This window comes from the organism of the source record quoted next, unplaced genomic scaffold (assembly GCF_019419815.1).
Source record: "Pyrus x bretschneideri cultivar Hongxiangsu unplaced genomic scaffold, Pyrus_bretschneideri_v1 Contig21, whole genome shotgun sequence".
Taxonomy (NCBI): domain Eukaryota; kingdom Viridiplantae; phylum Streptophyta; class Magnoliopsida; order Rosales; family Rosaceae; genus Pyrus; species Pyrus x bretschneideri.
In genome coordinates, this window is record NW_025999513.1 from 5,252,088 (window position 1) to 5,323,690 (window position 71,603).

Sequence of the window (71,603 nt, forward strand, 5' to 3'; positions counted from 1 at the left end):
TTAAAACTTTAGGAAAGTAAAAATAATGAGTGGGAAGTGCACCGATAGATGACTATGGGAGGCAAGAGTAGAGGGAAAGCCAATTGAAACGTTAGGGCTGATTTGATGACCAGTTCGCTTTTAATTTTTATTTTTCGGGATAGAAAGAATGGAAGAAATGAGAAAAGGGGAAGGATAAGCGGAAGTAGAGAGCAAGAGGGAGAAGTGAATGAAATTACATGAAAATAAAATCCTGTGGGTGAAAATAATTTCAAATTGTTTTCAATTTTTAGTTTTCATTTCCTACATTTTTTTCCACTTACTTTTTCCTTTATATGTGGGACAAAATATGAGAACTAAAAATTCAAGCCGAAATGGTACCGAACACGTTTTCATTGTTCATCTCTACAAATGTTTCCCAATTAAAGCTATAATGTCCATACGATCACTAAATTCAATTGCTTGTTTTCATTTTCTAAAAATATTCTCATAAGACATTGTCAAACGAGTCCTGAAATCTTCCCGACTTATTTAATTGACAAGAGGGATATCACTAAATTTGTTAGTTTTGCCCTTTGGCATGTCTCAGAAAAGTTTCTTTGGGGACATATCAGGAATCTCCTGATCTAATCAATCATGTAAGATTCAGATAAGAAAAAATAAATCACCAAAACCTTGTCTGCATAGTTGCTATATTCAAATAAAATCTAGTAAACAATTCGATAAAGACAAATGTAAGAATCCTCTCTCACTCTATCCCCTCGCCCGTCCCCATCCCGCCTCTCCCTCTCCCTCCATGTTCAACACTATCTGTGAATTGAAGCTCATGTATCGTATAATTTGAAAGCAATTGCTTTGTGCCTAAATACTACTAGTTCGTGCAGTCAAATCCATGACAAATAGAAAGCCAGATTACCAAGATCAGAAGTAGGAGGATTCCGAAAACGACCAGCTTTATCTTCATGTTTTGATACCACATTTTCCTTCTCATTTGCGTCCCTTTATTTTTGTAATCTTGGGCCTGAAAAATGCAACAAGCAAACTTATTCAGCACCTAAGAGTTTAATACATATGACAGATAAAACGGCAGGATTGCACTTGCCTCCACTTACCTGAGAACGAAGATCTTCAGTCTTGTCAACAAGAACAGTCAGGTTTTCCCCTCTATCAATAGCCTGAAAAGCATGTGTAGGTGGAATAAGCATGAAATGCAACATCTACGGCCTGGTTAATTGGTGCAATGGATCATATAATGCAAGGTTTATACATCCCAGATGTTGACTGTGACTGGTTTATATATCCCAGATGAAGACTGCGAAAAAAGAAGCCATATTGTACTAATCTCACTAGAATGAATAACCAAAGTTGTGACGGGAAACTCTTTTCTGTTTTAAGTGTTTATTGGGATGGACAACCAAGAGTCTCTATTTACTAATTGTGGTAATTTGTACAATGAGACGGATATGCCTAGTAGAAGGAACCATGAATTCGTACAAATGCTAGTAGCATGGGGGTACCTAGTTTGCAAACAAGTAAAGTACTCCAACCACCACTAGAGTATAGTACAAACACATGGACCTCCCATACGACTATAAGAATTATATATACTCGAGTAAACTTCAAAGAGCTGACATAACAGAGTGGTAATATGTATAGCACCATAGCCAGCAATGTAAATCATGACAGAAGCCCCCGTACCCCAGTCTAACAGTCTATGGCACCTGTGAACTACAAAATCACACTCAAAGAGAGAGACAAACAAACCAACAAGGTCACCTTGTTTCTTTATATCTTCAAAAGATTCTCCGTGCATTTTTACTCTCTAAAGCTATGGAACTGCCATTTTTTATGACCACCACCACCACCATGAATAGGTGTCACACATTCATGATGAAGCCATTTGACACCACCACTATGAGGTCACATCTCTTTCTACTACAAATAACTGCTAGTCATTAGATACCCAGTGATGGAAGGAGTCGGAGACGAATAGAGAGAGAAGATGGTTGCTTAGATTTTCACCCATTGTGTGGTCACCAATCTAATATATGTGTAGTTTATATACGGTGCTTCATATATTTTTGAAGAGTTTAGTTCAACAACTTACTTGGTTAAGGTCTTACGTGTACTAGCACAAAAAAACAAAACAGAAAGAACTGCATTTAGATGCAGACGGTATATCAATAACTAAAAGCATTCGTACTTTAACATTGAATCCACGCACTATATCTGAGAACAGACACTGTACCTTGTCAATATTCTCTAACATTATACTTTTAACTTCTGAAACTTGCGCCTTCACTTTCAATAGCTTTTCAATCTCTTCTGCATGATCAATTATATACTTCATGTGCTCTTTCATTATTGGTCTGTAATTTTCAAATTCATCTTAGTTTCCATTTGAACAAAAAAATATTCTCAAAAGCATAGGGTTACTTGAGCATAACCTATCATGATTCATGAATGAACATACCCAAATTCCTTGTTAAGACTTTTGGCAATAGCCGTATCTGCTTTACCACCCCCATATCTTTTTTTGAAGTCAGCTCTCACTCGTTCTAAAAATGCAATCGATATCTGCTTGCCAACAGAGTCTTTGGCAACAACACAGTATGCTGCAAATTCCATAGAACACGAGATAACAGGTTTGACCTTCCCCAAAAGATATTTCACAGATTGAAATTATGTTGATTTGGGCACACACATAGATGCATCAACAGACTACAGAACATAACAGATTGTACTACTAATTCGTTAACATCCATTTCATACAGAAGCTAAGACCATCTCCAGCATACTGTCTAGTCTTAATACTGATATAATTTAAAGTCACACATAACATTTATTGAACCGAACATTTGTATGCAAGCAGTATTAGCATGAAACATAATAAAAGAAACATAAGGATGTTGAAATGGCTCAACCCCAAGCTTGTGCTTTGCTTAGTTAAGCTCACAGGTAATCTCAACAGCCAACTAATATGCACAAGGCTAGAACTGATACAACATTTTGCCTTTTTAGTTTAAAGAAGGCCAAAAGCCTAGATTTGAGAGTCCAACTCTCAGTGTAGGTGCTCTTACCAACTAAGCTACGAGCCTCCCCGAACTGATTCTAAATTTGATTGAGTCATATAATAGCTACCTATTTTCATAAAGTGAGGGGTCCAAAATAAGGGGCAGTCAATTAAATTCTGGGTTGCATCCTAAGGAAGTGCATGGTGTAATGCGGAGGTACAGGTTCCACTACTAAATGAACGAAAACAATGAATGTGATACCAATCCACTGTTTCTCTTCTTTTCAAGGTGAAATAAATAATTCAAAACACCAGTTGAATGAATTTTCAGCATCTCAATGCCGAAGAGCGTTGATCACATTTACTATTATTCAAATGGTATTTAAAGTACTTCCTTCTTCTTCATCTAATATTTATGCAAATATCATCAAGTTCCTTCCCTTTCAACAATTCAACCTACTCTACTCACCAAAACTCACCTGATTTCCAAGCCTAGTCAATTGAGCTAAATGCCAAGTATTCTAAATTGTTGAAAACCACAACAAAACAAGACTAAAAATTCGAACTTCTTTCCTTTTTCCACAGATTTTCTCAGCAACCAAACAGCTAAAAACTCAAACTTTACCAAAATCTCCGAAAACCAAGCAAACCTCAGTTCAAAAAGCTCACTAATTTCCAACTTCCCACTACAAACCAAGTAAAACAGATCATAAATCCTCACATTTCTCTGTTTCACATTAGATCCAGCTACTCCCGCATGCAATTCAAGCTCCCGTACTGTTTGTTTCCCGGGAAAACGAAAGAAAATCAAACCAAAACAGAAAGCAAAGAGATCAGTCAGCTGGAACAGAATCGAAGCACGCACCGTATCCGTCCTCGACGAGGAAATTGAAGGTGTGATGATCGCAGTTGTAGGTGAACTTATTATTGGAGGAAGGCAGTTTCTGCAGACACTGCGCCGCAATCGCCGGGAAGTTGCCGGTGAACTCAGTGTACTCGGCCAGGATCATCGTGCCTCTGGCCACAAAGCTGTAGATGAATGATTCCTGACTCATTTTCTTGCTTCGAGTTGGCGAGTCAGCTCGCACGGAGGTGTGGAAGCAGCAGTAGCAGACAAATCGAAGGCTCTGGTTGGTTCTGTTTCTTTGTAATTAAGTCACTAAAACAGTGGAGCCTCTCTAAAATATCTGGAATTATTTATTATTTTAATTAAATTTAGTTGACGGAGGTGCTTTTGGCGCCGGTGATGTTAATTTAATGATTAAGCGTGATTAAAGTGTGTTTAAGAAAATGATTATTGCTGGACTAAAAGTCGTAAGAGTATTTCCAAGAAGATGTTAAAATGTCCAAATCAGCAATAATGGTAACAAAAAACAGCATTAATTTTTTTTAACCGAGAAGCCAAATCTGATATGGCATGACATGGATTGACATCTCTCCCCATTGCTGCTAAATTTGACAGCACCTTTAGACTTTTTTAAATGCTTTTTAATAATTTTTTATTGGTTTAAACCATTATCCTTTTGTTTCTTTTCATTCCCAATGTAAAGAAAATATATATGAATTATTATTTTATGTTTAGAATTTGACATATCGGTTGGAAATTAAAAATTTTTAAATGCCAAAGTGCCATGTAAGTCTTCAAATTTAAATTTTAGGTTTAAAATTTGACATCTCTTTTAGAGATGGTCTAAAGCGTCTCTCCGCTTTAACTGGTGAAGAGTTGAATTGCTGGTAATGCCCCTATTCAGGCGCAAGTGGACTCTGTGGACTGCAACACAATTCGCTATCCATGTCTGCAGTGGAGGGTATTCTCGGAAACACAACCCGTTACCGAATAAAAAACAGCTCGCGACTGCGTTGCATGCACACCTAGCGTTTGCTGCCTTTCCCTCATTATTCAAAATTTTAAATTTTGGGCAAGTGGCATTTACCACAATGGTGGAAAGATGTTAAGCCCTTGCACGACGGCATGAGTTTGAACTCCGTCAATAGCTAACATAACATCTAACATTTGCCTTTTGAAACTTTCTTTTAGTCTCACTTACCATGTGAAAAAACTGAATTTGTCTAATGTCTTTTACCATGCTAGCAGAGATGAGCTATTGCAGTTGGCACAATATGAAACTGTAGACTACCAGTATGGACGTAAATGAGTGAAATGGCTCGATATTGGCAATTTCAAGAGATTAGACAAATCAATTTTAGCTAAAAAAATAAAATTAAAGGGGTAGCATTAGTGTGAAAATCAATAAATAAGCTCGAGAAATAACCAAACAAAAACAGTCAAAGTTATTGAATGCTAAGAAAAGTCCACCCATCCTTGGATGGCAAGGGCAAGGGCAAGAAAATTGGCCAAAACCCACCAAATGTGGCTCTAGCGTATAAACGGGTCGTGTTTTCTGTGTTTCATATCGTTTTTATGTAACACCTGTTATCTTATTGGGTTGTGTCGTGTCACACCCGTTATTTTAACAGGTCGGGTTACTTTACCCAACAGGTAAAATAAACTGACCCGTTAAGAAAAATATTTTTTTTCTTCTTTAATTTGCACATACCACATTACCACATAAATATTGCTTTAAAACATAAAAACACATTTGTCGTTAAGTACTACATCTACACTCCAAAATGATAGCCTAATAAAAAAAAAGCATCAATACACTACTAATCTACTACAAAATATCAAATCTGCAAGGATATGCAAAATGAATGAGTTTTTCTACTTTCCAAAGCCTTTTGTTTCCAAAGAAAAATGGGTGAGAAGACAAATTGGTTGATAAGGAAAAATGTTGCCTTGCTTGACACGTGGCAAGACGAGAGTTATAAAAAATCTCGTAGGAAATATAAAGCGACAATGATATCAACAACAAATTGAGTTACACAAAAAACAATTACAGTTCAAAATGAATAGTAAAAACAAAGGAAAATTAATGAAAATTGCTTGAAAACGTTCAATTTTAACAATATAGACAAAATAAAGGGTAAAGTAAATAATACCATGATTAATTTTTTTAGTGTAAAAATATAATTTTTCATTAAAATGAACAGTACTTAAAGCTTTTCGTTAAAGTGTCACAAAAACAATTCAACTCTCTTACCGTTTTGGTAAAACACACACTTCAAAAGTCGATCACAAAACTCACTACATTTACATGCGGCAATCTCAAAGTCCCACTCCGCCTAGTGCCTGCCGACCCAACAAACACTCAAATTCGAAATTTGAACTTCCGCTCCTCCTTCTGTTCCTCCAACTGAACTGAAACCCCCAAAATTCAAACAACACACAACACAAACAAACATCAGAAAATCAGAACTCGTCATCTGATCTGGTCCCAATCCCAAATGGCCGCCGCCAACTCTTCTGATCCCTCGATTCCCTCCACTCCTCCTCTCCCTGCCCCTGCTCCTCCACTCTCCTCCGTACGGCCGCTCCTCTTTTTTTATCTTCCCATTTATTTCTCTTTATTTTGTATTTTCCTTTTTATGTATCTTTTTAAAATGTTATGAACTTGGAACAATAATTCTATGTGATTGCAGAGTAAGGAGAATGTGACTCCGATTGGCTCCAAGCTTGCGGTAACCTTTTATTTTTGTTGCAAATTTTATTTTATTTTATTTTTATTTTTATGTATTTTGTTTAGGGTTTTGAGAATTCTTACCGAAAGAATTAGAAAAACCCAGATTGTAATTTTGTGTTTAAAGCTGTTTTTAATTTGGTCACGATGTTATGTTTGTTAATAGGAATTGAATGAATCGAGGTCTGAGCTACTTGTTAGAATTCAAGGGTTGAAGCAGGTTAAACAACTGACCACTACTTTCTCTCATCCGATCATGGAATGGTGTTTGTGCCTAATTTTCTTGTTTACTGATCTGGGTAATTAGGATTTGCAAAGTTGGAGGTTAAAGTTAGACACTCAAGTAAAAGTCTATCGCGACGTAAGTGTTTATATATTTTTTTATATACTTGAGCAGCATGCATTTGGATTCAGTTTATAGTTAATCTTGGTGGGATGATTTGTTTTTGCTAATGTATGTGTGGTTAATGTACGAATTGGGTGCCTCTTCTTTGGAAAGTAAGATGATTTAGTTGGAGAGTTAATTCAATTGAGGTCTTTCTTTGATCACCGAATCAAAGTTTACCAAAAGTTTTTTTTTTATTTTTTTTTATGCATTTTAATAATTAGCTTTTGGAATTCTTACGTTTATTATCTTAGTTGATGATGTTTTGTGTTGTGTTTAGGCGTGCATAGGAGAGAGGGTGGGGCGGGCGTCGAATCGGTGTGATTCAACTTTTAAACTGTTGAGAACACTTACATGTTAGTTCAACAAACCATTTCCTTTGTTCATATTCTGAAACTCGGACAAAACCACAACTGTTGGTGTTTCCCATTGATACTTGATATCTATAAATCACATGTTTCTGATGTATAGAAGGTGATTGAAATGGCCAAAAGTACAGAAATTGGGTTGTGCTTCAAACTTGGATGCAAATAGTAAATACGAGTAAGCTTTGTTGAATGTGTTTTTTCGTTATACTGAGTCTCTCTTCTGATTGGATTGGAGCTAAAACTTGTTTGCTCATACTTGTATTGCTTTCTTGCAAGTTTTGACCATGTTCAACTCTTGATGCAACTCTCTTCCTTAATGCAGGAGCTTTCAGAACTCAAGAAATCCCTCAGCACTGAAGTGGATCAACTTCGATCTGTAAGTTGTGCTCCAGCAATCAATCTTTGTCAAATTTCATTTTGAAATGTGATCGTTTACGCTAACATAAGTCATTGAACTGAAAATAGGAATTTCAAGAACTGAGGACCACTCTTCAGCAGCAGCAAGAGGATGTTACAACTAGTCTTAGAAACTTGGGGGTTTGTTCTCATACACTGCTTGTGGGTGTGTCTTTCTGAGTTAAAAAAGTTAGTATAAGAGCTGGATTAACGTCTTATTAATTTCTGCAGCTGCAGGATGTCTCAGGAGAGAAAAAAGAAGCCCAAGATACCGAAGAATCAAATGTTTCAACCGAGGTGGGTGAAGCCAAAGAAGCTGAAAGCTAGATTGATTTTTCCCCAGAGCATGCATGGCACGCGTTCATTCCTGAGCAAAATCTGATTCTTCGTGAATCTGTAATTTGTTGTGGTGGTTTAGTTAGAATTTGCCACAACCATGTTGACTTGCTTAACGCACAACTCTTCTCTGAATAAATTATGTAGAATTTTGCTTTTATATCCTCAGTTTAAGCAGCTTTCTGTCAGTTTTTCTTCTCTGCTCTCATTTGTGCTTCCCCGTTATTAATATACATCCAATGTGAGATGATTACTCTCTTGTTTTAGGAATGTTTAATATATTATTCTGATTAAACATTTTCCTATCAAAATGTATGTCTTAGAGAAACGATCCAGAGGACGACATTGCTCGTGTTATCCTGTCACGGACATTGCGCCAGCGGCAAGGTGCTTACCATGGGATTATCTTCTGGTGCAGCATATAAATGTACACCACGTGCCGGTACCATCTCATGGTTTTTCGATTTGGTTCTTTAAAGATATGAGGCTCTCTTCTTCATGCGCTAACGCAGAGTTTTCATTCTCCGATGTGAAATCTCTAACACACATCTAGAAAAAACTTAATTATACCTACAATCAATCGAGTGATGAGACGTAATAAGTGTTGTAGGAACATCCATCTCATCAAGATATCCACAGTTTCAGGCCCTTGGCTGTCGGGTCCAAGTTCGGGTCGATAGGGTTGTTGAAGGTGCTGGTGGCAACTCTTATGGTGGTGGTTAAAGGATCTGTATTTGACTGAAATGAGTTGTCCATGTCCTCAGCTAGGCTAAATGCTCATCAAGCAAGCTAAAATTTAATATATGAAGTGGGAAAGTTTCTATTTATTACTTTGGGGGTTTTGTGTATATATCGAAATGAACAATACTTGGTTACTCAAAGATGAGTAGGAACTCTTACTCAAAATTTCTCAAAAATGTTCGTTGTCAAGTTATAGAATTTCGTATTTATAATCAGAACCGTTCAAAGTATAAATCTCCCTATAAAGATCACCTCTATAAAAAATCAACTAAAAATAATGTCGTTTAGTCATCAAATTGTTTGAAAACAAATGAACAATATTGGTAAAAACATTACCAACCGTCTATATAATTGCTACAATAGATTGACTAAACGACCTTAGTTTTAATTTATTTTTTGCATAGATGATCTTTACAGTGTGATTCATAGTATGAACGGTTCTAATCATAAGTACAAAGTTCTATGATTAAAACACTAAAAAATTTTAGTAGGAACTCATACTCATCTTTAAATAGCCAAATATTGTTCTATCCAAATTTGTTGTATATATACTGAACTCTTCGTACTGCACATACCACTCCAAAAGCCAAACTAATTTACTATTTTTTTTTTTCTTGAGGTTATGGTTGTTTGAGAGGGAAAGGCCAGAACTTGAATTCAATATGCATTGGGAACCAACAGATCGATCATTGAGACCTCTCGCAAATGTGAATTGTGATCCACAAAGCCTGTAGTTTGGGTTAAGATGCTGTTTTGGATTAAGTTCCACCTTAATCCAATTTGATCTTCACCCTTTAAGCGTGACTATCACACTATCGTGTGATACTCTCAGTTCACTTAATGGTTATTTTATTATTAAAAATAAATCTTGGATCCGTACAATATAAACTATGTCAATTTATTCATTATTCTCATTATAATCTGGTATAAATATGTAGTCTTACTCTCATTATAATGTCCAAATTAATAATAACCAATAGCAACAATCACACTTAAAAAATATCATTCATTCTCGGAGTTCAACCAAGTCACACAATAAAGTAACAATAATAATTTGGTATAGCACTCACTATTATGCAAGTCAAACCTACAACCTTTCATCAACAAATTAAGAAAAATAGCACTAAACCACAGCATTAGTGCAAAACAACAACAGTTTGAAAGGCTAAATTTGTAAACAAAGATGGTAATAAATTAATTAACTAACATTTTTTAGTAAAATACATTTTAACCATTGTGTTTCTCCTTGATTTCAACTTTGCTCATTGTAATTTTTATTTTTGACAATCTAGTCACTGGAATTTTATTTGTTTCACTACTAATTTTATTGCAGGTGTTTACACCACAATGATTGATTCGCAGCAAAACAAAGTTAAGAACGTTTTATAAAATTCTTGGATTTTCGAATTTTGAGCATCTTACTTTCACGTTATTCATATTTACAAAGTTCAACAAGCAACGATTGGAGTGGTGATTCGGGACTCATCTGGACGATGTTTTGCGGTCAAGAGGAGAAAGGTATCTACATCAAGTGCGACAGCTGCTTAGGCTCTCTCTATGCTTGAGGGTTGTCTTCTAGCTCGGTAGGAGAATTTGACCCAGGTTGTTGTGGAATCTGATGCCTATCATCACTTGGTTAAAGGAATCTATTAACCAAGTGACTTGGGAGGCTTTCCCCATGCTGACCTATGTGGTTGACATTGGTGCCTCACTACATACATGCAGATGGTCTTGGATTCCAAGATCGGGAAATGAAGCGGCGGATTTTGTTACGTCGACCCAGGTTCCGAAGATGCGCGACTCTATCTGGGTAAATAGGCCCCCATCTTCATTTGTAAGAATTCTAAACAAAGGCGGTTTACCTTGCCCTTGACTTAGTTTATTTTGTGTGAGGATAAGGTGACATTCTTGCTTGTTGTGGCGGTGTCGTTTGTTTTCTCTATCCTCATGGCTGTGTACCTTTGCTTGCCGGTTGCCGGCTTTCCATGTATCATCTGCCTTTTGGCCTTGTTTATGATATGATCCATTGCAAAAAAGGGGTGGGGGGGGGAAAAGCAATCGATATCTCACGGTAAGATGGGCAATACTATTTGTAGTTGTCACTGGAAACCTCGACGTTCAAACCCTTATCAAAAAATTTATTGCAGGATGATTTCAAACTGTGGATCCAATTGATCTCAGCCGTACACGTTCGACAGCTTATGTGTACCCGCTACTGAAGATCAACACTAGCCCAAGAGCCCATATTTAATCAAGCCCAATCTGTCTGTAAAAACTTCTACATAACTCCAGAATAAGATTGTATAATGTGGAACTCTACTTGGATGAAACCAACCCCTATAACAAAGGAAAAGCAATCGAATGCAACAAAATAAGTAATTGAGGAGTGATAAATCATGATTAATATATGTATTTCAATGACACATCGAACGTATTGCAAAGGATTTTAAATGCTTAAAAATTTCTTCCTCTAACCTCCCATAAGATGCAGAAACTAAATAATGAGACTCATACATTCAGAACATTGGATGACCATTCATGGTGAGAGGGCCTCCAATCTAGGATTCGTGGGTTAAAGAGGCAAGAGGCAAAATAGGGGTCATGGGGGAAAACATAGAGGATGTGGGAGAAGTTGTTGGGGGGTGGGTCTGGTGGATGGCGATTAGGGTTGAAGGAGAGAAAAAGCCTACATAATTTGCAGGTGGGTTAGAGGCAGGCGGGGTGGGAGAAGGGGATGAAGGAGGTGGGGTGGTTAGAGCGGTTGAAGAGGATTTTGGAGAGAAAGATGCAGAGAGTGATAGAGAATGTGAGAGTGGGAAGTTTTTTTTTTTTATTTTTCATTTTTAAATTATTATTTTTTATTTTTAGAGATATGTTAGGATTACATGTAGGTGAGGCTTTGAAAAAAAAAATGAACAGCAAAATTTGGTTTTGTGAAATTACATTTCTGCCATATTTCTTATTCATGTTTTGTTTTAATTAGAAGGTTAAATTGGTAATTTCATAGGGTTTTGGTTGACAATGAGTTTTTTATTAATTAGTAGAGATATATGAGATGACTGTTATAGTAAGAACCAAGTAAGAAGCAAGCAACAAGCCAGAAGCTAGAAATGAGCGTGGATTGAAGGGAGGAATGTGACTGTTTTAGAGTTTGTGTGTCGGAATGAGTGTAATATAAGTAGTTTTCTTACTTGTTTTGTCTTTCAAACACTTATATTAGAGTTGTGTACTCTAATTTTCCCAACAACTGGCATCAGAGCAGTATGATCATAAACCAACTATTTGAAGCTTTTGGGAATCGTTTAGTGTTGTACCGAGGCACTATTATTGTATTACCGATATGAGCAATCAGTAACTTCAAGTTGTTGGTTGTCACCACCAAGCAGCCTCCCTTTTACTCAATCAGGTTTTGTAACTTTTTCTTATCACTTGTCATGTGGTTTGAGCAACCTGAATCCACAACCAATCATTCTCGTAGTCAATCTATTCCGGACTTCTTGTTGTGAGAGTGAACTCCTTGCCCTTCATAGCGGAGGATGCTTCAACGTCCCAATTTTCCTCGTATTACGTCTTTGGTTTCAAAGTGGCAGCATTACTGTCACCTCCCAGCCTGGGATCCACCATATCTCGGGCCCGCTCCATCACCTTAGCACAATATTGTCCGCTTTGGGCCCCGACCACGCTCTCACGATTTTGTTTTTGGGAACTTACATGAGAACTTCCCAGTGGGTCACCCATCATGAGAGTGCTTTCGCGCGCTACTCACTTAACTTCAAAGTTCCGATGGAACCCGAAGCCAGTGAACTCCCAAAAGGCCTCGTGCTAGGTAGGGATGAGAATATACATATAAGGATCACTCCCCTGGGCAATGTGGGATCTAACAATCCACCCCCCCCTTAGGGCTCCACGTCCTTGTCGGCACACCACGGCCAAGGTTAGGCTCTGATACCAAATTGTCACATCCAAGGCTCGACTCTACCGTAGCACGATATTGTCTGCTTTGGGCCCCGACCATGCCCTCACGGTTTTGTTTTTGGGAACTCACACAAGATCATTTCCAGGATGGGTGACCCATTCGGAAGTTCTCGTGTAAGTTCCCAGAAACAAAACTGTGAGGGTGTGGTCGGAGCCCAAAGCGGACAATATCATGCTACGGTGGAGTCGAGCTCAGGATGTGGTGTGGGCCTAGGCCAAGACGTGACAATTACTCTCGACGAACATTTTGTTGCCCTCAAATCTTTTATTATTCTTGGATTGTCCACAATTACAGTGATACTTTGGAGCTCCCCCAGACCTAGGACTCCCTTCCTTCTGATGACCTGTCGACTAGTACCCGCTGGGTTCTTGTCATTGTTATGTTCCATCATCATCGTACACGTGCACCAACTGGTCATTAAAAGGCTGATTGGGTGAAGGCGACACATTTGGAGAATCTAGAGGTTTTCAACGATGAAAACCCTAATGTGTTTCATTTGAGTTGTCAAAAATAAAGATCTAATGGCTAATGTATAGGACTGAATCAAAAAAGAAATTTTTATTGGTTCTACCATCTATTTTTTATGAAGAGAATGAATCTTTAACAAATTTTTGTTGGAAATTATGTATGATAAAAAAAATGTGCTTAGTTATACTGCATCGTAGTAGAATTTTCGATTGTAGTGAGGAGGAAATAGGAGAAAATTGGAATGGAGAACAAGCGGGGAAGTTTGGAAGTCCATCAACATAATGCATTTAGTCTTGAAAGGTTAGAACTAATGGTGTTTGTGAACAAAGAATCATTTATGCTTAATTGTTTAGGCATGCTTTTGCAAGACCTAAAAATGCTTTCAAATAATAATCCAAAGAGCCTTTGGTAACAGTTACAAGTGGCTCCGAATTATAATAATGTGAATTTTTAAGAAGTGCTTACAAATGTTTTTTCAAGATGTGGTAGAATTTTTCACAAAAATTTTAGCCCGTTTAAATCTAATTAAAGCATTTTTATTGAAAGTGGCCATGTATACAAGTGCTTCCTACAAAAGTATTCTCGAATGGCTTGTAGGTCTCTTTGTGAAGTTTGGAAAGAATAGAATACAATCAATATATTGATTCCGTTTGGTCCCATATGAAACTGCAATTGACATTCTTTAGAAAAAGCTCAGGTCAACAATAGAGCATCCCTTCTTTATTCATCAGTATCTGCCAGAAAATATTCTTTTCTTTGTATTTGGTTGAATGCCAGAAAATGTTCTTTGAAATAATTAACTATCAGCAAAAGAATAAACCAAACAAAAATCGATATGATTGATAAGAGTATAAAGGGGCAACCCAGCTAACAAGAAAGCTCCCCGTTTTGCAAGGGTGCAAGGAATGTCTATCGTACCATTCATGAGGGAGAAAAGGATTGTTATAATCTCATAAGAAAAGACATAGCATACTTGGAGCGAATGGAAAACTTGGTGCAAAACCGAACGCACTGGCGTTCTAGGATTCATCAGCCAACCCCACTTTATTTTGTGGGATAAGGCTTTGTTGTTTGTTGTTGGAATCTTATAAAAATTGCCAAAGTTGCAGAAAAAATAATATAATTTATTTGCCCTTCTTGAACAAGCCTGCAGATGAATGCAATTAAGCAGTCTTTTGCCAAGCAAATTTGGTAAACTATAAACATTATCGTAGAGCAGAAGCAAAGTATATCTGACATCCACTATATACAATTTGAAACCTAACACTCTGGACTGCCAAAAATATCAATCATTCTATCACACATGAAAAATAGGCTTACACGCACGTTGACGCCTTTGTCGTGCGCTGATTTGTACCGAGCATAATAACAATTACGGTTACATCATCGTGATACTTCCTCCGCCTTCCTGCTGGAATGTTCATGAGTTCTTCCATGCTGAAACCTGCAACGAACGTATAATGTGCTTAAAGACCTGGCAAACGAAAACTATGCCAAAAGACTAAATGTAACCAACCCTGCATTGGTATTTACTTTTGGAAGACTTCAGAATACCAAATTTTGGAAGCAAATGTGAATGCATGCCTTCAGGTGTGGTGTGGTGGACGTATGTATATTGGTGTCAAATATCATCTAAGTTAAATCTGGTCTTAAAATGTTTCGATCAAATATGGTTTCAGGAAGAAATCTGTGTCAAAACTGGAGTTTTCCTACCAAAAAGTATTTTCTACGTACGATTAAGAGGACATTACATGAGAAGTTAAAAAACAGCACCAAATAAAATTGAGACAACTTATTTTAAACTAAAAGATCTGTTATCTTTCAACAAATGCAAGAGGTCGGATGATAATAATACCACATACACCATAGAAGCGGCATCTGAAAGCAGAGAAAACGAAAGTGAGAGAACTAAGAGCACATGATATATAAAAAAAACTCTACCTGCAGAATTGGCTGCTCTTACTACAAGCTGCTCGAGCAGAAACTTAGCTGGATCGCCAGAGGGGTTGCTCAAGATATAGGAGTGGACAAGCTTTACCGCCTCGTCATTGGTAAAGAAGTCAAACAGGCCATCACTACCAAGTACTACAAAGCAATCAGATTTTGATATTCTGTGCACATTCAACGCTGGTTGAGTGGAAACGTATGGTGGGCTTATGAGGTTACGAACTTGAAGAATTCCCATCAATGCATCATTCAGTTTTTTCTGCGCAAAAGTGAAAAGAAAATAGAATCAGTAATCACCACTAATTGAAAATATATTGATAACGACGAAGGGGCATAAGACATAAACACACCAGATAGTGTCAGTTTATCTAAAAAATTTCTTTTTATCCTACTTGGTGTTGGTGCATAATTGTTAAACAGTAAGAGTAACCACCTTTTTCAAGTAACCAACTCCAAAAGCTCGAGTGACCTTCAATTTCCCCTTTACTTTTCCAGCCACAACGGTCATGGGATCGTCAGGATGTTCACACAAAACTCGCATTCTCTCACTTTCGTCATCAACTGTATGACTATCAGTGAGCTGGATAGCTTTTAACCTATCACTCCCACTCATTAAATAACCATCACCATATGTTGCCAATACAGCTCGGCTGTCACCTAAATTAAGTGTATACAAATCCTTCCCATGTAGAAGTGCAACTAAAACACAACACCCAACAGAAACTAAATCTGGGCGATCCACCATTTCCTGGTCAACCATGCATAGAAAATCATTCTCAGCCTGACTAAGAGCTTGTTGGAGGCTATCAAGCACCCCATGCCTAAACGAATCGGTTAATGTTTTTACTTTTGCACATGGAGCATTCTTAGAGGTATTGTCAAAACTTGAATCCTTGTGTGCATAAATTCCGGATGAAAATCTTTCTCCACTAATAGTACTATCATCTCCTATATATGGAAGGGACTCATCTATATCTAGATCATTAGAAGCTTTGATGGATTCCTGACTTGATTCCCAGTCTAATGAATTAAAGTGAAATATGATGGTTTCATACAGTGTCCCAGCCAGAAAATCAGCTGCGTCTCTTCCATTGAAACCGTCATAAATTGCACAAAAGAGCCACCCATTTTCTTCAGAACAAACAGCTTGGACCCTGTCTTCACCTGCAGCTCCACCTGCCACTTGCACTTCCATGCCACTAAGAAAACTATCATTTCTGGAAGGACTCGTGGATTTCATTAAGTAAGAATCAGAATCAGGTGTAGATGGACTGCAACTTAAGTTCGATATACTACTCTGAAAAGAAGATGATAACATATCCAACCTTGACATAGACGGTGAAGAGGGAACTCTACGAAATGAATTAGGAGAGTCCCAACTAGGAAGTATTTCTGCCCCTATCAAACCATTGCAGATATTTGTGTTTGCCAGAGTGGCATTTGCACTTAAGGCAGCACCAGACAAGCAAGAGAAACTACTGTTCCTTCGGAATTCAGGCGGGATTTCATATTCATCGGAATCCTCACAAAAACTGCCTCTGTTTCTATTGCATTGATAGCCAAAGCTTACTTTTAGCTCTCCTTCAGGTTTAAACATAGTTTCTCCTAGCATGATCTACAGATGAAAACATACAAACATCTAGGTTATTCATTAACTCGAACGTTTGCAATGTAACAACTTGGAATTGATTTGGCCATCTTTATTGCACAAATACCGAATTTTCTCCAAATAACATGAACTTATAATTCATAACTGAACCACTGTTTTCCGAATTGCGTTGTTATAGTTTTAAATGGTGATACATTGGAAAACTTGAAGATCCGTTAATATAACTACAAAAGAAAAACAATAAAAATACAGCTTCTTAACTTCAAATTCTTTTATCTATGACGATGATGTAAAAAGTGTGTGCCTTTGGGTGGATGTGTGAAACACCGTAAGTGAATTTTCCGAGCTATAAGCCACAAGAATGCATAGATCTCCAAGTTCAATGATCAATACTAATAATTTAAATGCTTATTCACAACAAGAAAATAAATTGAGATGAACAACTAAACATGGAGCTTATGGGGGCTAACAGCTCTAGTGATCAAGAACATTTAACGTTGCACGAAGGCCACAGTTTGAAACTCCGTCCCCTTGCATAAACTAGATGATTAAAGAAAACAGAAGGAAACTAAAAGGTTGGAACCAGGCAGTGTGACTGGTCCGTTGCATCCAAGTTTGAACCCCCCCCCCCCTCCCTTACATTAGAATTGTTTAGAATGGAATATCGCCGTGTGAAAAAAGAGAATGAACTAAACTTGGAGGTTAAGGAAATTAGAAAATACAGAAATTATGACAATTCAAAAAAGAACAAAAGCAATCATAATATACTTATATCCTCATTACTCCATCGAAAAATCAACACTTGGCAATAAACATACGGTTCCAAAAGTGATTCTTTTAATTGCAGAAGCAATAAAAAAAAGACCCAACAGGGTGAAACAACAAGCAAACTCAATCAAATAAAGGTTCAGAAAGATAGAAAATATGGTTCAAGCAAAACCCAATAACTATTTGTCAATTGTAATTCACGTATTCATACATTTATCAAAGAAACACAAGAAGACGGAGTTGGGATTGAAAACCCACCTGGCCCAGTTGTCCTTCAACAAAGAGGCCCCCAGAAGAGCAATGGAAACAACCCCGGAATGCGGCTAGTGTTATACAACATATATATGTGTAAAGGTGTATGTATAAAAAGAGTGATGCGTTGTTGGGTAGTAAGAGGGAGTGATAAAGGGTATGACTTTGGAAAGAAAAAGCAGAAAAGCAAGCAAACAGCAGATCTGAGAGAAAAAGAGAGACTTGGAGAGAAAGAGAGAGAGGTGTGAGTGGAGTGGAGAATCTGTATCTGGGTGGTACATCAAAGTGGGGAGGGGGAGGTGGAGTTGGAGGTGCGATGGGGAGGGAGAAGGAAATGGAATGGAGGGAATGGATGGTGAGGAAGGGGCTTTGCTGAAATTAGCGGAATTTGTCTGGCTGGCATTTTGGCTTTTTGTCTATTCGTGCTCTTACCGGTAATGCCGTTTTCCCAGTTCCATTTGAACTCTGCCATTCATCAATTGTATTATGCTTATTATATTATTCCTTTTTTTTATTAATTAATGATATTATTTACACTGAACAGAGAAGTGGGTTTTAGGGCTTAGGGTTTAGGATAAATTACCCTAAATTTTTGTTTAAATTACGAGGAAGAGAATTCAAATTTGAGTGCAAAAAGGAAGCACGTTACTTTAATCAACTTAATCAAGCTTGGTAAGTCACGATTATCCATCATTTCCGGGGCCGAAATCAAAGTCAAGCAGACTCATCAGTTCGGAATATAAAAGCCGGGACCTCCCACACTTTTTATTTATTAAATAATCGTAATCCACATCCTTACTACTGGACCACTTGTTGCGGTTGTAAGTAAAATGTTATTCATATAATGTTTTAGTTGGCCTAGCCCACGGATCACATCCAAAGTACATGCGTGGTATTTTGTTATGTTATTATAATTTTTCAAATTAATAATTTAATTCCACGGATAAAGCTCATTTCAATTTCTTCATTTGAAAATAACTGATTATCTTCATATTAATTTGTTTTGGTTAATAAAAGTTTAGATAGAGAGGAGTCTAGCTCATTTTAAAGTCAGGATATACCACGAGCTTCTTTATGAGATCTGTATGTTAATTTTTTGTTAACAAACAATAAAACAGTCCACATAAAATTCATTTATCCTATTTCACCAAAAAAAAAAAAAAACCTAAACTATGAAAAAAGAAATTGATTTGGATTTAGAGAAATAAGGACGCAACTCTAACCAATTTGCCTAAGAACATCTCCAATGAAGATCTTAAATGGAGTTTTTACAATCGTATAGTCCTTAAATATAGGTACAAATCACTTCCAATGGGCCGGAATCGAAGTCCTCAAAGTATCTAAATACATAGGGACTCGCCACATACCTCAAAAGAATTCTCAAATATGAGGGCTATATATAAATACTCAAATAGTGGACTTCATATTAATTTTGAGTGGGAATGGTGCTACTCTTTATGTTTTTTTTTCCTTGTTTTTTGAATCCACCCAAGTGGGGCAACTTCTCATTTGCCTTTTTTTTTTATTCTTAAAAAATCAATGTTAGAAATAGATTTTTATTTTTATCAATAGTTACAATATTTCAATAAAATAAATAATATTTTTTTAGTTCCTATATTTAGGGATTATATTATAAAAAAATTTCAATATTCTTTTAAGAAATCGAATATTCCTCTAAAACTTCTAAATGAATCCTTAAAAATGATGGTATAAGTCTTAAGTAGAAACTCTCATTGGAGATGCTCTAAGACGGGATGTCTCCATCAGATGATCGATTTTGGCTAGGTCATCAGATGCGATGGTAAATGACTGAGAGATGGCTTCAAACTTCCGCAATCAACCTTCCACGTTTTGCAATGGATTTGACCTGGTCAAAGTCCTAACGAAAAGCCACGTTTCAACCCAAGAGAAAAGTTGAAGCCAACACAAACATTTTGACCATATTTACGAGTTTAGACAAGCTAACTAAAAGAACGTGCTACATTTCGATGTTTAAGTTTGAATCTTTGTTCTTGTAATTTAAATAAATTTATATAATTTCTACGATGTTATTGACTGTCAATGAAAACGAAAGTTTTAAGCACCCAAATGGAAAAACAAAGTGTAATCCAAATTTTTGTACATTTCCAATGATTTTGTAAGTGTATCCAAAATGTAGGAAGATTGTGAAACTTGAAGCGATTCTTTCCAAGCATTTTCTGATACGGCCTGCGGACCACCCAAGTACATCTCCTAGGACACGCCACAGGAATGGCATTGGCGATTTCCAGCTGCCCGATAAGAATTTCGAGTCTTATTCGAAACTTGAAACCAGGGAATCCAAATGAGGATGGCGACGCTTTCGACTAGTTCGTGCGAGACAAACTGCTCTCCTTGTCTATGCTTGTGGAGTGTCAATGGATTCCGAATATACTAATTAAACGGAACTATTTAAAAAAATACTAAATACACGCACACAATACAAACAAATTACAATCATTGCTTCGCTTTTGGCGGAATTGTAAAAAACCTGAAAAGATTTATAGGTTTACAAGAACACGCTATGATAAAAGTTATATAAGTTGTCAAATTTTACACAATGATCCAGATCTTTGTATCAAAGATTACACAAAGATTGAGGACCTGAGTCACCCGATATTGTAAAAGACCTTTGGCGGTCCTTTCTATTTCAGTAACCTGAACAAGTAATTAAGTAACTCACTCGAAATAAGAGCAGACCAACATATTCTTGCTTTAAACATTCATTTCATGCTCCTAAATTTGAGAAAAATTTGAGACATCAATCAATGCATAAGAACATCAAAGCAAATCGATTCTTACCATAATACTCTTGATCTCTGATATAACAGAAACATGGGTACCACCATAATACTCTTGATCTCTGATATATCAGAAACACGAGTACCACCACACGGGCAGCCTATACTATCACTGTCCCCTAGCTTCACAATGCGAGGAATGATGTCCTGCAAGCAGTGGCAGATGCATTGAGGGGCAGAGGGGCAGCTAATCCTCCGAATTTGGGTAAACGTCAATGGATACTTTGGATGCTGATCCTTTGAACTTCAATGAACGTTCATGGGTACCTTAGGTCATCTCCAACCGAATGAGAGCCAAAGGGCTCGTTTTAGCCCTCTGGCCTTCCAAAATATTAATATTTTAATGAACAGTACATGATCATATTTGCCTTCATCTCTAACCGAGGGTCAAAGGGTCATAGGACTCGTTTTAACCTTGTCACAAAAAACCGTCTCCAACCGAAGGCCAAAGGGTCATAGGGCCAAACATAATTCATTATTTAAATTTAATGTTATTTAGTGTTGTTTCATATTGTTTCATATTACTTAATTTAATTTAATGTTGTATAATGGCTTACGAAGTTATGGGAAAAAAATAGAATTTATAAAAAATAAAAAATAAAAGGCCTACCATTCATGTTGGCTATAACCGACAGTAATAAATACAATGTTGTTGGATATAACCAACTAGAATAATGAAAAGTTTGGCCAGCATGGGGCTGGTTGAGTTGGGCCAACCAGTTGGCCCTTTGGCACTTTTTTGTCTAGTGGGGCCCACGAGCCCTTTGCCCTAGCCCTAAGTTGAAGACGTTTTTCAGCCCTCTGGATCCTTTGGTTGGAGATGGTCTTAAGTGCTGCCTTTTTGAAGATTAGAGTTAGCTTTATATATGCACTCCAATTATTTGATAAAATGTCTGAAAGAAGAGTGAATGAAATGGTGATCTTAGTGACTAACAAAGCATCATCATTCTTGGACAAATATATTATTGAGATGCAATGATATCAAACATTATTAGTGTGTTCAAGATAAGTGTGTTTCTTTGTTAAACATTCATATAAGAGCAGCCTTGAAACATGTTAGTTACCCACGCACATGAGGCATTAACAGGTGTGTAGTATGCCTTTCCAAATGACTTTAGACCTACCAAGACTCGTTGAAATGGTGATATGCATGTTATTTCTGGTAAAAAAAATTTGTGCGCTGTGCACGCCTATTCTTACTGAGCCCCTTAATATTATTTCCTAGATCCGCCACTACCTGCAAGAGACCAGAGATGCAAAAAAGTAAATGCAATTAATAGTTAGTACTGGAATATTTTAAGTACTAAAACTTTAAGGGGGCGTTTGTTTGCCCTCTCTAACTCTCATTGGATTGAACTGGACTAAGGGTTAGTCCAGTCTCGTGTTTGGTACCCGATGGACTAACTTTAATGACACTAACGTTCACTTGCCTCGACTAACCATGGGATTAGCCAGTCTTAGCGAAACCCCTCAAAAACTATGGGATAGCTAGTCCCGTTTTCAAAATTGTCTGCATGTCGTATGAAAGCTACAAGTTTGCAAGCATGCTTCTGGGCAACTCCATTTGCCCTCCCATGCCCAGATTTGAAACCCAAACCCACTCACAACCTAAATCTCAAAATCCAACCACCAAAATCCGAAGAAAAAAAAAAAGAAAAAAGCAAAACAATAATATCAACAATCTCAATAGAAAAATTCTACCTTATTTTCGAAAATTCCCATAAAGGTTCCCTTTTCTCCAGAAAATTCCGGAGAGAAATGGATAGAGAAGGGGACAAAGTTGGGGACAAAGAGAGATTAAGAGACAGAGAGGGAGGAGAAGGTAGCCTTGGCGACGATTTTGCAGGAAACTTGGTTTTGAAGCTTTTTGCAGGAAAAAGAGAGGAGGAAAGGAAGTATTGGGGACGGAACCAAAGTGGAACAAAAGTAAAGAACTCTCTAGAGAGAGGTAGAAGTGCGTGTTCGAATTTTTTGGGAAAAAAAAGTTGAATTAATAATAAAATATTATTAGATATATATATATATATATATTAAATAATATAATATTATAATTTGTTATTTTATCCAGTTTTTTAGTCCGACATTGCACCAAACGCTTCACTAAGTTAGTCTAGTCTAGTTTAGTCTAAGCCAGTCCAGCTTAGTCCCTAAAGCTAGTCCAGTCTGAGATAGTCTGGTGTAACAAACGCACCCTAAGGGTCCGATATGAAAATGTATTTGAAACAGGTCTAGGATAACCTTTGCAATATAATTGGTAAGGTAATCACCACATAACTTACATGCTTCTTCATATGGTAACAAGGCAGCAGAAATCTAAGAAAACTATGGTAACGTATTAGATCTAAGGTCATCTTCAACCGAAAGGTCCAGAGGGCCAGAGGGCAGAAAATAGCCCAAAAACCGTCTCCAACCGAGGGCTAGGCCAGATGGCTCGTGGGCCCCACGAAATCTGAAAGGGCCAAAAGGCTGGCCCCTTCCAACCAGCCAGCATCCCCGGGTTGACCAGAATTTTGCTTAAAACTGTCGGATTTATAACCGACACGAATAGTAATGGCTACACAGGAATAATTTTGATTACTTGCAATTGACACGAATAGTATGAAAATTTTGAATACAACGGCTAGCTGAGTCAGCTAGCTGTTGCATTCTTTTTTTTTTTTTTTTAATGAATTTAAAGCTTTGTTTTTTCTATTTTTTTTTTCTATAACTTCTATTTTACAAAATTTGTTTCATATTTTTTTTAAATTCTATTTTTTTTCCTATAACTTCTATTTTACAAAATTTGGTTCAAATCCAACGGCTAGCTAATGTTACTCAGCCGTTGGATTTGAATTTAAGTTGTAGTTTTAAAATAATAAAGTATGTTTGGCCCTTTGGCCCTCGGTTGAAGACGGTTGTAGACATCGAAATTTCAGTGAAATAAATGTTAACCAATGTATTAAAATTACAACATTTATTTATTTCACCTACATCACACACTCATTTCACCTACAACTTCCACTTATTTCACCTACATCACACACTCATTTCACCTACAACTTCCACTTACTTCACCAACCTCACACACTTACTTCACCTACCAACTCCATTTACTTCACCTACAACATCCACTCACTTCACCAAAAAAATGAATGGTGGTGATTCACTCTCAAAACCTATAAATAGGCTTCTCCATCAAGAGGAAAGGACACACACCAAAACCTTGAAGCCTTAAAGTTCTAAAGCTCTCAAGAAAATCCCGAAGGATCAAGAAAGCACTCTTCGTTCTTCGTCAAATCCTCCTTCAAGATCAAGCCCCAACGGCCCTTGAAGAACTTCAACTAACTCAAGATCAAGCCCCGACGGCCCTTGAAGAAAGTGTTCATTGTTCATCATCCGTTCATCCTAAGATCAAGCCCCAACGGCCCTTTGGATCAACAACATCAACAAATCCACATATCCAACCGTTCTTCAAGATCAAGCCCAAAAGCTCTTGAAGATCCGCTCATCCATCAACCTTCAAGATCAAGCCCCGATGGCCCCTTGAAGATTCATTCATCATCCGTTCATCCTAAGATCAAGCCCCAACGGCCCTTTGAATCAACAACCTCAACAAACTCATACACCCATTCTTCAAGATCAAGCCCAACACCCCTTGAAGATCCATTCATCAACTGTTCATCCTTAGATCAAGCCCCGACGGCCCTTTGGATCAACAACTCATCCACAAACCTACACCCTACGAAGATAGAATCAGATGATCAAATTACAAAGAGATCGTAACCCCAAAATCATTAAACACAAAAATATTATTTTGTACACGTATTCTTGTCTCTTGTTTTTCAAGAATTTTCCGTGTTCACAACGGTTTTTTGTGACAGGGCTAAAACAAACCTTATGGCCCTTTGCCCCTCGGTTGGAGATGAAGGCAAATATGGCCCCGTATTGTTCATTAAAATATTAATATCTTGGAAAGCCAAAGAGCTAAAACGAGTCATCTGGCCAGCCCTCGGTTAGAAATGGCCTAATATACCATACCAAGCATGCAAATTCATATCAGATAAATATTGCAACTCACTTTTCCTCCTCTCGATATTAATGCATTAACTTCTACCTTCAACTCCTTTTGCTTACTTGCTATATCTTTTTGCGGAACTGTGCTTTTATATTCCGCATATGGCCTGGAAATAAGTACATTATAAATTTATAAGTACCAAATCAGAAGGATATGCGAACAACAACATCGTGTCTTAAAAAAAAAAAATAATAAAAAAAAAACTGTTCACATCTCAGAATACTAAGGCCGATAATGAACTCATATGAATTTGAGAAAAACTGGTGAAGGATATGTTGCTTCAATCTGAAGCATGTGCGATCACTTATGCCACAGCGGGTTCTTTTATCTATTTAGGGGTAAAAGCTCCAGCAATATATGCTGACACTCAATAGGTCCCCAATTCAGAGGAACACTTTTGACCTAATTGGCTCTAAGTAGCATATTTATTTGGTGGCTTATATCGGGAGACACAACCCTTTCCACAAGGACCACATAACATACCGGAGACTTTATGGAGGAGGTTTGGAGGCCAACACAAGGCAGCTGCTGCCCAAGCCAATTCGGTGGGGGTGGCCTAGGCTACACTCAAATCCTCGTGTTTACATGTGTGACTCTGATTTGGCCGTCTAAATAAATCGTTTCAAATTCACTTACGGGATGGTAATAAGTTTTCACTTTAAGGCCGACACCTTCTAATATAGGCTTAAAACAATAAAGCAGAAATAATCATACCCCGGAGGGAAATGGTAGCCTTTGGCTGGCTCTAAATCACCCAATCCCACATTTCTCATACATGTATGCATCCAGCAAATGTCCGGCCGAGTGAAGCCTGCACAAAAACAACTCCACAATCAATCATCAAAATATGAATTATGAAACAACGAGTAAGCAAACGAGCTTCAGAGTATTTTGGCCGAAAATCGAACTTGGAGTTCGTTGTACAATAATTGTTTAATCAAAGAACAGGCACAGCAACTTACATGATAAACTTAAACAATCAAATGAGTCGATTTCTTCGAGTATATGCGTAATTAGCTTTTGCTTGACTCATCCACACACACCACCACCGCTTTACCTTTCTGAATTTCGGACTCCAATTCCTCGCCGGAACTCTCAACGAAACCGTAGTGGAAAACCTAATCAAAATTGGGTGAAACCGTGAAACACTAAAAAAAAAAAAAAACATAATTTTTTTATTGGGATACTTTGAATGTAGTTTCTAATCCTTAACATTTTTTTATTAAAACCTTAATAGTATTCAAAGTTTGATCAAGGTTCCTTAACTTTGTACACCTCATTATATTAATATTAATATTAATATTTTTATAGTTTTGACATTAATTGTTTGATATTTTATGCGATTTATAATCCTATAAATTTAAAATCCCTCATTATAATACTATTAGAAACGGTTACAATAAAAAAAATTCAAACATTTTGATTGAATAAATGGATAAAAACTATGTAAAAATAAGAAATAATAAATGGCAAAAGAATGTATCCATAGTGTTAAAAAAATTGGTACATTTTACAAAAAAATTTGTACATTTCACATATAACAAAGTGGTACATTAATAAAGAAGAATGGGTACATTATAAATAAAGGGGAAACTTGATATAGGTCCAATTTTTTGAGCGAATAGTAGGAATAGTCTAATTTATTAAAATAAGTCCAATTCCTTAAATCTTATTATTTTATTATCAATAATTATCTCTTAAATGATAAGATTTCTTATAAGAATCAAATTTCTTCCTAATTATCTCTTTGATTATTTATTTATTTTTGTTATTTCTTGTTCTTTATCCCGTTTTAAACCCCATTTATAGATTTTATTTTTTTATTTTTATAATCAACCTATTGAAGGAAGATTTGTGAAAAACATGTTCATTTAAGCAACATCAATAGCATGCAATTAACAATTAAAGGCGGAATCATGCTTGTATGCACTTAAAACAAAACATTTACCCATGAAATTCAAAGCCTAGTAGATAGGTGAACCAAGACTCAACTCAAAACAAAGTGAGTTGAGAAATCAATACCTTTGTAGATTCCTCTTTGCATAAGCAAAGGCTAATCACCCAAAGAGAGGGTCTTCATTCCTTGCATCTTAGATCCATGAATTTGGATGGATGAAAAGGTTTCTCCAAGTTCCCAAAATTGAGAACCTCTAATGATTCATCACCAAGGCATAATGAAGAAGAAATGAGTGACCTTGGAGGAGTTTGATTGCTAGATGATCCCTCCAAGGTGGCCTAAATTTTAGAGAGAAAGGAGAGCTTGTGTTCTCATCATTTCCCCAAAAATTACCATTTTTAAATTTTAGGCTATAAAGTCCTTTATATAGTCCCTTCAAATAAGTGAACTAATGGACCAAAAGCCCTATTCTTCTAACATGGCAAGCCTATAGGGTTTATTGGGCTTTCAAGCCCTTTGTTTATTCAAGTTGTCATACAACTTGAGTTAATGGGCTTGACATTCAAATCCCATTGGGCCTTGCGGCCCAAAACTAACCTGAGGTCTTTAACGAACTTATTCGTTTGATTAATTAACATATTAATTAATCCTAGCCTTAGATAAACAATTAAACCATTTAATTATTCTTACTCATCTCTGTTGTTTCTTCAAACTCTACCTTACTCGGTGAACGATCCATTAGGTTCCTTTTAGCGAGGCAGTGGGCGATTAAAACTCTTTCTAATCGATTGTGAATTGAAACTTACTTTCAATTCTCCCGTTAGTGATAATACACTTTTAGGGCTTCCGCAAACCATGGTTGACGCCTAGTAGCATGTCATGGTTACCCAAGCTAATCAGAAGAGGTGGAGAACCTATTCAGTTTTAGGATTACAAATGCAATACGGTCTTTCTCTAATACAATACTCTTGACCACATTGTTTGGTTTGATAGTTTATTCATGTCTACTATCCAATGTGAGTCTTGTGCTTATATGATTACCTTGAATGTGATTTGGAACACATTCCTAAATCTCATTCATACTTTGGCCAAAGATTCTTAATCATATCATAGAGTATTCTCCCTCAAACAGTTTGAAGGTTAGAGATCCCTTGTTGCGCATTCACTTGCCTCCATGGCTAAGTGGCTTAACCCCAACGATGTCATGGACACCCTCCTGATGGAGTGACTTTGACATAATCAAAGATTAAGGACCTAACCACAAGACAACTGTGATGCCTCAGGTCAAAAGACTAATTTGCATTATCCCAACCATGAATTCTCATGTGACATGAATATGAGAACTCTTCGTTAATCGTGTTCAGTGAACTCATTCTCTATTGAGCACCTACGTACTTGTCTTGATGTCACACACACCAATGACTCGAGACTAGTCACTCTCCCTGAGAGAAGACATAGCACGTACTGATCTTAACGGACTGTCAATGCCCAATTGACAATCCTATGATCAGGAACGTTTAGGATGTGTCAACGAAAGAATGGTCTCATGAATCTAACTTCTTTAGATCGCATTCTTCCAATCACATATTCCTTGGACTTATCATTTAAGCATATAACATTTATATGAGACGGCTCAAACAATAATCTTTGCCCTTTACATTTAAACTACATTAGTTTGAAATATCCGTAAAGTATCATCATATGATTGGTTTTAGGGCACATTTCCAACAATCTCCCACTTGCACTAGAGCCAATCAGCTTGTTCATCAGTGATGATACCTCTTCTGTAATTCATTTCATAAATGGCTGAGTAGTAGGCCTAAACAATGGATATCTATATGTTATCCATAGAAGCAACCATGAGAATAACGACGTCACCATTATACATGATTCTCAATCATGTGGTTCAGTCTCTCATTTGAGTTCGGACCTTGATGAGACCTTGATTCCCTGGCTTGAGCTATCGCCCCATTAGTGTCATACACTTTCTGGTTGGAACCGAATGGAGAGTTCATGAATGAACTTTCCCATCCAAACAAGAATGTTGTAAGCTTCTATATGGCAATATATTTTGCATACATGATGGAACACATTAAAGTCATTACTTTTAACGTTTCCACCCAAATATCTCTTTAGTCATAATAAAGAGATATCTCATTATCACTTCATTCGTAATGAAGAGATATTGTATGATGGATTAGATTCATAATCTAATACATTTACGCTTCCATTACGTTACTCTAATTCTTCCTCATTCTTGAGGAATCCATCCTTAGTATTTCTTAAATACCTAAGGATTCACTTGACAGTTGCCATGGTTCTGATCCTGGGCTTGCACTGATATCATCTTGTACCGTTCTGGGTACAACTTATATCAATGTTTTCATACAATATGAAATACATAAATCACCTTTCTGCGTATGCATAAAGGATTCTATTTACGCATTATTTCTTTGGGAGTCAAAGGGTACATTCCCTTTGAGAAGAACAACTTCCTAGTCTCACTAGAATTGTCATTCTAATTGAAGTTTATCATCATATGAGAAACTTCCTAGCATCTCTTGTCTATTTTAGGGATTGATATAATCCAATTATATCTTGAAATCTATCATTATAGATTTCCATCCCATGTATATAGACTATGTCTCCCATATACATTCTATCATTATAGAATGTTTAAAGTTATAACTTTAACGATGAAGAATTCCTTTAATTTTCAAAATTAATATATATCATGTATATATATTCAAATTTAGGAATATGATCAACTCCCACTAATCTTTTGTAAACCTAGTAAACAAAAGATTCATTTACATCTTTATGAGAAATCAAACAATTGATCTTTTCTCATAAGACGCTTATAGCTCCCACTAGCTTGCTAAGATCCATGATGGATGGATCTCTACAACTAACATGTCTTAGAAGTATATATCATATATATATGGGTAATTGATAATGTCCAACGAACTAAATCTTATTTATGTTCATTCTTCTCCTAATGGAGAAATTCATTATCTTACGATGCTACTTTCCTTGATATTTTTCAAGGAAATTAATCTAAAGTGTTACTTTTTCTTTGGATCAAATCTAAGGAGGTAAATACTTTAGACGTCTTACTCATCTACTTACATTTCTTGAATTCTTTGAAACCTTTTGCAAAGTATTCGGACTTGTGTTTATTCAAAATAAACTATAGTCCAACCGAGAGTGATCTTCGGTGAATGTCATACAACATGAGTAGTATTATGTTGTGGACAAGTGCCACTAACATCTAAGTGAATTAACCTCAACAACTTTGTGATTCTTTCTTCTTTCCAAAAGAATAAAGATTCGAACATTTCGCCTCTATACAATTTTAACAAGAAGGTATTGGATCCAGATCTAACGATCCAAAGCATCCATCTATGACTAACTCGTAACTTATGTTTTAGAGGTATCACAACTCAGTTGGGATTAGTCACTACCTTGCAACCTTTTGGGTTTTAAGCATCGTTATATTCTTAAACAGTTAACACTACCACATCATCTCTACTACAGAGACAATTAATTAGACTACCATAATCTAATCATTCATTAATAAAGAACAATGTTTTGTCAAACAAAACATTCATCCATCTCTACTATAGTAACGAATTTAAGTTCCTTAAAATTGGAATGTAAAGACAATCTTTAGTATTTTCCAATTTCCTTGGTAGTTTATATGAGGAAGTAAGTACAATCCGCTTTCACAGAGATCTATATTTTATTCACTTTCCGAATGTGAAGTACTTTCTCTTCTCTCATTAATCTTCTACTTTTTATTAGCACACTTTTACAACAATTGTAAAACATAGTTGCTAATACAGAATCATGTATTCAAGTAGAAGAACCAACTGTTTTGAATTATTCAAGAACATTTTACAACACCTTCGAAAGGTGTGTTCTTTGACACTTGCAAGACATTTCTTGCAAATACCCCTTCCAATGTCCATCCTTTCATAAAGAAAGTTTGTTCCCTTGGAGTTATTTTGCCTTCTTCATTTGACTTCCCTTTTGATTACAATAGTCATGGTCCCTAAACTCCCACTATTTCTCTTGAAACTTATTTCAAATGTGTTATACACATCAACCGATTTGGAGAGCGTGCGGTTATTGTTCACTATATAGTTTACAATAAACTTAGTGAACCATTAGGATAGGGACACAAAGGTGAAGTCCTTGCCTAGTTTCCGTCTCGTTAAGTGGTTTAACACTTCAACACTCAATGATTCAAAATCATCATAAGTCCACGTTGATGGACTATTTTTTTTTTTTTTTTGTCAACCAACCATTATGTTCTAAACATAATTACAAACTTTCAAGAGTTGTTCAAGGCAACTCTCATTTCTTCATACAACAATTTGTAAGTGAAGAATCATGGCACATAAAGTATTCATGCCCTTGTGCTTACTTCTCAAGTTCCTTGTTCGTGTAACAAAGAGACAAGCACTAAAGTTTGTGTTGATTAAGGGTTGTTCAAAGCAACTCTTATTTCTTCATACAACAATTTGTATTTGAAGAATTATGACATTTAAAAGTGTTCTCCTTCTCATGTTAGACTTATCTAACATATTCTTCCAATGATACATTATCAATAGGAAGATTGTGAGGATGAGACTACTTAGTTACATCTACAAGCCATTAAAGACAATCTATGGGATTGTAGAACTAAGTCCGGAAATTAAAGCATTCGGCTTTTCTTTGTCAAGTTTTGGATAGCGTTTGCAAAATATATTGGTAAACAAATACATAACGAATATAAATTGATTGATTTTAAGCCATTTGATTCGGGTCTTTAAATCAAATAGCACCACCCACTATTTTTGGCAAATTCCATATCCCTCATCAGAATTCGAGAGTTTTGTTGAACTCTTAGCGGGGTATGGGAGACTCACCATTACCAAGCCCACCTCAGAATTATATCATTTTGGTTAGCAAAAATAATGATGAGAGAATAACACTTTAGTCATTTACAACTCTTGTAATTACCCATCTAGTTTGGCCTCTAGAGAATGAATGCCTCAGAATTATATCATGTTGGCACCATTGCACTTAGTTAAGTTATTCCCACCATGCTTAGTTTATGTAGAGATTCAACCACAACCTCAGAATTATATCATGTTGGTCATACTCGTTGTCTACACTCACCTCATCATATGCGTATAGACTCCTCCTGAATGTAAGCATGCACTTTGTACTCCCCCATTATAGGGTGAAGCCGGTGTACAAGTCACAAACGATTGGAGCCTACCACGGTGGAAGGCCACGAAGAGATATTCAAAGCATATCTCGCTTATCAACTTAATATTGATTTGGTTGAGGGTTTTTAGGTCTCATCACATATAAACATACATTTTAATCTAATTAAAACATTTTGGTCCTATTACAACTATTGGTCCTTATGATTGATTTAGTAGTATATAATACTCTCACTATGCTTTTAAAACAGTTTTTAAAGCAAGACTATATGGTACTACTAACATAAGATTTGCATTCATTGATGGACTATATAGTTGCCTTAGGGCCTTAGGATGACTATGAACCTTTGATTCGATTCAACACGAGCCTAGTGTTGAATCTCGGTCTAGGGATGGAGATTGATTTTAGTTACGTGTTTAATCACATTAAGGCGTGTTGTCTTATTGGGCGTTGGACCCAACTACTCCAATTTCATGCATATCGAATAAAACAAGAAAGGAATACTTCAAAGTAAATAAGAGCTTATGCTCTTTTACAACAATTGATCAAATCAAATTACTTTAAAGCAAATCAAATTACTTTAAAGTAAAGAAGAGCTTATGCTCTTTTACAACAATTGATCATATCAAATTACAACCAAAATTTAATCTACACATTCCCATGGTTCAAACAAATTTGAAACGGCCTTTCACATAGCTCAATTATCGTAGGCTAAGGTTCATAATCACCCTTTCTTTAATTAATTAACGCTTTAACTAATTCAACTTGAATGCAACATTTTCATTTGGTTTTTGTATCCATAGAATTGATTTAAATGGAGCTAAATGAAATGAAAATCCAATTCTCATTTAAAGAGACAAAACAATTTTGTTCTCTACCTAATTTGGGCCAAAATGCTATGACCTCAACTTGTTTGGGCCATAGTGCAATTAACCTCAACTTTTGGGCTATTTTGCAAAAACTTAAACTTTTGGGGTCACTTTGTAAAAACACAAAAGTCCACTACTTCATGTAATTACAACTAGAACCCAAAAATTTCCACAAAAAATAAAACTTCATTAAAGGAGCAAAACAATTTGTCCTTTTAGTGATTTTGGACCTTTACGTAAAAACGTAAACTTTTGGGTCAAAATGCAAATACACAAAAGTATCAAAACTTTATATAATTGCACAAAAGCCCCACAAGGACCCTAATTGAGTAGGGTGGCTGATTTTGAAGCAAAGTAATAAAAAAAATTTCAAAGTTTTTTGTAAGTGGGGTGTGTGTAATAGAATAAATCATTACATACCTACCCACTAAAATTTCTTTAATTTTTCAAAACAAATATCTAATATATTTAAACATTAGAAATATTTCAAAACAAAAACTTTATGAAATAAATCAAAACTTTGAATCAAAACACCAAACCTTTTGTTACATATCAAGAACAATGAAGAACATCCATGAAAACCCATAAGAGCTCCATAAGCATTCTTCACCCAAAAACATACCAAAACCACTCAAACTTAAGGGAAATAACATACAACCATACTAGGGTACATAGGGGTTCCAAAAGTCACTTTAAAACACTTTTAACAAGTCAAACAAGAACCCAAAAAATCCACCCTTTGGATTTGGCCGAATTTCCCCAAAAAACATAGCACCAAATTTTAGCTCCAAAATTCATGCTCATATGAACTACATCTACAACATTTGAGATGGCAAATTTTCTAACAAAATTTACATTCAAAGAAGCAAGAATAAAGCTTGAAACAATTACAACATTCAAATCACAAACTATGAACTACAAAACCCAAAAGGATTCACCAACTACTAGACTTAGGCTCTTGATACCACTTGAAGGAAGATTTGTGAAAAACATGTTCATTTAAGCAACATCAATAGCATGCAATTAACAATTAAAGGCGGAATCATGCTTGTATGCACTTAAAACAAAACATTTACCCATGAAATTCAAAGCCTAGTAGATAGGTGAACCAAGACTCAACTCAAAACAAAGTGAGTTGAGAAATCAATACCTTTGTAGATTCCTCTTTGCATAAGCAAAGGCTAATCACCCAAAGAGAGGGCCTTCATTCCTTGCATCTTAGATCCATGAATTTGGATGGATGAAAAGGTTTCTCCAAGTTCCCAAAATTGAGAACCTCTAATGATTCATCACCAAGGCATAATGAAGAAGAAATGAGTGACCTTGGAGGAGTTTGATTGCTAGATAATCGCTCCAAGGTGGCCTAAATTTTAGAGAGAAAGGAGAGCTTGTGTTCTCATCATTTCCCCAAAAATTACCATTTTTAAATTTTAGGCTATAAAGTCCTTTATATAGTCCCTTCAAATAAGTGACCTAATGGACCAAAAGCCCTATTCTTCTAACATGGCAAGCCTATAGGGTTTATTGGGCTTTCAAGCCCTTTGTTTATTCAAGTTGTCATACAACTTGAGTTAATGGGCTTGACATTCAAATCCCATTGGGCCTTGCGGCCCAAAACTAACCCGAGGTCTTTAACGAACTTATTCGTTTGATTAATTAACATATTAATTAATCCTAGCCTTAGATAAACAATTAAACCATTTAATTATTCTTACTCATCTCCGTTGTTTCTTCAAACTCTACCTTACTCGGTGAACGATCCATTAGGTTCCTTTTAGCGAGGCAGTGGGCGATTAAAACTCTTTCTAATCGATTGTGAATTGAAACTTACTTTCAATTCTTCCTTTAGTGATAATACACTTTTAGGGCTTCCGCAAACCATGGTTGACGCCTAGCAGCATGTCATGGTTACCCAAGCTAATCAGAAGAGGTGGAGAACCTATTCAGTTTTAGGATTACAAATGCAATACGGTCTTTCTCTAATACAATACTCTTGACCACATTGTTTGGTTTGATAGTTTATTCATGTCTACTATCCAATGTGAGTCTTGTGCTTATATGATTACCTTGAATGTGATTTGGAACACATTCCTAAATCTCATTCATACTTTGGCCAAAGATTCTTAATCATATCATAGAGTATTCTCCCTCAAACAGTTTGAAGGTTAGAGATCCCTTGTTGCGCATTCACTTGCCTCCATGGCTAAGTGGCTTAACCCCAACGATGCCATGGACACCCTCCTGATGGAGTGACTTTGACATAATCAAAGATTAAGGACCTAACCACAAGACAACTGTGATGCCTCAGGTCAAAAGACTAATTTGCATTATCCCAACCATGAGTTCTCATGTGACATGAATATGAGAACTCTTCGTTGATCGTGTTCAGTGAACTCATTCTCTATTGAGCACCTACGTACTTGTCTTGATGTCACACACACCAATGACTCGAGACTAGTCACTCTCCCTGAGAGAAGACATAGCACGTACTGATCTTAACGGACTGTCAATGCCCAATTGACAATCCTATGATCAGGAACGTTTAGAATGTGTCAACGAAAGAATGGTCTCATGAATCTAACTTCTTTAGATCGCATTCTTCCAATCACATATTCCTTGGACTTATCGTTTAAGCATATAACATTATATGAGACGGCTCAAACAATAATCTTTGCCCTTTACATTTAAACTACATTAGTTTGAAATGTCCGTAAAGTATCATCATATGATTGGTTTTAGGGCACATTTCCAACACCTATATCACAGGTTAATTACATTTATCTACCTATATGACAGATTCTTTTTTATAATCAAGTAAGATTCATGTGTCTTGCTTGTAGATGACACACCCCGACCGAGATCAGGGCGTGCTGGCCGTCACGTGGAAGTGACGTAGCCAAGTGCACAGTGCGGAAGCTAATAAAGTAGTAATATAAAAGTATGAATAAATAAAAACTAGCATACAAAAGGTCGAAGTAATAACAAGTGCTAGCGTGAAACGACACAAGTTCAGAGCAGAAAGCCTAAAGCAGTCCAAATAAAATAGTGTTACAACAGTGCACCCGAAGGTGAACCTACGCTGGGGATCGTCTGTCAGAAATGCCGGGAAAGCCCTTTGGGAAACCACCAACCTTGCTAGCTAGCTAAAACCTGGAGGGGCGCAAAACAAAAGCGTGAGTGGGCAAAAACAAAGCTTTTTAAAAACCATTTCAAAAACAATATTCTAACCCCTCGCCGTAAAACCTGTATACTTCCCAGAAAATAAACATATGCTCGTATATATATAGATATGCCAATCAAGCTCAAGAATATGCCATGTCGGAACCTCAGAATGAAATGCAAGTGCTAAGGTATAAATCATATCAATAACATATAATCTGGCAACCGGAGTCACCTAACATGACCTGTACGGCTGCATCTAGAGCTCAAATCTCAAAATCAATAACTAAACCTGCCCACGAGTCGGAACCACCTAAAGTGGTCTGTACGACAGGCCTGGGTGTAAAACATATAAACGCTCTAGTGCTACGATCACGTGAAGGCTGTGCGAATGATCGCGGGTCACCTACGAGTCGGAACCACCTAAAGTGGTCTGTACGACAAGACTGTGCACCTAACTTGGATCCAAGCTGAGCGTATGGTGCGGGAGGTGAACAACACGTGAAAGACTGTGCCCTACTCTGGGCGGGAGCACTAACACCGGGGGTGCAGGTTATGAGCTCTCTAAGCATCATGAATCGCTACTGAATGTAAACATGAATAACACTTACCTGGCACTTACCTGTGCATCCACAGCACCAAATATGCATATGTATATAAATTTATACGCCCAATCATGCAACTAATAATGCATAAGTAACAATAATATAATGCATGGCATATAACTAATAAACGTTTAAATTAATTTCTGGGAAAATATAAGTATATAGGTATATACGGAAAGCCAAAAGCCCACTCACTGGTATGTGGAAGGGTCGTAGCCCCCCTGCCTCGAGTGACCACGCTCGTCCTCGGGATACGTTTCACCTATATGCGAAAATACTATAAAAACGTTAATTTTAAAGCACATAACCTTCCTTTCGTAATAACTTCTCATACATTGCTCAAAATGGACAATTGAATATACCAACATGCTCTACACAACCTCAGGATCACACCCATATTTTTAGAAAAAAATTTCACCGCCGCACGCGCCCCCACGCGCCGGCCACGCGCAGGCACGTGCCTGGCACGCTGACGGCGTCAACTGACGCCGTTAGGAATATTCAGTTACTTCTAACGGATTCCGTTAACAGCGTCATGAATATTCCGTCAGAATTGACGGAATATTCCGTCTCCTTCTCCGGCGAGACTCCGGCGACGTCGCCGGCGCCGGAAACTGGAAAAATCTTCTAACTTCATTTTCTCTCTCGTTTCTCAACCATTTTCCACGATTCTTGCACCAAATTGAAGCCTAGAACTAGTAGAACAACGATATAACACTTTTAAGGCCTAAAAATCACGAGATCTTACCTGTCCACACAATCCAAAATCGGCCAACTTCGAACCAGGCGATTCCGACTTCAAAACTCTTCGAACGAAGCACTCCGAGGCTCTTTGGGACCTCACCAAGTCACCTACAAGCTTCAAAATCCCAAAAACGTGCTAGATTACTTTTGCATGAATAGTACCCCAAACTGGTTTCGTGAAAACGACATGAAAACGGTGGTTTTCTTACCTAAAAATGACACGACTGGACTCCTTCCAGCCTCACGAGCTCGAAGGTGGTCTTGGTTCCCTCGATCTGCTAAGGTTTGAGTGTGTTTGTGTGTGTCCGTACGTTTTCAGAAGGAAGAGGAAGGAAAGAGTACTCGGGAGAGAGAGGGAGAGAGACAGGGAAAGGAACAGAGAGATAGTGAGGGTGAGAGTGTGTGTGGGTGGCCCAACACATGCCAACACACCTTCAAACAACCAATAAACGTAAACGAAACGAACTAGGGGCAAGGTAGTCATTTCACACGCACGTTTTCAATATTTTCGGGACGGGATGTCACAATAGATATCTTATGTTTTTTCTACCTTTTAGTTAAGTTTCATATCTTATGTATAGGTATGATATACATTCATATATTTGATACTTGAGTTAGGGTAGAATGATTTGCAGATAGATTTATGTCAATATATTATTTTTTTTGTTATAAGATATTAATTATATTTTTTGGGGTTGAAAATTCATAATATTAGAACATTTTAATTGATTTTTAATATTTTTAGAAAATATAAAATGAGCATTAAAAAATAAATACATATAATTAGGTAATTAGACTCACTCCTAAAAACCATCTATGTTTTTAGACCTGGAATTAAAAGCCCCATAAATAAATTAGGGTACAAATAAAAGATTAAAAATTATGAGTACAAATGAATTTTTAAAAATATAGGCGCTAAAAGAAATTAATACATGGGTACAAAATAAAACTAAAAAGAAAATACTACAAATTTAAAAAAAAAAAATGTTGCAAATTAAAAGTGGGTACAAATTAAAAATATAAATATATGATACAAAGTTTAGGCATAAAACATAAATATACCATATGTAATTTTTCTATTATTGATTAAATATAAAATGTCACGTGACGATATACACATGGGTACAAACACAAATAAAACTTTAAAAAATATGGGCAAAAAAAGAAACTAATATATGGGTACAAATTAAAAATGAAAGGAAAATTGATACAAATTAAAAAATATTTGCAAATTAAAAATAGGTACAAACTAAAAATAAAAATATATGATAAAAACTTTAGCCATTAACATAAATATACTAATTGTAACATTTTTAACACTAAAGGTATATATTTAAAAATAAAAAATATTTTATTATTCAAATAATTAATGATGTTATTAATATCCAAAGATTTTGATCAAAAATTGAAAATGAATAGGATTTCAATTAATGGAATAACAAAAAGAAGGATGTGAACCTAATTTTCTCTTTTTTATTTTCTTAGCAAACATTTGAAGATTAAGGAAGAATAATATCAAGTCATCAACAATTTGATTACTTACTATGCCGTCTTTGCACCGCATATCTTCGGCTACGAATTTGATGCCGGAATCGGCAACGGCGATGACGCCTGTATCGGCAGGTTGACCACTGCCTTGCGGATGGAAAAATCGTCTGCTTACCTTGCAGGTTCTCTCGAGAAAGAAACATAACAGAAAGGAAAGGACTGAAGAGTGTGAAGTGAAAAGCAACTGGCTTCAGATAAGGATAGCAATGTGGCGGTGGATTGGAGCTTCCACATGTCATCGAAGTAGTCGAGATTTGTGGAGCTCGAGCTGCTCGAATTCATTTTTTGTGCCGAAAACCGAATGCCGACTTGGAAACTGAGCGGCGGCCGCCGTCGCCGCCTCAGCGTTCGGAACTCGTAAGCAGTACAATGCCATGTTTGTTGTAAGGGGTGTGATATTCCTTTTCATTTCTCACGTATTTTTTTATAATTTTTGGTTGTCGGATCTAATAAATTGAATAAGATCACACAGACAAAAATTAACAAGAATGCGTGAGAAGTAAAAAGGGATGTGGATAGCACCTCCCTTATTGTAAATATTATTTTTTACGTGATTGTTCAGATTTGAGTATATTCAATGTTTAAAATATTGCAAGTGACCATTTACTACAATGGTGGAAAGGTGTTGAGCCTTGCATAACAGTGTGGATTCAAAATCCGCTGGTAGCTAATCTAACATCTAATCTAACAAAATATATCATTTAGCAAAAAAATAAGATTAAAAAAAAAGTTTAAAATATTGACATTGGTAGAAATATCGACGCATATATCGAGTATATCACAAATTTGTATATCCAATATCTATATAGATATCAGTTGCATTCTATAGATATTAGGGAAATTTAAAGTCAAACTTGGGATTGTTAAACATGGATTTGTACAAAATATAAAAGTTCTTCCAATATATAAAAGATGGGTCTGAAATATCAAAAATATTTGTTGATTTTTAGTCTAAACTAAATAGTTTTTCCAATATGAGGTGAAGTTTGGACTTCACCACCCATTTTCATATCTGTCTTTGATCTTTTAGATATTTTATGAAAATATTGACCATATCGAATAAATTTTAAACACGGATGATATGTACTTAGTTAAAATAATTTCCATGTAAATTTTAAGGCCAATAAATAGATATTTAAAGGCTTTTTTAAGTAGCTTCAATAAATGAGTGTTATATTAATATATTAAATTTTTACATAAATTTATTTTTATAAGACCATCTCCAACCCTTGGAGTAAAACCTAAAATTTTTAACCCTTAAAATTTAGGTTTTAACCCAGAGATAACTTTTCTGTTCCAATCCTTCTGGCCTAAAATTTTAGCCCAAGATTATTAAAAAATAAATATCTCCTGTTAGATTTGAAGGAGATGGAAATATATGCCGTCTAATAGAAATAAAGGAGATGGGATTGCATATTGATGGCCGACAACCCCATCAGGTTGGGCCCCACTTCCCCTCCAAGTGTCCCATTTTCCTTTCTTTTTCGAACGTTGTCATGGTTTTCGTGCATTAACTAGCGTGCTTTCTTTTTCTTTTTTTTATAGCGCGTCTACACGCACAGTGGGCCATGATATTTAGTCTAGGTTGGTTAAACCCGACAACCCCATCAGGTTGGGCCCCACTTCCCCTCAAAGTGTCCCATTTTCCTTGCTTTTTCACACGTTGCCATGGTTTTCGTGCATTAACTAGCGTGCTTTCTTTTTCTTTTTTTCATAGCGCGTTTACACGCACAGTGGGCCATGATATTTAGCCTAGGTTGGTTTCTTGGCTGGTGCTTGAGTTTTTTTTTTTTTTTTTTTTTTTTTTTTTTTTTTTGAGTTTAAGCACTTAACCCAATTTTAGAACAAGGGTTGGAATGAATTTTTTTTTTTTTTGGGGCGGGGGGGGGGGGGGGGGGGTGGTGGTGGTGGGTCAGAATGGGAAAGGTTGGAGTTAGTCTAATAAGCCAGAAAATTTGAGGTGATACAAATTTATTGTACTCTAATAAACTTATGAGTGTCATATCGATATTGAACTAACAATGGCTCAAACTCAAGCGGCATGATTCATATTTTCTATATGTGTATCACACACACTCAAACTACCTTGAAATACCTGATGAGAAAGAAAGCAAGCTCTGATTTATTCTTCCAATATATCTCTTATCACTCTTTTGTTCTCTTCCTCTATATTTTATTTCTAATACTTTATCACTACAAGATGCTATTCATTTCAACGTCAAACTAAACAGACAAAATTGACTTTGAATTCATGTATTTCTTATTGCGTATTTGTGAGCTTAATCAATATCTTATAGACAAATATTTTGATCAATGACCTAGATATATCTACAATCTACAATTTACGTCATTCGCCATTATTATTTATTTCTTAAATAATCCAATCTATTTTACGCTTTATATACTACCAATTTATGGTTAAGCCTGACAATAATTGCTTACTTTAATAGTACTTCTAGTTCTTTTCAAAAGCAACTTGTTGCATATTTCAAAATTCAAATTATTTTATGCATGAATTTTATCTATTTCAAAAGGTTTTACAGTGTGTTAACCTTTTATGTTTATTTTCATATGTATTTGTCTTGGAAAATCATTTTTCGACATAATGTTTTGGTCGTAAGAAAATCATCGTAAAAAATAGATGTCGTGTGACATCCCACATTGCACAGGGGAATGATCCTTAAATGTATATTCGCATCCCTACCAAGCGAGAGGCCTTTTGGGAGCTCACTGGCTTCGGAGTTCATCGGAACTCCGAAGTTAAGCGAGAAGGGGCTAGAGCAATCCCATGATGGGTGACCCACTGGGAAGTTGCTCGTGAGTTCCCAAAAACAAAACCGTGAGGGAATGGTAAGCCCAAAGCGGACAATATCGTGCTACGGTGGTGGAGCGGGCTCGAGAAGTGATCCGTCCCGGGCTGGGATGTGACATGTTGTCGTTTGGAAAGTATATTCGACGACCATACAAGTATTTGCGCCCACACAGACATGTCGAAAATAAAATAATTTTGTCATTTTGAAAAATCAATTCCAACTAAAAGATAACTAATAACGATAAGCCACAAGCGTCGTAAATGAAGCATTTTCGACAACTGATAAAAAAAAAAAAAGTATTTCCAATGAATCAATTTGCGACACCCAACAAGGACTTTTTCCTATCGTAAATAAGTAATTAAAGGTCAATGAACACAAAATAATTGGATGAGCCATGTTTATAAGATTAAAGTATAGTCATTTTCTAAAACTAAACTTTTTTTTATATATTTTTTTAGCTAGTCCACCAGAGTTAAATTTTCTGGCGCCGCCTTGAAGATGCATCCATAAAAAGTGTATTACATATCAAGTATGCTAGTGTTGGAGTGTGACACGGTTTAACCTCGTAATTCATATTATTTCATAGCAATTCGAATTTAAAATATTTTTTCAATATTGAATGGCCAAACACCATTACCCTCCTCTATGAAGTAATTTTTCTTAGTTAGTAGTAGGGCAAAAGATTCTGTATTAGCATGAAACAAAACCAATACCGATTTAGCCAAGTTAACCGGTTATTAATAACAAATCCAAGTATTTAAAACTCTATAACCTCTTTTGACCCAAAAAATAATAATAATAATAAATCCAATTCCGATTTGGCTTCGGTTGCTTCTTGTCCTCTTCCTACAAGGATAAAGACTGCATCTGTTTGACTATATATAATCGCACTTAACGTTGTTTAATTGTTTCTTGTACCGGCAGCAAAGCAAACTGATTTCGTTTTCTCCTTCGCAAGTTCTCCATGGTTCGGTCTTTTGTTTCAGGCATCGTCAACGGCGCCTCTCACGGGATCAAGAAGAAGAAGAAGAAACCTCGCAACGCCTCCTCGTCCATTCAATCTCTTCCGAACGAGGTTCTGGTCCAAGTACTCGCGAAGGTCGCTTCGCGCTCCTTCGATGATCTTTATTCAGCCATGTTAAGCTGCAAGAATTTCAACGAAAGTGCCCAAGATGATCACATATTCGAGCACGTCGACATTAGCAAGTTCCCGCTGGTTTCCTGGCGCGCAAGTGAAAAACACACGAGGTTTCTGAAGCGGTGCAGGGATCTCGGCAATGCGGAGGCCTTGTACAGGCAAGGGATGCGCGACCTCTTCACAAGCAAGAGGATAGAGCCTGCGGGGGTCGAGTCTCTGAAGAGGGCAGCCTCAAAGGGTCACGTAGAAGCAACATACGTGTACGGAGCAATCTTGGTGTGTTACGGGGGCGATTCAAGGCAGAAAGGACTCGAGCTTCTGTACTCACTCAACCGCCACAAATCGAGAGGGTTAAGCGTGACAGAATGCCGAGAGAGGATTAAGGAATTGATTTGGAACACAATGTGGGTGAATAGGGAAGTAATAGGTAGAATTGTAGAAGCACACGATGAGAACACTGCCATGAAAGCATGCAACGACTGTGGAGATCCACAAGGTCCGTACACAATCGAACAAGGATGGGATTTCGATGACCATGATAAATTCAGTAATTGCAATTCATGCAGATGGCATCAAGAAGTAAATATATTTTGTGATATATTATGTCGCAGTCGTACAAATTAGGATTAGATAGTGCTTGGAATTTTAAGATTTAAGTCTCATCGGATTTGTATTTTAAAAATAATTTCTTTTGTTTATAAAGTGGTTAATTACGGATTTTAATTTTAATCACAAGTGGTTAATTCCTTAAATCTACGCTTGCAAACATTCATATTCATGTTTGAAGTTTTCGACAAGTGACAACATACATGTCAGATGTCAATTTGCTTTGCTTGCTAGCAACCTTTTCGATAGTTGAAACTTTGTTTCAAAACGTCGAATCCTCGAGATACTTTTCACTTGTAACTGACATGACATAATCTATGTCGATACTAAAAGAGTCGAGAAACATCGAGGTCACTACAACGTATATAGCCATGGGTATAATTTTTGACATATATCATAAGATAATCATGCATTACGAGTGTAAATCATTTCAAGAAACCAGGAATATATTTAAAATACTCAAATGAGTAGAAGTTTCACTACTTTAACAGTCAAAAGAAGCCCAATTCAAGAACACCAAAACATCGGCAACTACTTGCAACAAGCAGCACTGATTGAATAAGAAAAACCCTCAACGTCACATTTTACTTCAGAAATTAAAAACTTCCATCACCAAGAACCGAAGGTTCGAGGAAGCAAGAAGAATCATCATCTCTTTCTACTGTTGTTTAACTTCAGTTTTCTTCTTCTGCCAGAGTCGGTCCAAACCACTGTCGGCCTCTCCCTGAAAAAAGAAAGCATGCAAAGGAAATCAGAGAAGAACAAATGGAAAGCCAAATTGCAAATAACGGATTCAAAATTAAAAATACACGCTAATTAACTTTCAAGTTCGATTGAAAACCTAATCAAACAACCCCTCAGTAACCCAATATCGGAATAATCGAAAAAACTTCGTACTTAGGTTAAAAATCTCTCGGTAATTGAACAATTTCAAAAACTGTAATTGCAAAACTTGCAATTGCATCCTGATGTAATAAAGAAAATCACAGCTGAAAAAAAAGGATCCTTGTTTTGGCATAGTTTACGATTTTCGGCCGCAGCCAGTCATTCAACGTGTGAGATTTGTATGTTATTTTTCTCCTTGCAGGTTTTGAATGAAGCATTAGTAATATAGTGAAAACACAAAGCAAATACGCAAAAACCAATGAAACTAATATAATGAAAACACAAATACAATCAATTTCCGCAACCATTCTACACATTCTAATCACACATTACATTCACAAAGGTCCAATAAAAACACAAATATTACCACAATAGCCCTGTAAATGTACGAATGAAAGAAGGCGAACCTGAGCACGGACGTAGCCGCACAGAGCGAAGGTGGAGAATTGGCCGGTGTAGATGCCATGCTCATCCAAATGCCCAACGTTGATCTGAACAGAAGCGTGGTCCTTGGAGGTGATCAGCCTGTTCGTCGCCGAGCTGCATCCACACAAAAACACCACTAAATTTAATCCAAAACCCTCAACTCCCAATCCCAAAAACAAAACAAAAAATCGCCGATTAGATTCGATTGAGTACCATTTCCTCGGGATGTAGAGCTCGGTGATGATTCCTTCCTCGTTTTGCATCTTGGCGATCGAGATCACAACCCTAGAAACCAAATGGAATATACATAGAAACGGATCTGAGAATTTTCTCGAATCGGCGGAGATTATGAAGACTCGGAATGTAAGGAGGAGAGGAGAAATCTATACCTCTGGGGAAGTCGGAGTGGTGGCGGCAGCTGCTGGAAGTGAAGAGCTCTGCGTTCGTTAGGGTTTTCTAAAATCTGAAGCGGTTTTTGCTTTTATACGAACGGAGGAATGCGACAGTGATAACTATAAACTGGGCCTATCAGACGAAACCCTATTCGCCCAAAGTATAACGCCGCGGTTCGGCTCGTGTATTGTTCAGGACCCGTTACGGGATTTGGGCTCGGGCTAGACCAGTGACATGAGACTCCGACACAATGCGTTGAACGTAAGTTATACATACTTGAAGGGTTGAAAATCTTTGTAGGCATTGTACTTTAGAAGATGGGTGATACTATCCACACAATGCTATCTACACATTTTTTTTTTTACATCTCTTTTAGTTTTTTGTTGGTAGATCAAATAAATGAAGATGGTTAGCGAACGAAAACATAGGATGTGTGGAAAGTAAAAGGAGTGTGTGAATAGCACTACCCTAGAAGATAGTCATGTGTACAATGTCGTCTCTCTAAAATTAGGTGGGACAATGGCAGTTCCATTAAGGGACCAGTTGGGTTCTAGTCTCCCATGACCCTAAAATACAGGAAATAACTCGAAAAATTTTTCATGAACTCTATGTTAGTTTAGCATGAGACCTGATAGTACTCACCAAGTACTCAATAAAATGCATGTTCATCATATTTCGACAAAGCTCGAAACGTGATACTTGATGGGCCTCGACATCATTGTTCAACATACGTTGGCAAGGCTCGAAAACATAGCTCAACAAAAATCAATAAGGTCACCAAATTCTTGACAAAATGCCTCAGTGGCAGAACTTCGTAATAATAGACGAAACTTGATTTGTTTAAAAAAAATTGAATTTTTACATTATGACTTACGTCCATAACAAGATGGGACCATAAAGTAGAGACGAAAGAAATTGAAATACACCAGATCCCCTTTTTGTATGTGTAGCTGCACATACACGTAATCTAATAGGCGAACACTCAAAATTTGCCTTGTTTTAACAAAAAATGGTACATGTTTTTTAAATTTAGCCAATTTCATCATTTTGTTGTCAAACATTACCAATTTGATATTTCAAATAACCATAAACTAGGTATACAATGACCAATATAGATTTCGATTTCAATCCAAAACATAGTGATCAAAAAGTTTTTAACTCGTCATGTAAATTTCTAATAAGCATGATCTGAATAGAATTTACCATGAATCGTTACTTTTCAGTACCTTATATTTAAGCTTGACATGTAGGCTTGGAAGCCTAACACGTAGTTTTTGCCATTTAAGACTTGGGCTGGAGATTTCCGAACTTATTAAATTTTGGTTTATAAGTTGATAGATGATAAAGAGATTCGTTAAAAAATGGAACTCTTCATGAATTCTCTGTTAGGTCATTTTTTGGCACAGTGTTTTATAATATTGGTATGAGAATTGACGTTAAACTGTGAGATAACAAAGAGTTCATGAAGAATTCCACTTTAAGAGAATCTTCTTAATATTTTTCAAACAAGTTTGTTGGCTTCCGTCTTTTGATTTGAATATTTGAATTCAATATTATGGCAATCTCCATTCTTTCTTTCAGGTATTGCAGCAAATCAAACTAATCACTTGACAGATTTGATATATTCTCCAACAACCCAAACTCATTTGAAAATGGTTATACACATCTTTTAAATACGAAATACTTCATCGTCTGATATAAGACGTTTTCAAAATATTCCTTCATGTGTTTTTGAACGTCGAAGCATTTATTTTCGTCCCGCCAAACACTCCATTTATTACGATGATGTTGTTAATTAAAAAGAATATAAATGTGTCTACCAACCCAAATTAAGAAGGAGATTGGGCATTTTTTGCACAATAAGAGGAGTGGTGGGGATAGTTCTTTTACTTAAGTTTGATCTTAGTAAAGCTTATGATCGAGTTGAATGGTGCTTTCTTGAAGCGATGATGGAGAAGTTGGGGTTTGCTAGTGAGTGGATTAAGATGGTGATGGCGTGTGTTAAATATGTGTCGTATTCTTTTCTAATTAATGGGCAGCCGTTTGGATATTTGATTCTGTCCCGAGGGCTTCGGCAAGGGAACCCATTATCTCCATATCTATTTTTATTATGTGTTGAAGGCCTTTCGGCACTTATTGCACAGAAGGAGCAAGTAAGGGAGTTGAGTGGCATTCGACTATGTGGGAAAGCACCCACGATTCACCAACTTTTGTTTGCTGACGACAGTTTCCTCTTTGGTAGAGCAAATGTGGATGAATGTGCGGTGATTCAACATATTTTAGACATCTACTCTCAAGCTTCTGGTCAATCGGTGAACTTTGGTAAGAGTAATGTTGCATTTAGTGCGAATGTGCTTCAATATGATCAACAAATGTTAGTAGGTTTCCTTGGCGTTCAATTGGTGGAACGACACAAGAGATATTTGGGGTTGCCAACATGTGTGGGGAGGAATAAAAAACAAATTTTCTCGTATATCAAGGAGCAAATGACACAAAGGCTTAACGCGTAGAAAAGTAAGCTCTTGAGTAACGCGGGAAAGGAACTTTTTATAAGGGTTGTTGCTCAAACCTTCCCTTCTTATGCGATGAACTATTTTTTGCTCCCGAAGACATTTTATGAATAATTACATCAACTTATGGCACAGTTTTGGTGGGGGAATGGTTCAGAGGATCAGAAAATTCATTGACGGTTGTGGGACAAGACGTGTAAACCCAAAGCTGAAGGTGGGTTGGGGTTCCGTGATCTTTATGCTTTTAATATGGCAGTGTTAGCTAAGCAAGGGTGGTGGGTGTTCCACCATCCATCGTTCTTGGTTGCGCAAGTTTTCAAGGCAAGGTATTTTCCGAATTCCTCATTTTGGGAAGCGGAAGGCTCTGCATCCTCTTCGCATTATTGGCAGAGTATTATTCAGGCGAAAGAGGTACTGGTTCGAGGGTTTAGGTGGGTGGTGGGAGATGGCTGGACAATAAAGGTTTGGTTGGATAAGTTGTTACCTCAGCCTAGTACTTTCAAGGTAATCTCGGCACCTCCCCCAGAACGGATTCAAATGAAGGTTAAGAAGTTAATTGATACTTCTACATGGGTGTGGCATACCGATTTGTTATCAGAATTTTTTAGCCCGGTGGAAGTATCTCTAATTCTATCTATTCCTATTAGTTTTCGTGCTCCGAAGGATAGGTTGGTGTGGCACTATGATGAGCGAGGTCTTTTCTCTATTAAGAGTGGGTATTGGGTGGCTCGCCAATGGCTACAATCCTCTGATAGTAGTTCATCCTCCTCTACCAATGTAAGTGCGTATGCGAGACTTCAGAAGCATCTTTGGAAGGCTAACATTCCTCCCAAAGTTAAGAATTTCACTTGGAGGGTGTGCCATGATATTCTTCCAACCAAAGTGAATCTCCGTAAGAAAGGGGTGGAAGTGGAGTTGGCGTGTGAAGTGTGCCAAGGGGAGGAGGAAATTGCAGAACATGTGTTACTTAAATGTCCATTTGCTAAAGTAGTGTGGTTTACTTCTTCGTTCGGTCTCTGGTTTTTTAGGAGTATTCGAATATCGCTTAAGGATTGGCCACTTGTGGTGCTAGAGAATAAAGAGGTGGACTTTAAGTTGGCTTGTTTGATTATGTGGGGTATCTGGCAAGAAAGGAACTCACGGGTGTGGAGGGGTTCCCAAGCATTACTTATGGTTGTGTGGCAGAAAGTTTCTTCTTGGTTATCAGCGTTTCAGTTGGCGAATTGTGAACTTGCTAGGTCGGGGGGAGTGCCCACCGCACGATGGTCTCCTCCTAGCCAAGGGTGGGTCAAGATTAATACGGATGGGGCGGTGAAGGGTCATACTAATATGAGGGGTGTTGGAGTGGTGATACATGACTAGAGGGGGTGTTTTTTGGTGGCCGAGGAGCAGCAGTTTCCAGGCGTGACTTCGATGCCGTGCAGTATGTACGGAGTAAAAAATAATCAAGAAAATTATAGAGGCAACACATGTACTTTTGGGTGAAAATGACAAAGTTACCCTAGAGCCACACCGAAACTCTCACGCCTAAGTAGCGGACAAGCACAACTCAATCAAGGTCAAAAGTGATCAAAATAGGTATTTATTCAAAACCTATTTCATCCATCCTCATCAAATCCTCCCCACAAGGTAACCCTCAATTATTCATTCAAATTAGGATTAATTACCTAAATTAATTGATTAATTTCCTAATTAATTAATTAATTTTCTAATTAATTTTCTAATTGATTACAAGATATTATTTTGACATAATATCTTGCAATTACACCCAAAAACCACCATAAGTGGCCAGACACATTTTCTCCAAATAGGGGCCGCCCACACCCCCTATAAATAGCTCCAATTTCTCCTAAAAACCTAAGTCCAACTCTCTTGCAAAATTCTCCAAATTTCTCTAAACATTTTTCCCTCAAATTCTAACTTTGACATCGGAGGTTCTTCGGCCAAAGCCCCCCCCTCATTCATCGTGGGCACAAAGAAGGCGGAAATTTGCATTCACAAATTGGTGCTTTCATTGAGAGTTTGAGTCACATGCTCGTAGAAGACTCTCGTATTCAAGGTTTTTCGTTTTCTTGTTCATTTGTAGATTTTTCGTATGTTTTTACTCTTGGAATTCTTATTTATAAAAATTCTTAGATAAAACGTAAAACAGAAGTACAATGACAAGAGATTCAAAAATCTCGATAAACGGAAATTTCAATGTTCAAGAAATAGGACCACGGCGATCCACAAAACTTAACACAACAATGAGTGGAGCAGCACCATTCTCATGGGGCACCACCGTTCAAGCCCACACAGGCCCAAGCCCAAGGCGAGCAGGCCCGAGCCGCTCAAGCCCATCGTGAGCCCTGGCCTCGTACCCACGTGCGCCGCACTCCAAGCAGCTCACTCATATAGCCTAGCCTACTCCCATGGCCTTCCAAGCAACCTAAATAGGTCCAAAACTGGTTCAACCGTCCCGGCTCCAAACTTTTGGGTTAATGATTGAACCAGGGGCATTTTCACCTTATTTCCCAACTCAAATCTCATTTCCGAAGACTACCACATTTCTACTGCTCAACGAGACGCATTCCTTCCAAGTTCTTCCAACCCAAATGGAGAATAACACTTGTCTCGACAAGTCGTATAGTTGACAAGCACCCTCGCACATCAAACGACTTTGATGAATCAGCTCTTGCAGCACACCAAAATGTAACATGCCCTAGACGAGGTGTCTCGAAGTAGGACAAAGGAAGACAAAAAACCTCTCTAGTAGAGTCTTGGCAAGCAGCCACTCAACCAACCACGAACCAAACGTTCGGGCAGTGTACACTATCGATTAGGCCCCCGAGATAGCGTATACTCTCGTCTTATCATGCGGATGAGCATGCACTCTCGACTAGGCCCACGGACAAGCATACATTCACGGTTGAGGCCATACTCCGATAGTCAACATGAGCAACCTTCTAGGCGAAGTGTTCATATGCGGCTAGGCCCGCAAGGAGCATCATTTACCTCACATCGAAGCATGCAACACGAAGGATGGAGATAAGCAGTCACTTAGTCCGGCTCAAGTTCAACCAGCAGCTTGCGAAGAATTCCTTCGCCTACTAGGAACAAACCACAAGCACCGCCACTACGGCATAGATGAGCTGAACATGTAGAAAAGCAGCCTAGACCAACAGGTCGAGACTAGGGCAGTCGAGAGCTCCGCTACACTAACAAAAGCCAATTTAGGAAGAGGTAGATATGCTCTTAAACGAACAATTGCGTGATTTCCAATGCAACAAAGTTGTCGACGAAACGCTACGACGAGACATGACCAATATGAGCAGGTCACCCTTCACGGATGAGATCGAGCAGGCAAAGCCTTCATGTAAGTTTGGCATGCCATATTTCGCAACCTTCAAAGGAGATGGAAACTCGGAAAAACATTTGAAGTACTGAAGCACAATGGTCCTTTATCGGAACAACGATGATCTTATGTGCAAAATATTCGCCATCACTTTAGATGGTGAGGCGTAAGATTGGTTCAACACCTTACCGCCATGATCCATCTGGAGTTTTGATGATTTTTCCTTAGTTTTCACCAAAGAATATTCATCCTACCGCTCAATCAAGAAGAAGTCCGACCACTTGTTCAACGTGAAGAAGAACCCAAAGGAATTGCTTTGCGACGATATGAAGAAGTTCAAAGTAGAGAAGGCAAAGATAGTCAGATGTAACGACTCGATAGCTAGTGCAGCCTTCCAAAAAGGACTCTCAACAGCCCATCCACTATTCGAAAAATTGATCATGAAAGAATGTCTATCTTTGGTAGACTCTTTTGCTCTGGCAGATAAGCATGCACTTTGGGACGAGGCTCACCGATGAACATTCCAGGCAAATTCGAGCAATCTTGAATATGAAGTCCCCTACTATTCTGAATGAGATTCAAGATCTGACTAGACGAGTAGCCGCATCTGAAGCAGCAATAAGCTCTACCCTCATATGAGAAGAGCTGGAGGCCCAACTACCTGTATTCCACAATTCAAAAGCTCTTATCGATGCAGAAACCAACTACCAAAAATTCAAAAGCCAACTTTGGCAACAGTTGTTGCAACCCGGAAGCTCAAATTATACCTTCAAACGCACGTAATCATCCTCATGACGCACTATTCTGCCAAATCCAGACACCCAACGATAAAGGTGCGAACACTGGCGGTGTAAAGTTTTTTTTTTTTACTAACGCAACAACTGAACCCAAAAGGCACACCAATGGCAGACGAACACTACAAGGACACTCGGAAACAAATTTTGTCCTCGTTGCCCCAGAAGATTCTATATAGGAGCAACATATACTGGCAGTTAAGCATCATCTCCTACTATGTATCACACTACCCCAGCTGACCCTTGAGCGATAATTAAGCTCTAGAGCGGTCTGATACCTACAGTTGAGTATCTCCTGTTACGTGTAACATAGCCCCAGCTTCACAACTCCCTACCACATCTTCACGCCTAGCCTAGGTGAAGCAACAAAATGACCCAACGACGCTCCACAATCAACAGATGCCCCGGGAGCAGGCGTCGTCCTTGTCACCCTAGACAGTTCGATGCTCGAGCAAGCAATCACTCTAGGCTTCAAAGCATCCAATAATGAAGCAAAGTACGAAACCCTACTAGCAGGCCTCCGAATGGCAAAAGACTTGGCGGTGAAAAAGCTTGCAATTCATTCCGATTCCCAGCTAATCACCAGCTAGAGTAATGGGGACACGGTGAAACATCCAGGGATGGCACAATACTTAGAGAAAGTACGCAAGCAACTTAAAACATTTCAGACTTACACCTTCACTCAAGTTCTGCGGGCAGACAACGCCCACGCGGACGCACTAGCAGGCTTAAGCTTCGCCCTCGACCACCAACTCAAAGGAATTATCCCGGTAGAGTATCTAGACAAGCCAAACATAGAGGTAGAGCCAGCAACTAAAGTGTCATAGCTGAAGTCTTCTGCATCATTATAAGTAAAACAGTCTTCATATACTCGGTCGTGTGCTTCGCAAAGGAACTTGGGCAAACAACCTTTTTAACACCATCAACAAACTTGGCACAATTGTCCATGTCTTCAAGCAGATCTGGTTTCAAAAGTGCATAGATCTCAACATCCTCCCTAGAAGCAGGCTTAGTGGATTTCTCACAGCTGCCCATGTGAGTAGTCTCCTCCTTCCTAGTAAGCGAATCAGTTTCAACAGGAGGGAGAGTAAGCCTTGGTGTCACTTTAGTAGCAGAGTCCACCTTATCGCTCTTCATAGTAGCAAGTCTCTTCAAAGGTGAACCAGACTTAGCCCCCGAATGACGTTTTGGCACAAATTTTGGCATTTGGGGCATGACGGAACTTCTACGCTGTGCAATCTTATCAGCAATCGTACTGGCCACCTTTGGCACTGCAAGCGTCACTGGCTTAGATCTAGCAACCTCAACTTTCTTCCCCTTGGAAGAAGTCAAGTCAATCACAAGCTTATCAGTAGTAGGCGGACTCTTATGAGCAGTGGAGGAAGTCTTCGACTTTTCTTGAGCAGGTGGGGAAGATCCTTTTTTTTTTTCACCTTCATTCGTCCATGACAATGATAGGACGAGCCAATGCATCCACCTTGATCTTCTTTATCTCATATTTCGAGAATAGCCCATCTTTCTCTTAGCAAAAATGATTAAGCAGCCAACGATATTCATGATACTCGGTAGGAAAGCTCAACCTATGAAGGCTTCTCCCTCATTTTTTTTTTCTATTAGACTAGCAGGCAGAAGGTCTGCATGCCCAATATTCCAACAGTCCATGAGGTCCACGACCTCCTCATTGCTCTCAATCACCGGGCCTGGTCTCCGTCAGGTCCAAAAACCCAAAAGACATGAGCCATGCAGCTCACCCAGCACTGTGCCCCAACACCTTGATCCACGGCCCTAGCCACACAACTACGCTTGGCTTTAGCCAAGTCCAGCAGCCCAAGCAGTGATCTCTGCCACACCACCTCCTTGGCTTATGCCAAGCCAACTCTTGGGCCCTGCCAGCCGACATACCACACCACCCTAACGGTTGCTCTATGGCAACACCACCTAAGAAGAAGAAAAGGAGAATTAAGTTTTTTTTTTACATCAGTGTGGCGCAAAGAAGACAAACAAATCAACGGAAGACGATTCTTTGCACGGGCAAGCAAAGAAGAGTGCTAAAGGAACAAATATCCTGTAGTGGGACCTATCTAGATTCATCGGCTCTATGTATGATCGCAGAAGATGTGTTGCAATTGGCTTCCACTTTTGCTATGGCGGGATTTATTCATGTCTCTCGTTTATGTAATAGAATTGCCCACCATCTTGCTAAGTTTGCATTGTCTAGTAGCAATAATCTAGTTTGGATTAAGTAGCCTCCTATTCTCATTTATGCGCTCCTCCTCGAAGACATGTGACTTTAAATGAGTTTATTTAATCAATACAACACTTACCTTTCAAAAAAAACAAAATATATATATATATATATATATATATATAAATGGCAGTTTTATTAATTTCCCAAATTAAATGTACATATAAAGTCAAAAGTAGCGTGATTAGTGGGCGGCCATAAAGTCATTGACTTTCTTACAAAGACGGTCAGTCAAGTGGCATCTTCCCGTAATTACTCCCAAACCCAGTGGCATTTTCTCTCCAACGGTCACTATGTTTATAAACTCCCAAACCATTCTGCAAAACCACTGCCTCTCAGAAACTTGAGATTTTAGACAAAAACCGAAATAAAAAAAAATGGGAAGCTCAAGCTCAAGAACTCCATCACTCTTTGGCTGCATCTTCATCTGGGCAATCCTGGCCGCCCATTTGGTAGTGATTGCTTCAGCTTCGGCCGTTGATTTCAGCAGGGGCCACCAGCTGGGCGAGCTGAGCGGGGGTTCGACGAGATCGGCGGCGGGGGGACTGATAGCTGACGAGGACGAGGATGCGGAGATGCAGATGGACTCGGAGATCAACCGGAGCATGTTAGCCACGAGGTCGTACATTAGCTACGGTGCGCTGAGTAGGAACACTGTCCCCTGCTCGCGACGTGGCGCGTCCTACTACAACTGCATACCTAGGGCTCCGGCTCGACATCGATCTCCGGCGAATCCCTACCGTCTCGGCTGTAGCGCCGTTACTCGCTGCAGGCGCTAATTTCAATTTTTTTTTTTATAATTTAATTTAATTTCCTCCCCTTTTTTTTTGTTATTATTGTTAAAAAATTATATGGGTCTAGTTGGTGATTGTGTTATATATACGTGAAGAGATTTTAATAAGGAAAACTAATAAAAAAATTTGAAAAATTTTGAGTTTTAACATAGTGATAGAATAAAAGATAAAATGAATAATACTATAATTAACTTTTTAATGTAAAAATTTTCGTTAAAATGAACAGTACTGCAAGCTTTTAATTAAAATTTTTTTTTAATAATTGTTATATTGTCATGTTAAAATACCAATTTGCCACTCTCTTTTATTTATTTATTTAATTATTTGTTTGTGCATTGTTTTTTAATTGGTATCCAGATGATTATTTGTGATGAAAATTAGAGAAAATAATGATATTGTTGTTGTGGTCTATCTTTAATTGAGGGTAGGCCTAGCAAACAAGTCGTGTCGTTTTCGTGTAACATCTGTTATTTTAACGGATCGTGTCGTGTCACACCTATTATTTTAACAGGTCCTTAACAAATCGAGTCAAGTGACCTAACCCGTTATTATCCGTTAAGATTTTTTTCCCTTAAATTTGCACGCATCACACATTGCCATATAAATATTACTTCAAAACATAAAAACATATTTGTCGTTTAAGTACTACATCTACACTCATATTACAAAATATTAAATGTGTAATGATATGCAAAATGAAAGAGATTTTGTTTTCAATGTTGTGAAGCCTTTTTCAAAAGTTTAAACCTTACGAATGGAACTTAAAGCTTGCATTTTATTTCTTTTACAAAACCCTCAATTTTTATCGATCATCATGACATAAAATTTTGTGGTATTCACTAGTGTAAATATTTTAAATTGAAGATCGAATTGATTCATTGTATTCATATATGATCAAGGAATGTAGCTGTAAAAAATCATCAAAATCGGAGTTAAAATAACCGTTAAATCGTGATTGTTCGTTGATAACCGTTGAAAAGTTTTGTCTTGTTACTTGATCTCTGAATCTCTTTTTTTTCTGCGATTTTTGACATATACGATCTTGAAGCATATACAAACAAGTTTGACGGTTTGATCGTTGAAATTAGTTTCGTAAAATACGTATCCATCAAAACGATAGATCCACTAACACGTAGAGTTTATTTATACTTTCATTAAGTATAACATAACATTTTGTGGTATCCACTAGTGTAAATATTTTAAATTGAAGATCGAATTCATTCATTGTATTCATATAGGGTCAAGGAGTGTAGCTGTAAAAAATCATCAAAATCGAAGTTAAAATAACCGTTAAATCGTGATTTTTCGTTGATAACCGTCGAAAAGTTTTATCCCGTTACTTGATCTCTGAATGTTTGTTTTTTGCAATTTTTGGCATATGCGATCTCGAAGTATATACAAACATGTTTGACGATTGGATCATTGAAACTGATTTCATAGAATGCATATCTCATCAAAACAATATATTCACTAACATTTAAGAGTTTATTCATACTTTCATTAAGTATAACATAAGATTTTGTGGTTTTCACTAGTGTAAATATTTTAAATTGAAGATAGAGTTCATTCATTGTATTTATATAGGGTCAAGGAGTGTAGCTGTAAAAAATCATCAAAATCAGAGTTAAAATAACAGTTAAATTGTGATTTTTCGTTGATAACCGTCGAAAAGTTTTGTCTCGTTACTTTGTCTCTGAATGTTTATTTTTTGCGATTTTTTGCTGATGCAATCTTGAAGCATATACAAACAAGTTTGACGGTTGGATCGTTGAAATTAGTTTCGTAGAATATGTATCACATCAAGTTCAATGGTGTATATATATTTATTAAGTAGATTTAAATTTATTTATTTTGTACATATAACACTTAAGAAATTGAATGGTAGATATATTTAAGCCGATCCAATGGTCACCAATTTTTAATATTTAATTTAATATATATATATATATAATTATTATAGTTTTTAGGGGTATAAAATTGGTAATTAAATATATATAATTATTATAGTATTTTTTTTAGGGTTATAAAATTATTAAATTAGTATTTTACTTATTGTGTATCGTGTTACCCACGTATATACCCAAACCAACCCGTTATCTTAACAGGTGCTTATCGGGTTACTCAATTTGTTATCGTGTCAATCCAAACACCTGTTAATTTCGTGTCATTTCGTGTCAGGAATTGTCAGGCCTAACTGAGGGGTGTGGCATAAAGAGAAAGAGAGTGGAGAATAGGTTTGAGGAATTATGTGTTAATTCCCCAGTCTTTGTGCCTTTATTTATAGTAATAAGGAGAAAAGAAACTTGTTCTTCAAGTAAGACAAAATCTATTAGGAAAGATCTTTTAGATCCCAAATGATTCATATTCTATCTCTACTTAGGATTTACACAATCACAATATTGATAAGAACATATGTCAAAACATTCCCCCTTGAGTGTGCAAATACTCAAGTAGATGGCGCATCAGATCTTTAGGCAAATGTAGAAGCAGTTGATGAAGTTGTCTTGTCTAGTCGGCACAGGTAACGAAAGCGAGTCTCAAAACAAATGGAAGAATGCATGGGTAGTAAAACTCACAAAACTTCGTTATGGCAAAACCCAAGGTGGGACAAAAACCCATAGTCAAAGGAGAAAAGTGAGAACTTGCATTAAATCAAAATTATACGTCTTTGGGATGCAAGTATGACATACACAAGGGTATAACCAACCCATGATAGGTGTCTCGTTAAAACCTAGTTAGGTAGGAAAAACCCAGTGGGAAAAATGCTCCTAATCATAAGAAAAAGAATACATTAAGGTCAAGTGAGTATAATTCTAGATACTCCCCATGAGTTTGACAAAACTCCAAATAAAACTACAAGCATAGCAAGTGAGAAAGTTACACATACCAATTCCTCGGACAAACTTCTGGAAGGTATATTTCGGCAGTGACGTCGTGTAGAGGTTGGCAAGGTTGTTTGGGATTGGACTGCTTGACTTCAATATTTTGATGCTCATGCTGATGTAGACACAATATCCTTGGTGTTGACTTGTTGGATGTATCATGATTTGGTCGATACATATGGTGTTGTCTTCATGGATCGTTATTAGGACTTAACGATAGATGAAAATTGCAAAGATTTTGAATATGCTCAACAAGAGCTTTTGACCATATCTCTCACGTGATGAGATACATTGAGTCTTGAAACGATTCAAAGGTTTTGCAACAAAGGTCTATCTGATTGACCTCCAAAATATTGCGATGTTCTTTAATGGTAAAGACATAACCATTCGGGAACGTACCTTGTGCGGTCAAACAGATGGTCTGATTCAGCGAATCCCACAAGGTAGGCATCCTGATGAAGATCAAGGGAGTGTGATATATTCTGAGATGCATAAGGATAGATAAGCCCAAATCCGTAGTAACGAAAAAACGTCTTTAACACCAAATTAGTGATGGCGTGTAGGCGCAGTGCTGCTTTATTCCAAAAGATTATCAGCACATAAGATGTCTGATCTAGTGCATTGAGTTAAGTACAACAAATGCCAATCGTACTTAGATATGGTTGCCTCACGTTCCAATATGGAACCTTATGCTCTATACCCTCCGTAAATGTCTCATTTGCATCTAACATACAGACACTAGGGTATACTCAGAAATAACACCTTCTGGGTCTAGTTCGAGTGGTGGACCAAAATACCATCAGAACTAGCTTGAAACTTCAGGTCAAGGTAATGTCAAGTTTTCCTAAGATTATTCATCGTAAAGTTCAACTTTAGGTGCGAACCAGTATTCTCGACTCTAGCAATTTTAGATTTTGTACACGCATGGCCATATATCCTAACTGATCAAATATTCACTTAGATGGGTATACCACATCCGCCCGGATAGTTCTGTATCCGCAAAGTGAAGGCCTCTTGAGAACCGAGAGGGTGTTCTTATGGTCTATAACTATTTGAATCAATACATGTAAGTTCTTTGGAAACTCCATGTAGGTTTTGTATCAGGATCCCAGAGATACTACAACCACGTTTGTAATGCTGCAATCAATCACATGGCATATGAAAGAAACCTTGCGCCATAAGGCATCATATCACACTATTTCATTAATCTCATTCGTCATAGATTGATTCTTTTAGTTAACCAATCAGTTCTACACTGACACTAATCAACGAAACGTGGTTCATTATTGTCACTTTTCATTTATGTCGGTAGTTAGCATATAAATGAAACTTCATCTATGGTAATCTCATTCTAATTCCATATCTCATCCAAACTAGTATACTGGCAAGAACTTTAGGTGTCGGGAGTAATCCGAATTTAATCTTATGAGATGAAAAGGATTGAGACAACGATCGAATGACAGATTTGTTTATGCCACGTTCCTCCACTTTTGAGGAGGTGAATCTTTGAATTGAGTGATTTGCCAATTTGCTAGCGCATGACAAGTTAATTGGCTAGCCGCCAATGTACGAGGGTTGGCCACAGTAGTGGCGTTCCTGCTTTCAGGATGAATGTCCGTCGTATATTTGGTACATATCTTTGTAGGCACATTTGCAGCTGGTATATGTGATTTCGTCACTTTTGCTAGATCAGAGGAAGTGTCTAGTTATACTCTGACGATCTAAATTGGGATTGAAATGAGACATAGTGGGATGTCCACGATAATTCGCGTTGTTCTTTAGGAACATTGACATCTTTATCTCCCCCTAATGGCGGGAAGATTGTCTAATAAAAGTGACAATTCGTAAAATGAGCGGTAAAGAGATCGTCTGTCAAAAGGTTCTAAGTAATGAATATTAGAAAGAGAATAATAACCGACATAGATTTTCATCCTTCCCTAAAGACCTTCTTTTTTTTTCTTTTGTATGTAAGGGCGGCACAAAATGGCACATAGACCGCACAACCAAAGACTCGCAAATGCGATATGTCGGGTTTATATCTCTGGTAACCAACTGACACGCGCTTTATAAGGTTAGGTCACGACAGGCCTCAGGCAGACCAATATTGTTGCTTGCAATATTGCATGACCCCAAGTAGAGATCAGGCACTTGGTACGTATGACCAGTGATTGCGCAATCATTTGAAGACGTTTAATGAATGCTTCTGTTGGGTCGTTTTGGGTATAAACATGGGGTACTTGATGTTCAACTTCAAAACCCAACCGACATGCAATATCCATCAAAAGTTTTTCGATGTAAATTCTCCAACTTATCCAATCAAATAGGTTTGATCAGATAATCAGGGTGGTGAGCCCTGAGCTTGTTAATCTAAGCCACCAGTGTGGAGAATGCAGCTTGTGGATAATAGCGACACGTGTAGAAGCATCAACCAATACTATGAAGTATCTCAATGGTCCGAATGGTGGATGAATCAGTCCACAAATGTCCCCTTGAATCCTTTGTAGCAAAGATGGAGGGTGCTGAGGCATGATATGCTTCCAAGTATGATGTTTTTACTTCTCGTAAAAAGATGCCCAAAACGGCGCATCACGGATCATCCTAGATATCCCAAACGTACATCTATAGCGAAAATTCCTTTGGAATCATGAACTTCTGGCTACATAGTAGGCCTGAATGGGTGTAATCCGCTCATTAAGTGTTCCATCTCCTCTAGAATATGCTTCTGGCTATATTCGTCGGAAGTGCAATATGGTAATATGCCAAGGAATTTTACTCCATTTTCTACATTGGTTTCAATATGTTAATAATATTCTCGAATATCCTTAAAGCTCAAAAGGCGTTCTTTTGGAACAAGTGAGTATAAGGCTTCATTTTATGGTAAAATTAGTATCATTGGACAATATAAGGCAATGCCATGCCCCACAATTAGGTTGGATAAGCCTGAAAGGTTGTCAGGGGATGATTAGGTATAAAGTTAGCATAGAATCAGACTGTTAACTTCCCCACAAAACATACCTAAGCATGAGTTAATTGTATTAGTTGTGGTAATTTTTTGTTAATTAACTCTTATTCGAGAATAATTGTGACATCCAAACACCAATCTTAAATCTGAGAATAAAATAAATTATTCACAAAGTAAACCAAATATACAAAAGGGTTTAGCCAATACGGCCTTTCATGTCAAACTTCGCTTGCATAACCAATAATATGTTCCATCAAAACGAAGTTAGATTCTGCAGGGTTGAGATTCAGCAAACTTTGAAATTTTAGGTGCCAAGAATCATACTTCGGGCATGATACCACCTCTTGGCAGGCTTAATTCTACCATATCTTGTAAAACAAACTTGAAATAGGATTAGGAGAGAGAAATGGACCCAAAGTTGAGTTTGGTAGGCTCCAACCGAAACTAGATGGGTCTGTTTGGTAGGCCTCTGCCGAAGCAGAGTAACACCGTTCAGTGCACCTCTGCCGAAATAGAGCATGCATGTCAGTGTATCCCTGCCAAAGTAAGGCACCACCATTCGGTAGACTTCAGCCGAAACTAGGTCTATATCATTTGGTAACTCCTAGCCGAATTGCTGAGGTAACTACTTCAGGAACAATTTAGATATAGAAGGACGAGAAAGATTTTCTTCCAGTCAAAATTTGATCGGATATAAACTTCATAATTGTACCAATTCATAGACGTAAAGGTTATAATCATGTTTTGCTTCGGGCAAGAATTCATCTTTACATGATTTGAAACGGTCCATAGTGAGTCAAAGAGTCATGGAGTCCTCGAGAGTGAGGTATTTCTATTTGATATGCTTCAGGCATAAATCTTTGAATGACTTATTTAGCTATTTCATACCATAGCTGGCTACAATGATTTCGCAACTAGTCATAGTCAAGCAAGGTGTCACGTCTTGTATTCACATAAAGTAGTTTCTTGTTCGAAACTTCCAAATCAGTGAAATCGAACTTGTTAAGGTTCAACAATACGCTGAACGGCAGAAACAAGAATGTGATTAGTGTTTTAGGAAATAAAATTTCCATAAACATGAAAGTTAGAACATTCAGGTTCTAAGACATGATTTGGTTTAAACGGATTTAAGCATGGAGAACTTCTGGTCTCAACATAAGTGTTGCGCGTTCAAAAATTATTATTTTAATTGGCTTGGCTGCAGGCCAAGCAAGAAAAAAAAATTTGGGTTAATAGAACCCAGGCCTAAATATGGGCTAAGAAAGAAAAAGTAAAAAATAACTCCCATTAAATAGGGCAGTTTTTCATGAGCTAAAGTAAATAAGCCCAAAAGAAAACATTTTTTTTTTCACACGAATTGGGCTGCAGGTCCAACTAGGAAAAAATAGGCTGAAAGCCCAAAAAAATTGGAGAATGAACCCAAGCCCAAAATAAGCTACTAGGCAAGCTGCATATGCAGCAGATCTAAGAAAAACAAGACGGGCCGTGAGGTCTTAAGCCCAAAAAAACTAGGGTTGTTTGTTGGGTGTGGGCTGAGAGCGATAAGGGCCCAAGGCCTCTGAAGCGTCAAATTCGAGCCCATTTACGATGGGTGAAGGGTTTTGTCGAGAAACAATGTAGGTCGACGGCATCACAAGGGATGGCTTTGAGCAAGGATCACGGAGGTCGAAGCCGTTGCCGGTGAATCTTGAAAAACAAGATGGCGAAAGACGGCTATAGAGGCTCCGGGAATCGCAATGAGCGTTTAAAGAAATTTGGCAAAGTGTTTGGACCGAGAAAATTAATCTCCGTCATCGAGATCGATGGTGGTGGACTACTTCTAGCATCACCATTATCCTGTAATCACCGAGATTCGGTGATGGTTGTGGCTATGGGCACAGTCTTCTATTCCGTCAAGGTGCAGGGGCTAGAGGAAGAAGAAGCCATGAACGACGTTGTTTGTATGCTGAGGCTAGGAGCTGCTTGGCTTAACTGGGCTTGGCAGCTTGGTGCAGCCGTGGGCTTCAAGCCATGGTGTAGACACAGGTGCAGCGCGAGCTCAATGCTCAAGCACTAGGCACCCATAGATTAGGCCTAAACTGAAACATATATATATATATATATATATATATATATATATATATATATCCATGTTTCCAGGCCCTATGTCACATCCTAGTCTCGACTTCGCCGTAACACGATATTCTCCGCTTTGGGCCCTAACCACACTTTCATCTTTTTGTTTAGGGGGTGGGCATAAAAACCACCAAACCGGAAAACCGAATTGAACCGTGACAAAAAAAAACCACATTGACCAAAAAAGTCAAAACTGGAACAAAAACCAAACCAACCCGTTTTAAACAGTTTCGGTTTGGAAATATTAATAACCGGAGGAATCAGATCGAACCACTTTTTAATATAAATTATTGTTTTATTATTATTTTTATATAAATAAGACACTTTTCCAAGAAGGCCATGTGCATAAGCCCAATATTTTTCTTCACTTCTCTCCACCTCCTTTGTTGTTTTATTACTTTTCTACCCCCTACATTATTTTTCTTCATTCTTTTCCAGTATATTATGCATTATGTACATTTTAGTTTTAGTTTAAGATCTACACATTGGTCTTAATATGAGCCTTTCTTGCTTTTGATTTATATTTATATGCACTTTCTATCCTTCGGTCACAAATCTTGTAGATCTAGTAGTGGAAACTCAAATTTACTTGAATTTGTGGTTGAAATATGTGTTTGGTATTAGAAGTAGAAAATTAGAAAAAAACATATATATAATTTTGGCTAGAACCGTAAACCGGCATGAACCAAACCGTACAGTTTTAGTAATAAATTTAAGCAGAACCGCATCAAACTGAATCGTTGAAATTTTCCGATCTGATTCTATTTTGAGGGTGAAACCGGACCGAACCAGACCATGCCCACCCTAGTTTTGTTTCTTGGAACTCAGACAAGAACTTCCTAGCGGGTCACCCATCCTAAGATTGCTCTCACCCAAACTCGCTTACCTTCGGAGTTCCGATGGAACCCGAAGCCAGTAAGTTCCCAAAACGCCTCTTGCTAAAAGAGGTGAGCATGTACATGCACATCACCCCTTCTCTGTTGATCGATGTGGGATGTTACAATCCATCCCTCTTAGGTGCGCGACGTCCTCGTCGGCACACTCGCACTGAACAACAAAATGGCTCTAATACCATGCTGTCACATCCCAGTCTCGACTCCATCGTAGCACGATATTATCCGCTTTGGGCCCCGACCACGCCCTCGCGGTTTTGTTTCTAGGAACCCAGACGAGAACTTCCCAGCGGGTCACCCAAACTTGCTTAACTTTGGAGTTTCGATGGAACCCAAAACCAGTGAGTTTCCAAAATGCCTTGTGCTAAAGGAGGTGGGCATGTACATATAAGGCACGACACCCCTTCTTCGTTGGTCAATGTGGAATGTTATACCTTAGTCAAGTTCTAAGGTTTTCTTTTTTTTTCTTTTTCTTACTTATTCACTCATATTCAATTCACATAATAACAATACTAGCCTTCATGCACGTGCTTACATGCATGCAGAAGACATTTTTTAAATCACGGCATGCTACGTATGACTTACAAATTTTAAATGTATTTATATGCGTAAATTGACAAAAGAAAAGTCAAATATTTGAAGTAAATGAATAATTTTAGATCATGCTAGAAGAAACCCCTTATAAACCAATTAAAGCGGCTGAATTCACATAATAAAATCGGTTTTTATAGAATTTACATTAAGAATAGAGAAAATAATATTCAATAAACAATTGATTGAATCACATTATTGCTAACACATTGTGAGGCTAACCCATTGCTAACCCATTTGTTAAAATAAAAAAAAAATCATTTGACAACTTCTTTAATCCCATTATTATCCGCATCTAAAGGACCATATAACCGGCATTACACGTCTCTTAAGATGTTTTAAACACAACATTCATGATTTTTCTTATTTTTTATTATATTTTTCTTTCTCCTTTACGTGGGCACCATCGACTTTCACTTATCCTTCCATTTTTTTATTCTTTTCTCTCTTCCCACTTATATTTACATTATATTTTATAATGACCAAATTACCCATGCATTATTTGATATATTATATTGGGCTTCTTTTGGATTTTTTTGGTTGAAGGGCAATTTTGTCATTTTCTTTTTGTCGAAGCCGTGACCCCAAAGTGGGGCTCCGACTTTATATATTATAGATATAATGCATAATCAATTGATGCAGAATTTAAAATTCATAAAACTTAAAGTTGGGTCATGCATTATGATGAATGTTCATGCAATTAAGGCTGAAAAAATATTAAGATAAAAACCATTGTTTTAGAAAAACCTGGATTGCGTGATAAATGTTGTGAACGGGTTTGTAGGAGTTCTTTCATCGGGTTTCGGCCCTCCATCTTCAAAATTTATATCACGTTTAACACAAAAAAAATAAATTGAATCAATAAAAATATATGAATCCAATAAAATCAAAATTTAATCAATTAAAATAATTGAAACGTAATACTCGCTTGATTCAAGACGAATAAATTCTCTTTAGCACATCATGAAGAGCGTGCTGATAACGTGTTGTGACCTATCTTTAACTGAGGGGTGCGGCATAGAGAGAAAGAAAGTGGAGAATAGGCTTGAGGAATTGTGTGTTAATTCTCAGTCTTTATGCATTTATTTATAGTAATAAGGATGAGAGAAACTTGTTGTCCAAGTAATACAAAGTCTATTGGGAAAGATCTTTTAGATCCCAAAATATTCATACTTTATCTTTACTTAGAATTTACACAATTACAATATTGATAAGAATATATGTCACAACAATTATTGGTGATAAAAAAAGTAAAAAGCCAGATTTCAGAAAAAGCGTAATGGGTTGCAAAGGGTATTTGCGGGATGTGACTTTTGGAAAGCAATAATGGGGTGTGTGATCTTGCAGTGTATAAATGTCTTGCTATAGTGCAAACAAGAATATTACAACATGATTGGATTTTTTCACAAAGCAAATGAAACTGTGATGCAAAACTTTAATTTCGGCTGTGGTTTTTTTAGTGGGATATTTTGAAAGTGTTTTTAAAATACTGAAAGTGTTTTTAGAGAAAATATTTATAAGTTTCTAAAGCACTTAAATGCTTTCTGATTTTTTGCAGGAAGAACTTCAAGTACTTTTTCAAGATTCACTTGTACTGTTACTGAAAATTAATTACAAAAAACATTTTCACAATAAACGCTTTTAGTTATTTTAAAATCAGTTTCAAAATTTTCATTGTTAAGATTTGTCTTTAGATTTGTTGAGAGTTTTGCAACATGGTTATAGATTTTTTTTTAGTGGATATATTCAGAGATATTTCCAAATAAGGTCAGATAATTAGCAACAATAATTCCCACCCGGAGGAGGTATTTTGTGGGCAAGTTGACACATAGTGCTATTAATATTGTATGAGAAATTTTATTTGGACTTATATAATCTTTTTCTATACCGAACTTAAATTTTAAATATGAATTGTTTTTTTTTCCTATTGCCTAATTACCATCAAGTACAATTGTAATTAACAATAAAATTAATATTTATCAATAAACCCACTTCAAAAAAATAAACCCTGCCATCATACCATGTTTATTCTACCTTCATTTCAGCTCATTCTTTCATGCAGTTTGGTTTCCCCCTGCCAATTTGGTTTCCTCGAAGGTTTATTCATATACTACTTGCCTCATCTCTGTCATGCATTTTTTGCAAATATTATAATTCCACGTTTCTCTCATCTTTTCATGCAGTTTTGGCAAATATTGTTTTCTTCCTCCTGTTTTCTCCTTTTTACTAGATATATATATGGAGAAGTATACAGAGTAGCAATGACATTGAGTAGGTGAGGATGGAGGCTGGAGGATTTTTATCCTTTTAACCTAATATTCTTGCAAATTCGACAGAAAGAAAAAAAAATAAAAAATAAAAAAACCCTAATATTATTTCTGGATATATTTTTAATTAATTTGAACTTTGTTTTTAACTTTTTTGCCATTGCTGCACATCTAGTCTTCTCAATAAACACAATAGGCCATACAATCTGGAGGGGAAACTAAAAAAGAAATTATTATTAGTATATGGAAGATTCATAATGTGATATCCCACATCGCTCAGGGGAGTGATCTTTAAATGTATATTCTCATCCCTACCTAGCATGAGGCCTTTTGGGAGCTCACTAGCTTCGGGTTCCATAGGAACTCCGAAGTTAAGCGAGAAATGGGGCTAGAGCAATCCCATGATGGGTGACCCACTGGGAAGTTGCTCGTAAGTTCCCAAAAACAAAACCGTAAGGGAATGGTAAGCCCAAAGCGGACAATATCGTGCTATGGTGGTGGAGCCGGCCCGGATGGGTTCCATGGGAACTCCGAAGTTAAGCGAGTAGCGCGCGAGAGCACTCCCAGGATGGATGACCCATCGGGAAGTTCTCGTGTGAGTTCCCAGAAACAAAACTGTGAGGGCGTGGTCGGGGCCCAAAGCGGACAATGTCGTGCTACGGTGGTGGAGCGGGGCCGGGAAGTGGTCCCATTAGGGCCGGGATGTGACACATAAACAAGTAGAAACTTCACTAAATTATTCAACTTGTCCACAGAAGTCGAACTCCAAAAAGCTTTCATAATTCCCATAAAGAAACTTCACCAAATTATTCAATTTGAGATTTTCTTTTCTAAATGGGATTAAAGATAAATTTACATTTTAACTTGGGTTTGTGAAGTTAGTTTAGGTAGTAAATTTGGGTTTAAAGAGATATTAAGTATTTAATTAAAAATAATATGAGTGTAGAGAGTAAGTTGGGTGTAGAAAGAAGTTATATGGGTTCAAATAAAATTTTTCATATTGTATTTTTGACAAGTAGTATATGTCATGTCGATTAACGATGTCATCAAAACTGGCCAAATTATGTGTTAAGATATGTTCTTTGTACTAAAGTGTAATTTGGAATGATAAATTTGACAACTATATTTCTACTTGTAGCATGTTTACTCAGTAGGAACGAAAAAAGTAGTAAGTTGTAAAATTTAGAAATAAAGTAAGTAAGAAAAGAAGTCTAATCAACTAGTACTTCATAGGTGATCTGATTCATGAATTTCATGTATTGGATTATGATTTTTAAGCAAAAAAATCCACATTTTTTTCCCAATTCTATGCGTTGTAAACCCAAGAAGAGCCAGTACTTCAATGATTTCAAAACCCATATCATAGAAAACAAAGCTCAAGAATCATAATAATTTCAATTCTCATTACCTATAAGGGACATGTTTAGTTTTTTTATATGATAAATTACACTAAATTTATCTGAATTACGAGGATAATAATTCAAATTTGAGTGCATAAAAAGAAATATATTCCTCTAGCCAACTTAATTAAGCTTACATCTTTGTAAGTAACATGTTATTGACATATAATGTTTTAGTTGGCCTAGCCCACAGATCACATCCAAATTACAAGTGTGGTATTTTGTTATGTTATTATAATTTTTCGAATTAATAATTTAATTTCGTGGGTAATGCTCTTTTAAAATTCTTAATCTGAAAATAATTTATTATCTTCGAATTAATTTGTTTTGGTTAATAAAAGTTTAAAGGGAGAAGAGTCTACTTCATTTTTGAGTCAGGATATACCACAAATCTTTTTAAAATTTGTAAGTTAATTTTTTGTTAGCAAAGGATAAAATAGTCCACATAAAAATTCATTTAAACTATTTCACCAAAACGAAAAGAAATCATTTTTATTTAAATTCGGAGAAATAAGTAACTTTTGTCCTTACTTTGCTTTTTCATTTTTCTCACTAGGCTAATGTCGACCAATGTCTCCATCTGATGATCCACTTTTTTTTTTTTTTGAAGAACTCTGATGATCCACTTTGGCCAAGTTAATAGATCATCAGATGTCATAGCAAATGACTGAGAGTTGGCTTTCAAAATTCCCCAATCAACCTTTTGCGTTTTTCAGTGGACTTGACTTGGGTCAAAACCCTAACGTGAAGCCACGTTTCAACCCAAAAGAAAAGTTGAATCCAAAGAAAATAAGAGCCAACACAAACTTTTTGACCGTAAACACGAGTTGAGGCAGGCTAATTAAAACAATGTGCTACGTCTTGATATTCAAGTTCGAATATTCATTCTTGTAATTTAAAATAATTTATATAATTTCTATGATCTTATCACTTGTCAATGAAAGCGAAAGTTTTAAGCACCCAAATGAAAAACAATGTGTAGTCCAAATTTTGTTCATTTCCAATGATTTTGTAAGTTTATCCAAAATGTAGGAAGATTGTAAAACTTGAAGCGAAGCTTTACAAGCATTTCCTGATGTGGACTGTGGACCACATAAGTACAACTCCTAGTACACGCCACAGGCATGGCATTGGCGATTTCCAGCTGCCCGATAAGTGTTTCGACTCGTAATCGAAACTTGAAACCAGGAAATCCAAATGAAGATGGCGATGCTTTCGACTTGTTCGTACGAAACAAACTGCTCTCCTTGTCTATGCCTATGGAGTGTCGATGGAGGGTCTCTTTCCGTATATACTAATTAAACGACAATACAAACAAATTACAAGCACTTGCTTCGCTTTTAGCAGAATTGTTTAAAACCCCCGAAAGATTTATAGGTTTACAAGAACAGTATGACAAAAGTTACATAAATTTTAGATAATGATCCAGATCTTTGTATTACACAAAGAGGACCCGAGTCACCCGATACTGTAGAAGACCTTTGTCGATCCTTTCTTTGTCCGTATTTGAGTAACCAGTACAAGTAGTAAAATACCTCACTTGAATAAGAGTAGACCAACGTATTCTTGCGTTAAACCCTCATTTCATGCTCATAAATTTGAGAAAATTTCGGGACGTCAACCAATTCATAAGAACATCGAAGCAAATGGATTCCTACCATAATACTCTTGTTCTCTGATATATCGGAAACAAGGGTAGCACCACACGGGCAGCCAATACTGTCCCGTAGCTTCACAATGCGAGGAGTGCTGTCCTGCAAGAGACCAGAGATGCAAAAAAGTAGGTGCAGTTCATAGTTAGTACTGGACTATTTTAAGCACTAAAATATTAAGGGTCCGATATGAGAATGAATTTTGAACAGGTACAGAATAACCTTTGCAATATAATCGGGAAGGCAATCACCACACAGCTTACACGCTTCTTCAAATGGTACAGGGAAGTTAGTTGGCTTTGTAGCCTTTTTAGCTCGAGTTAATAAGTCCGTAGGGGTGTTCTACGCCTAATGCCCTAAAACCTTTGTGGTTTGGGAGTCATTGACCTAAAGCTCGTTACATGGGTTGGATCGAAAGCTTAAGGGAACTAACATTGCACGACCACTACTGTTACTGGAAAAATAAAATTAAAAAAAAATTGAAAAAAAAATATATATATATATATATATATATATCAAATTATTATGTGTGAAGTCTTAAATAAAGAGGACGAAAGGTAGGGATTTTAGTCGAGTCTCCCTAACTATGTTAGTTCACTTTACACCAAGCGAAGTTCATGAATTCTTTTCTAATTGTTTCTAAATGGCTTAGACTTTATAGTGGGATTGGTTGAAACTTTTGGAAAGATGTTTTAGTTTTTAACATTTTCTATGGATTGCAACTTGAAGAAGAAAATTTTGTCTTAGTTGAGTTTTAATAAAGTTTTTAAATTTGCTAGTTTTTATCTTTGTTTTTGAGTTTTGTTTTGCTTGAGGACAAGCAAAAAGCTAACATTGTATATTTAATCAATGATAGAAAAATTACATATGGTATATTTATGTTTTATGCCTAAACTTTGTATCATATATTTATATTTTTAGTTTGTACCCACTTTTAATTTGCAACTTTTTTTTTTAATTTGTAGTATTTTCTTTTTAGTTTTATTTTGTACCCATGTATTAATTTCTTTTAGCGCCTATATTTTTAAATATTCATTTGTACTCATAATTTTTAATCTTTTATATGTACCCTCATTTATGTAAAATGTACCATTTTTTTTAATTTGCCATTTATTATTTCTTATTTTTACATAGTTTTTATGCATTTATTCAATCAAAATGTTTGAATTTTTTTATTGTAACCGTTTCTAATAGTATTATAATGAGGGATTTTAAATTTATAGGATTATAAATCTCATAAAATATCAAACAATTAATGTCAAAACTATAAAAATATAAATATTAATAGTAATATAATGAGGTGTACAAAGCCAAGGGACATTGATCAAACTTTGAATACTATTAAGGTTTTAATCAAAGAATGTTAAAGATTAGGGACCGCATCCAAAGTATCCTGGAAAAAAAATACACTTGTAAAAAGTGTATAATAAGATTTTTAAAATACTAATAACACTTCTCTAAGATATTTTAAGAGAGTTGTTTTTGTGTCACCCAAATTATGCCAGTTGCTTGGCTTTTTATGCATGCCTGGCTTTATTATTCCACTTTTGGGCCTGTGACAACCCTATAATGTGCCCTCACTTGTTCTATTTGTACAGGGTAGTTTCGGCATTTTGCATCAGTTTACTGAGTGGATAGACCCTGCCACTTGTAATTAAACACGTTGCGGCACCACGTTGTTGGTAAGCAAAGCAAATGGTTGGCCTGAGGTAATCCACTTTTTCGTATGCCCAAATGATTTTGGCCTTTCGTGAATTCATGATAAACCACAATCGTAAATAAAAAATTGATAAAATTGATATTCAGTCACCAAGAAAAATTTCATCATAAAACACTGCATGTCTATGTTGATAAAACTTGTGACATATATATATATATATATATATATTAGTTAATATTATTTAATTAATTTATTTGTAAGTTAAATATTTTAAATTTATTTCTCGCCAATACGAGTTTTAACCAAATTATTATGACTGACTCATTACTTAATATAAATATCTCGTTGTATTGAACGAATAAATAAAATATCTTCGACCCATCTTAAAAGACCATGAAAAAATACAAAGCAAAATAAGCGAGTAGGCGTTACCCTTTCCTCTCTTAGTCCAGTCAACAAGGCGTCCATCAAAGCCAAGAATGCTACATATATATGCCATATCAAATACCACATCA

At 36.9% G+C, this 71,603-nt stretch overlaps 6 protein-coding genes and 2 long non-coding RNA genes across 8 annotated transcripts; 3 read left to right on the plus strand and 5 right to left on the minus strand.

Moving 5' to 3' along the window:
- Positions 1–639: 639 nt before the first annotated feature.
- Positions 640–4,152, minus strand: LOC103935894 (vesicle-associated membrane protein 724). The gene is made up of 5 exons (XM_009345708.3): positions 3,858–4,152; positions 2,453–2,594; positions 2,228–2,348; positions 1,092–1,154; positions 640–1,000 (listed from the first exon to the last, which is right to left on the minus strand). The coding sequence occupies exons 1-5, from the start codon at positions 4,045–4,047 to the stop codon at positions 851–853; spliced, it is 666 nt and encodes a 221-aa protein (XP_009343983.1). The 5' UTR covers positions 4,048–4,152; the 3' UTR covers positions 640–850.
- Positions 4,153–6,130: 1,978 nt separating this feature from the next.
- Positions 6,131–8,215, plus strand: LOC103935899 (putative transcription factor kapC). The gene is made up of 7 exons (XM_009345717.3): positions 6,131–6,415; positions 6,533–6,571; positions 6,737–6,790; positions 6,878–6,931; positions 7,646–7,699; positions 7,789–7,860; positions 7,951–8,215. Exons 1-7 carry the CDS (start codon positions 6,338–6,340, stop codon positions 8,044–8,046), a joined length of 447 nt encoding a protein of 148 aa, XP_009343992.1. The 5' UTR covers positions 6,131–6,337; the 3' UTR covers positions 8,047–8,215.
- Positions 8,216–14,343: 6,128 nt separating this feature from the next.
- LOC103935897 (probable protein phosphatase 2C 40) lies at positions 14,344–18,036 on the minus strand. Its single transcript, XM_009345712.3, has 4 exons — positions 17,823–18,036; positions 15,621–16,802; positions 15,182–15,446; positions 14,344–14,684 (listed from the first exon to the last, which is right to left on the minus strand). Exons 2-4 carry the CDS (start codon positions 16,797–16,799, stop codon positions 14,557–14,559), a joined length of 1,572 nt encoding a protein of 523 aa, XP_009343987.1. The 5' UTR covers positions 16,800–16,802; positions 17,823–18,036; the 3' UTR covers positions 14,344–14,556.
- A 6,438-nt stretch (positions 18,037–24,474) lies between these two features.
- On the minus strand, positions 24,475–39,264 carry LOC125477465. The gene is made up of 3 exons (XR_007258524.1): positions 38,724–39,264; positions 25,404–25,807; positions 24,475–24,795 (listed from the first exon to the last, which is right to left on the minus strand). It is a non-coding gene; the product is annotated as an uncharacterized LOC125477465 (long non-coding RNA).
- Positions 35,593–36,686, minus strand: LOC125477466. Its single transcript, XR_007258525.1, has 2 exons — positions 36,632–36,686; positions 35,593–35,822 (listed from the first exon to the last, which is right to left on the minus strand). It is a non-coding gene; the product is annotated as an uncharacterized LOC125477466 (long non-coding RNA).
- A 3,172-nt stretch (positions 39,265–42,436) lies between the features above and the next one.
- On the plus strand, positions 42,437–43,408 carry LOC125477285 (putative F-box protein At1g67623). Its single transcript, XM_048584237.1, has one exon. It carries the CDS (start codon positions 42,506–42,508, stop codon positions 43,301–43,303), a length of 798 nt encoding a protein of 265 aa, XP_048440194.1. The 5' UTR covers positions 42,437–42,505; the 3' UTR covers positions 43,304–43,408.
- Positions 43,409–43,713: 305 nt separating this feature from the next.
- On the minus strand, positions 43,714–45,140 carry LOC125477286 (40S ribosomal protein S21-2). The gene is made up of 4 exons (XM_048584238.1): positions 44,986–45,140; positions 44,810–44,881; positions 44,578–44,710; positions 43,714–44,009 (listed from the first exon to the last, which is right to left on the minus strand). Exons 2-4 carry the CDS (start codon positions 44,857–44,859, stop codon positions 43,944–43,946), a joined length of 249 nt encoding a protein of 82 aa, XP_048440195.1. The 5' UTR covers positions 44,860–44,881; positions 44,986–45,140; the 3' UTR covers positions 43,714–43,943.
- A 9,048-nt stretch (positions 45,141–54,188) lies between these two features.
- On the plus strand, positions 54,189–54,748 carry LOC125477437 (protein RALF-like 33). The gene has a single exon (XM_048584542.1). It carries the CDS (start codon positions 54,250–54,252, stop codon positions 54,649–54,651), a length of 402 nt encoding a protein of 133 aa, XP_048440499.1. The 5' UTR covers positions 54,189–54,249; the 3' UTR covers positions 54,652–54,748.
- The last annotated feature ends 16,855 nt before the right edge of the window (positions 54,749–71,603 follow it).

Excerpts from the sequence above, each read along its gene's own strand:
- LOC103935894 (XM_009345708.3), bottom strand. The coding sequence starts at position 4,047 with ATGAGTCAGGAATCATTCATCTACAGCTTTGTGGCCAGAGGCACGATG. Across the intron at positions 2,349-2,452 it reads AGTCTTAACAAGGAATTTGG|ACCAATAATGAAAGAGCACA; the intron begins GTATGTTCATTC and ends TGAAAATTACAG. Across the intron at positions 1,001-1,091 it reads CTGAAGATCTTCGTTCTCAG|GCCCAAGATTACAAAAATAA; the intron begins GTAAGTGGAGGC and ends TGCATTTTTCAG.
- LOC103935899 (XM_009345717.3), top strand. The coding sequence starts at position 6,338 with ATGGCCGCCGCCAACTCTTCTGATCCCTCGATTCCCTCCACTCCTCCT. Across the intron at positions 6,791-6,877 it reads GAATTCAAGGGTTGAAGCAG|GATTTGCAAAGTTGGAGGTT; the intron begins GTTAAACAACTG and ends CTGGGTAATTAG. Across the intron at positions 7,700-7,788 it reads AAGTGGATCAACTTCGATCT|GAATTTCAAGAACTGAGGAC; the intron begins GTAAGTTGTGCT and ends AACTGAAAATAG.
- LOC103935897 (XM_009345712.3), bottom strand. The coding sequence starts at position 16,799 with ATGCTAGGAGAAACTATGTTTAAACCTGAAGGAGAGCTAAAAGTAAGC. Across the intron at positions 15,447-15,620 it reads GAGTTGGTTACTTGAAAAAG|AAAAAACTGAATGATGCATT; the intron begins GTGGTTACTCTT and ends ACTTTTGCGCAG. Across the intron at positions 14,685-15,181 it reads AAGAGCAGCCAATTCTGCAG|GTTTCAGCATGGAAGAACTC; the intron begins GTAGAGTTTTTT and ends CGTTCGTTGCAG.
- LOC125477285 (XM_048584237.1), top strand. The coding sequence starts at position 42,506 with ATGGTTCGGTCTTTTGTTTCAGGCATCGTCAACGGCGCCTCTCACGGG.
- LOC125477286 (XM_048584238.1), bottom strand. The coding sequence starts at position 44,859 with ATGCAAAACGAGGAAGGAATCATCACCGAGCTCTACATCCCGAGGAAA. Across the intron at positions 44,711-44,809 it reads CTCTACATCCCGAGGAAATG|CTCGGCGACGAACAGGCTGA; the intron begins GTACTCAATCGA and ends GTGTGGATGCAG. Across the intron at positions 44,010-44,577 it reads GCGGCTACGTCCGTGCTCAG|GGAGAGGCCGACAGTGGTTT; the intron begins GTTCGCCTTCTT and ends TTCTTTTTTCAG.
- LOC125477437 (XM_048584542.1), top strand. The coding sequence starts at position 54,250 with ATGGGAAGCTCAAGCTCAAGAACTCCATCACTCTTTGGCTGCATCTTC.